This window comes from Azolla caroliniana, unplaced genomic scaffold, assembly GCF_043228905.1.
Source record: "Azolla caroliniana isolate FFs.n. ecotype wild unplaced genomic scaffold, voAzoCaro1.0.p SCAF_13, whole genome shotgun sequence".
NCBI lineage: Eukaryota > Viridiplantae > Streptophyta > Polypodiopsida > Salviniales > Salviniaceae > Azolla > Azolla caroliniana.
In genome coordinates, this window is record NW_028230448.1 from 15,691,632 (window position 1) to 15,756,177 (window position 64,546).

General features: G+C 37.6%; 11 protein-coding genes across 16 annotated transcripts; 6 read left to right on the forward strand and 5 right to left on the reverse strand.

Annotated features, from left to right (window-relative positions):
• The first annotated feature begins 1,209 nt into the window (after positions 1-1,209).
• On the forward strand, positions 1,210-4,568 carry LOC147856331 (pentatricopeptide repeat-containing protein At3g09040, mitochondrial-like). Its single transcript, XM_087329564.1, has one exon. The coding sequence runs from the start codon at positions 1,230-1,232 to the stop codon at positions 3,609-3,611; it is 2,382 nt and encodes a 793-aa protein (XP_087185690.1). The 5' UTR covers positions 1,210-1,229; the 3' UTR covers positions 3,612-4,568.
• Positions 4,569-8,094: 3,526 nt separating this feature from the next.
• On the reverse strand, positions 8,095-11,826 carry LOC147856332 (alcohol dehydrogenase 3-like). The gene is made up of 10 exons (XM_087329475.1): positions 11,564-11,826; positions 11,288-11,424; positions 10,815-10,861; positions 10,359-10,684; positions 9,956-10,038; positions 9,765-9,840; positions 8,878-8,939; positions 8,700-8,795; positions 8,440-8,601; positions 8,095-8,280 (listed from the first exon to the last, which is right to left on the reverse strand). The coding sequence occupies exons 1-10, from the start codon at positions 11,640-11,642 to the stop codon at positions 8,170-8,172; spliced, it is 1,179 nt and encodes a 392-aa protein (XP_087185601.1). The 5' UTR covers positions 11,643-11,826; the 3' UTR covers positions 8,095-8,169.
• Positions 11,827-15,924: 4,098 nt separating this feature from the next.
• On the forward strand, positions 15,925-18,696 carry LOC147856333 (uncharacterized). 3 transcript variants are annotated; one of them, XM_087329620.1, is made up of 4 exons: positions 15,925-16,075; positions 16,213-16,247; positions 16,359-17,796; positions 17,924-18,696. In XM_087329620.1, exons 3-4 carry the CDS (start codon positions 16,381-16,383, stop codon positions 17,987-17,989), a joined length of 1,482 nt encoding a protein of 493 aa, XP_087185746.1. In that variant the 5' UTR covers positions 15,925-16,075; positions 16,213-16,247; positions 16,359-16,380; the 3' UTR covers positions 17,990-18,696. The 3 variants fall into 3 exon arrangements, with proteins under 3 accessions (XP_087185746.1, XP_087185744.1, XP_087185745.1); XM_087329618.1 differs by having other exon boundaries at positions 16,359-18,696; XM_087329619.1 differs by lacking the exon at positions 16,213-16,247 and having other exon boundaries at positions 15,925-16,110; positions 16,359-18,696.
• A 2,248-nt stretch (positions 18,697-20,944) lies between these two features.
• Positions 20,945-25,429, forward strand: LOC147856334 (uncharacterized). Of its 3 annotated transcripts, none has more exons than XM_087329732.1 (2): positions 20,945-21,133; positions 22,482-23,085. In XM_087329732.1, exons 1-2 carry the CDS (start codon positions 21,011-21,013, stop codon positions 22,584-22,586), a joined length of 228 nt encoding a protein of 75 aa, XP_087185858.1. In that variant the 5' UTR covers positions 20,945-21,010; the 3' UTR covers positions 22,587-23,085. The 3 variants fall into 3 exon arrangements, with proteins under 3 accessions (XP_087185858.1, XP_087185860.1, XP_087185859.1); XM_087329734.1 differs by having other exon boundaries at positions 20,949-21,133; positions 22,432-23,085; XM_087329733.1 differs by lacking the exon at positions 22,482-23,085 and adding an exon at positions 24,926-25,429 and having other exon boundaries at positions 20,964-21,133.
• A 1,212-nt stretch (positions 25,430-26,641) lies between these two features.
• Positions 26,642-28,337, forward strand: LOC147856335 (small ribosomal subunit protein RACK1-like). The gene is made up of 2 exons (XM_087329470.1): positions 26,642-27,562; positions 28,046-28,337. The coding sequence occupies exons 1-2, from the start codon at positions 26,717-26,719 to the stop codon at positions 28,145-28,147; spliced, it is 948 nt and encodes a 315-aa protein (XP_087185596.1). The 5' UTR covers positions 26,642-26,716; the 3' UTR covers positions 28,148-28,337.
• A 1,392-nt stretch (positions 28,338-29,729) lies between these two features.
• On the reverse strand, positions 29,730-33,257 carry LOC147856336 (uncharacterized). Its single transcript, XM_087329820.1, has 5 exons — positions 32,971-33,257; positions 31,865-32,133; positions 31,400-31,521; positions 30,198-30,280; positions 29,730-30,097 (listed from the first exon to the last, which is right to left on the reverse strand). The coding sequence occupies exons 1-5, from the start codon at positions 33,214-33,216 to the stop codon at positions 29,795-29,797; spliced, it is 1,023 nt and encodes a 340-aa protein (XP_087185946.1). The 5' UTR covers positions 33,217-33,257; the 3' UTR covers positions 29,730-29,794.
• Positions 33,258-35,627: 2,370 nt separating this feature from the next.
• LOC147856337 (vicilin-like seed storage protein At2g28490) lies at positions 35,628-38,840 on the forward strand. The gene is made up of 6 exons (XM_087329906.1): positions 35,628-36,384; positions 36,905-37,089; positions 37,216-37,296; positions 37,396-37,767; positions 37,917-38,163; positions 38,463-38,840. Exons 1-6 carry the CDS (start codon positions 35,655-35,657, stop codon positions 38,663-38,665), a joined length of 1,818 nt encoding a protein of 605 aa, XP_087186032.1. The 5' UTR covers positions 35,628-35,654; the 3' UTR covers positions 38,666-38,840.
• Positions 38,841-42,145: 3,305 nt separating this feature from the next.
• On the forward strand, positions 42,146-43,527 carry LOC147856338 (PEBP (phosphatidylethanolamine-binding protein) family protein). Its single transcript, XM_087329536.1, has 4 exons — positions 42,146-42,464; positions 42,631-42,662; positions 42,787-42,965; positions 43,100-43,527. The coding sequence occupies exons 1-4, from the start codon at positions 42,190-42,192 to the stop codon at positions 43,283-43,285; spliced, it is 672 nt and encodes a 223-aa protein (XP_087185662.1). The 5' UTR covers positions 42,146-42,189; the 3' UTR covers positions 43,286-43,527.
• Positions 43,528-45,349: 1,822 nt separating this feature from the next.
• Positions 45,350-46,812, reverse strand: LOC147856339 (uncharacterized). The gene is made up of 2 exons (XM_087329053.1): positions 46,536-46,812; positions 45,350-45,714 (listed from the first exon to the last, which is right to left on the reverse strand). Exons 1-2 carry the CDS (start codon positions 46,702-46,704, stop codon positions 45,551-45,553), a joined length of 333 nt encoding a protein of 110 aa, XP_087185179.1. The 5' UTR covers positions 46,705-46,812; the 3' UTR covers positions 45,350-45,550.
• A 1,239-nt stretch (positions 46,813-48,051) lies between these two features.
• LOC147856340 (uncharacterized) lies at positions 48,052-51,061 on the reverse strand. 2 transcript variants are annotated; one of them, XM_087329824.1, is made up of 2 exons: positions 50,685-51,061; positions 48,052-49,193 (listed from the first exon to the last, which is right to left on the reverse strand). In XM_087329824.1, the coding sequence occupies exons 1-2, from the start codon at positions 50,967-50,969 to the stop codon at positions 48,378-48,380; spliced, it is 1,101 nt and encodes a 366-aa protein (XP_087185950.1). In that variant the 5' UTR covers positions 50,970-51,061; the 3' UTR covers positions 48,052-48,377. The 2 variants fall into 2 exon arrangements, with proteins under 2 accessions (XP_087185950.1, XP_087185949.1); XM_087329823.1 differs by having other exon boundaries at positions 48,052-49,196; positions 50,685-51,059.
• A 5,297-nt stretch (positions 51,062-56,358) lies between these two features.
• LOC147856341 (heat shock 70 kDa protein 15-like) lies at positions 56,359-60,949 on the reverse strand. The gene is made up of 9 exons (XM_087329153.1): positions 59,716-60,949; positions 58,680-58,919; positions 58,501-58,596; positions 58,195-58,413; positions 57,898-58,095; positions 57,657-57,803; positions 57,288-57,437; positions 57,000-57,130; positions 56,359-56,864 (listed from the first exon to the last, which is right to left on the reverse strand). The coding sequence occupies exons 1-9, from the start codon at positions 60,883-60,885 to the stop codon at positions 56,678-56,680; spliced, it is 2,538 nt and encodes an 845-aa protein (XP_087185279.1). The 5' UTR covers positions 60,886-60,949; the 3' UTR covers positions 56,359-56,677.
• Between the last annotated feature and the right edge of the window lie 3,597 nt (positions 60,950-64,546).

Genomic DNA, 64,546 nt, shown 5'->3' on the forward strand with positions numbered 1-64,546 from the left:
TCTCTCCTCATCTATTTTGTAGTGGAATCTATAGATATTTTTATTTGCACTGAATTGACATCTATTCTCTACATATTACATTCACATCCTTTCTCACTTGTCCCTTAATAATCCTTATGCCACACAAATGAAGCTTTTGTTTCACTTGTTTTTTCTCATTCCTCATATTATACCTATATGCAATTTAAAATATATTTCGCTCTCATAGTTAGTGATATAAAACTTTCCCCACTAGCTACCTCAATTCTCTAGGAAATCAATGTCATGCAAAATACACAATTTGTTATTTCTAGCGGTACTTTTAAATTTGGAAGTGTAATTAAATTAGTCTCTTTAAGTGTAATAAAATATTGGTGATCTATATTGGAAATATTTGTTCGACTCCTTGTCTAATCTCCATGCCTTCTCGTGGTCTTTCTTTGTTCATTAAGTAATGAGAATAACTCCTAATGACCTTGGAGACTTGGAGTTATTCTTTACTACCCCAAATTAGCCCTACCATTTATGTTACACCCCAAACAAAACCAATCAATCCCTCAAAAGAGCAACTATTAGCACAATTTTATGGTCCATCAATGCCCTTATTTTTTTTCCGTCTCTTTCAAGTGTTCAATGATGGCATAAAGAAATGGCATTGTGAAGGAGAATAAAGAAAACATGAGCACTATTTTTAAGGTTTACACTATAACAAACCCCTCTTGCGTGATATTGGCATGACATTATGTATATGCATGCCTATGGTACACTTAAAAAACAAAAAAGAAAGAAAGAAGCACAGCTTTCCTCAAAACTACGCTAGCAAAAGAGAGAGGTCTCTCTCTCTCTCTCCCCCCCCCCCCCCCCCACCCCACCAAATGCTGTGACTCAAAGATCATTTGCCCTAAAAGAAACTACATAACATTGAAAGGTTTCAGGAAATCCTATGTTTGGTGGACTATTGAGACCCGAAAGTTTCTGAAATCCTCGGAAAAAATCTCGACATGCACAAGAAGCCGAGTGTGTGTGTGGCCAGTGGCCGGTGGCCAAGAGACATTTGTCCACCCCAAGAGACATTTGGCCCCTTCCCAAGAGACATGCGTAGAACCATAGGCATAGAAATAGAAATAGAAAGATTATGAAGAGACTATTTTGATGATACATACATATAGCTAGAGACTATTTTGCTCATACATATGTATATAGTTAGTTAGTTCTGCCTCCCCTCCTTCGGTCCCTCCTCTTCTCTGTGAATGCGAGGAGCTAGGCTCTGCAGGAACACTCGCTCTGATCTGCACGACGCCATCGTCAAAGCATCGAACAGCTACCTTCTGGGAGCTCCCATCACCAGAGACACTATCTATGGCCTCTTACGACTATGCTCGCACAAGAAAGACCTGGTGGCCACCAGACAAATACAGAGTCTCATGTTCCTCTTGGGACTTGAATCTGTCTCTTCCCTCTCCGATCACCTTATCCGCATTTTCACCTCCTGTGGTAGCTTCCTTGAAGCTTTACGGTCGTTTTCGATGATCTCGAAACCTAGTGTTTATTCATGGAGTGCCATCATCTCTTCTCATGCTGACTTTGGAAGAGGAAATGAAGCTTTCCAGCTCTTTATTGATATGCAAAACTCTGGAATTTCTCCAGATAAGGTCGTCTTTCTGTGCATTTTGAGAGTTTGTGGTCATGTCAGAGCTCTAGAATGTGGTAAAATTATACATCATCAGGTTGTTGAATCTGGGGTCGAATCCGATGTGGCCATTTCGAGTGCCCTGATTGTGGCATATACAAATTGTGACCATATCGAGGATGCTGGAAAAGTGTTTGATAATGTTCGGATTGCTGATGAAGTGATATATGGTGCTATGATTACTGGATACACTAAAAACGACCAAGGCTTTGCGGCTTTAGGTTTATTTGAGAGGATGTTGAAGAAAGGAATTGTTATAAACGAAGTCATATATAGCTGCATTTTTAAAGCGTGTATTTGCACTGGGGAAATTGAGTGGGGAATGATTATTCATCATCAAGTACTGGAAAATGCAGTGGATACTGACGTCTTTGTTGGGAGCTCTCTTATTGATATGTACTCAAAAGGTGGCCATTTAATGGAGGCTAGAAAAGTATTTGATCTTCTTCCAACTCGAAACATAGTTTCATGGGGGGCGATGATTGGTGGATATGCTCAATGTGGAGAGGGGTTTTCGGCACTTTTGCTCTCTGAAAAAATGCAACATGATGGTCTAAAGCCAGATAAATGGTTACTTTCGCATGCATTGAAAGCATGTGAAAGTATAGGACTGTTAAAGTATTGTAGAGTTTTACATGACCTAATTATCAAGACTAGTGTGGATTCAGACATTCTTATTGGTAATACCCTCGTTGAAGTTTATGGCATCCAGGGTAGTTTGATGGAAGGATATAATAGCTTTAAAAAACTTATCACGAAAAATACCGATTCATGGAATGCGTTAATTGAAGGATATGCTGTGAATGGACATTCCCTTCGTGTTATTGAACTTTTTGAAGAAATGCAAAGACAGGGATTTGTATCCAACCATATCACATACTTGCATCTTCTAAAAGCATGTAGCAACACTTGGGAGAAAGACAAGGCAAGGGAGTTACATAGTCAGATAATGAGAATTGGGCTGGAATCAGATGGCAGTATTGGCAGTAGCTTAATCGACATGTATGCCAAAAGACATTTTCTAGAAGAAGCCCAGAAAGTGTTTGATGGAATACACGATAAGGATGTGGTGTCTTGGGGTGCATTGTTGTCAGCATATAGTGAACATGGGCATTGCTCCTATGTTTGTGAGCTTTATGATGAAATGAAACTTAAAGGTATTAAACCGGACAAGGCCGTCTTCCTATGTATTCTGAAAGCGTGTGGCATTACAGGCTCATTGAAGCAAGGGCACCAAGTACACTATGAGGTGATAAGATGTAATCTGGAATTAGGTCTAACTGTCGGAAACACAATCATTGATATGTATGCCAAATGTGGAAGCTTGGATGAAGCCAGAAAAATATTCTATAGCTTACCTAATCAGGATGAGGTGTCATGGGCAGCCCTTATTGGGGGATATGGAAGACATGGCTATTGTGGTGAAGTTGGGCGATTCATCGGTGCCATGAAAGAAAATGGATTAACACCAAAGAGATCAATATTTACTAGCCTTCTTGCTGCTTGCAGTCATACAGGAGAGTTGGAAGATGGTCTAGTATACTTCAATACCATGGTGGAGGTTGGTATTGAGCCAGCTATGGAACATTACAGTTGCATGGCTGACCTTCTTGGTCGGAAAGGATGCTTGAATGAGGCCAAGGATGTTCTCCAAAGCATGCCTGTTCCTCCAGACATTGTTGTGTGGATGTCCATGCTTACAGGATGCAGAACATATGGAGAAGTAGACAGTGGTGGGGAATGCTTTGATTATATCAGCCAAATGGATGTGAATGATTCTTTGGAACATGTTCTCACGTGGAATATCGATGGTAAGGACTGGATGTGGAGAGGATGCCATGAAATTGCGTCATCTTCATTTAAGCAGCACCGAGGTCTATTAACAATCGGTAACAAAGCACATGACATTGTCACAGGATGCGATACGTCTTCCATAACTTAGGAAGAATAATCTCATCTTTGAAAGGGACGGACATGAACCAAAATTATTAGTGGACATAGCAGAGATGAGCATTCATAAAACATTGCACCAAGAGCAGCAATCGCTTAAGGAACCCACTAATTTTATTCATCGGGTAAATATAGACCAGTGGAACTGTTATAAGGCTGGAAGTTCTTTACAATGTTCCTATGATCATCATTCTTGTTTATAGTTTGGAAGGTATATCAAATCTTCTGAACTCTTTTTATCTGCAGGCCTGCTACTTTGAAAAATGCGAAGAACTCCATTTTGGAATATGTGCCATCGATGCAAAGGAGATAAATAACGATCATAAAAGGCACCAAGAATGTTTCTAAAAATAGATCATGGCTGTTTTCACCCAAACGGTTAATGATATAAGTGATTCAACACAAATGAGTTTCAAATCTATTTGGTGAAAGTTGGAATGCTCAATGGTATTGGGCTATTCAAGATGATTTCTTTGTGCAATTATCTGCACCTACATGTATGCAATCTTCAAAACGCTCTTGCTAAGGTTTTCTAGAAAAGGCGGTGACATCATGGATAGAGGGTTTCAATGAAAAAGGATAGTCCTCTGTCTAAATTTTTTGTGAGTTTTGACTTCGTTTGGCCTTTTGTTGGAGGTACTAACCATGTTGGTACAACCCTTATTTGAACGATCTATAGAGGTTGCAGCAGCTGAATGACAATGGCCTCTTGTTTTCCACCCCAAAACTGTGAATCAAGCCATTAGTCATGAAATGCTTTATCAAACAATGCATCACCTCCAAATCTACGGGATTGACCATTTGTGATGCTAATTTTCTAATAACATATTTAATATTGCAGGAAGTTTGATGGGGAAATTTTGATTTAACCTCCCTCGATCATGCTGGAAGCCTGCGATATGAACTAATAACATTCTTTGTGTGAGGTTTCCAACTCCTTATGGGTTTTTTCCCACCAATAATACAATGTATTTTTAAAAACAATGTGCATATTTCTATGTTATTGTGTTGAGAGATGATGAAAAATGATATTTTAGTGTGAAATTGAGGGAGAGATTAGGATAATAAAAGAGTGGGAGATTTCATAATCATACTCAAAAGTCAAATATGATGTATGAGACAAAAAGTGAAACAATTTCACATGGTGTGTATGGAGTTGGGCAACTTCAAGAATTTCACTAATCAATGTTTGTTGTCATTGTTAGGAAAATGTGTGTAGGGATAGAATGAACCTGACAATGTGGAAAGAATATTTATGTGATTGAAGGTGGGACATTATAGTAGTGTGTGATACATAGACCCACTCGAGTCACAATGCTCTCATCATATAGAAGCAATGGTGTGGATGGTGAACAAAGGGATGATTGTTAGCATGTATGGACGAGTGAGTTAGTCCATTCAAAGAACAAGATGATTTTATAGTTTTCAGTGTGACATTTTGCATCTATATGAAACCTAGAATTCTGGCTTTGGTGTGTATTTTTTATCTTTTGACTTGGTTCTCATGTGATTGTAGGAAGTCAATGTGAGGGGATATTTTAACATTAACCAAATGTATAATAGCCATTTCCATTACTGTAACCTCACTACCAAAAGATCTAATCTTATGATATTGGTGCATGTATGGCATTTATATTTTGAGTGAAGAAACTTTTTAAGACAATGCTTTTGGACATTTTCAAGCTCTTTTCCCATGGACTTACCAAAACAACTACCCCATATTTTATCCCCATAAGTAAAATATTGGTGTCAACAAGGTCCCCATTACATTCTTAAGAACCCAACATTTGGTTTCTCCTCCATTTCCTATGGTCTCAAATGCATCATAAGACCACTTTCACACTTCCAAGTGGCTAATAGCAATTTCATTTCATCTAAGATTGGAGAGAGAGATTGTGTGTGATGACATGAAAAGGTGAAAAAAAAATATAGTTGGTGTCTTGTGACAAGCTAGGTATATAATTATGACACGAAAAAATCCCAAGCAAGAAGTTAAATTTTAGGTGTTTTCTTTTATTCTTAGTGAAGTAGTTATGAATGCTAATTTTCTCTTGGTTATTGTAGGCTAAGAATTCCACTCTCTTACCACTAGAACCTCTTCTACGAAGACAAGTTTGATTTAAAATTGTTAAACGAATGACATGAATATTAGTAGGAAATGGTTGATAGCCATCTAGAAATTTGACTTTAAGGAACAAATAAGAAAATTTTCCATTGGGGTCAAAAAGTTTGCCCAATCAAGCATCTTGATTGGTCATCCTCTATTCATAGTTTATAATATTACTTTTGATCATTGTATAATCATCTCCCATGTTACTAACATATTCTTCTTTGTTTGTTTTCTCTCTCTCTCTCTCTCATGCACACACACATAATCTAATTACTAATATTTGTGTATACATACATGGGCCTCTATGGAACTACCCTTACTTATTACATAATTGCCTACTTACTTGATCCTTTTTTACTTACAATGTTGCAATCGTTGCGTATTCAAAAAGTAAGCAAAGAGTAATAATTCATGTGGAATCCACAACGAGTATCTTGAACCTAGCACATTTTGATGATTACAAACCGATGCCCATTTGCTCAATAAGATATGCCCTTTACTTTGTGCCAGGCTTCATTAATGATGCCACAAAGAAAGTACCGGGTAATGGAGAATAGAGTGAAGCTAAAACCTTCTATCTATTCGACCAAAGTTTATCAGATAGTGGAACTCATCACTAATGTTCCACTATCTCATAAACTCGGAGGTTGTGGAAACAATGTCAACTATTATCTTGTGGAAAATCCTCTAGTCTAAAAATAGCACATGTATGTTATTTTTGGACAACAAAAAGCATTACATTATGAACACAAGCTACAAACATATTAACACATTGCTCGTATGCACAAGTATCCATGCGAAGTTCAATCTAAATTCAAGAATGCATTTTTCTTGGATGTAGATTGTTATATCACCGATTCACCTATGAGAGCCAAGATGTATCTACGACGAGAAGTACAAATGGTCTCTTTTTTAGATCCAAGGATCAAAACCATCTCCTTTATGTTGGAACACATAAGAATGTAGTGAATGCGATAGCATTGATTGGTGTAGATCAAAGGCAAATTGTGAGTAATGACCTTACGTGATCTAAATAGGGTCAATACTAGTCCTCATGATGTAAGGGGACACCAACATACCATAGGATTTATCAAAAATTTATTGATTCCCAATTATTATGGTTGATACAAAGAAATACCATAGAAACTATCTTTTTTAGCATCGACGTGTGTCAACCTTACAAAATGTAGCATATATGTAGACCTTAAAGAGGTTCAATTCAAAAAATGATTTAAATACGAAGTAAAACTTCAAATATTTGATGTTCCCAACCCACTTGCCTAACAATACATCATTATTCCCTAATACCATGGTATACACTCTATATCGTCATGCACACCTGTTGTAGACTTCAAATAGAGCATTTGTTACCCAAATTCTCCACCGTAATTGTAAGCTCCCTTAAAATATTATGTACACTATGTTCTATATTTTAAATAGAGCATGTGTATTATGTAAGCCTCAATTTAAAAAAGAAGTATTTTATTGTTATACATACTACTAATCCCTTACCATGCATATTTGTCACTCTCGCAAACAAAATGTGAATCAGCAAGTATGCAATATTCTCAAAATTGGTTTCTAAGAGTGTTATTATGCTCGTAATTTAGGTCACAAACAAAAATCATTCACTGATTTCCACAAAAATTATTTCCTTACAGAAATATCTAAGAGGGGTATTCTAACCCACAAGGAGAAAAAATGAGGTAGCCCCTTTTGGACATAATGCCCGCTTCTCATGTCATGAATATTATATTGCCACACTAGTAATCACTTACCATGGGTATTGTCACTCTCACAAAGAAAATGTGAATGAGCAAGTATGCAATATTCTCAACATTGGTTTCTAAGAGCATAAAGAATTTATTATGCTTTTAATTTGGGTCACATAAAATAGAGGTTGTGCGTTTTCCCAAAATCTTCTAAATTGTAAGCCCCCCTAAGAATTCAAGTATTATACTGCTATACCCTGTTATAGCAAGTACATTGGTTTCTAAGGTTATAAGAGTGTTTTAACATTGGTTTCTAATAACATTGGTTTGTATATTCTTTTAATTTAGGTCTAGGGTAAATCACATGGATATTGTAGAAAACACTTAAGAAAAACGCAAGTATCAATATGAGGTCCTATCAATATGAAGTCCTATAAGCTCATAAGAGTTTCAAAAACGAATCACGCTTCAAAAAAATAAAAAAACTAGCAGTGACAAACGATAGAGTAAAGCATGAGGATAAATAAATCACTGCCTTCAAGATTCTATCAAATATGTGAAGGAAGCCAATCAAACTCTTATTAAGAACACAAAGAAACTCTTCCAACCAAAATTTGCAAAATCTTTATTTAAATTCAACAAAGTACCATAATGATTATGACAACATTATTTACCACACTGTAATGATGGCATCTATCATGATCATTATTACGACAATGTTATGTTCTCTACATTTTCATGACACACCGCAAACTTTTGCCTTCAAGCATGAGACTGAAAGCCTCATTGATCTTATCAAAAGGAAGCTCTTGGGTAATGAACTTATCCAATTGTATTTCCTGGTCAAAAGTAAATAATATTGATTAAAATGTGTCATAAGAAAAAGAGGTCCAAATGATGTATACCCTATATAAAGCTCACATTATGTGTGTGAGAATATGCGCACATAATTGTAGGTGTATGGAACCTCAATAAAAGACAGTGAGAAAGAAATTCACCTTATTCATGCACATGTCCACGATTTGGGGGAGCTCTGATTTTGGTTTAACCCCACCAAAAAAGACACCGGTCAAGGTTCTTCCATACAGAAAGAGATTGGGATGAAGATGAACTTGTGCGCTCTCTCCTTCCACGCCAACTACTACAGCCACTCCCCATCCCTAGCCAAAATTCAAGAGCATGCATATTGATACTATTAGAAGACTTTTATATTAACTATTGGAAACAAATTCACTATTCACATTTGGAGATAACTCACATCATGGCAACTCAACAATGCACTCTCCACCACCTTTGCACTTCCCACACACTCAAAACTATAATCCACACCACCGTCTGTCATGTCTTGGATGACCTGCCATGAGAAACCAGATTTTTTTACCAAATTTACCAAGGGCATGCATGTTTAGAATAACCAAAAAAGAACATCAAGTTACCTCATGTGTTTCCTTTGCGTAATCTTTTGGGTTGATAAAGTCGGTGACCCCAAAAATTTTGGCTGAGGGCATGGGAGTGATTTAACCTCGTCAGAAGAATCATTTATAAAAAAGAAAATATCGAATTTCTAGAAATATTGTATCAAAATCCTAGGGACACAAATCCTACGAGTGTAGACCACAACGGGTTGGGACTAGTGCTTGCGGACTCTTGGTTTTGTTGGTACTGTGCTCATGGCAACCCAACATGGTAAAACTTTTTACTCATCCTATTTTCCCTTTGTCAAAGATGAACATGACCTCTTATCTTATCTCTTCCTTTTTAACCATCAAAATAAAATAGCATGACACCAAGACCTCTCTATCTATCTCCTTCCTCTCATATTCTTCCATATAATCATCATCAAACCACACAATGACACACTTACACCTCTTCCTCTTTACCGACACCTGGCCCTATCTATCTTATACCTATCACTTCCTATCTCTTCCCCTCATATTCTATATTAATGGCCAAGACCATTATCAAACCACATCATGACACCTTCCTCTCTTCTTACTCTTACATCTTTCCTAAATCATCTCCGTGAACACTATCATAAACACCGACATTGACACCATCCGCAGACCATTAAATTAGTGACCGCCATGGTCAAGACCATTATCAAACCACATCATGACACCTTCCTCTCTTCTTACTCTTACATCTTTCCTAAGTCACCTCCGTGAACACCATCATAAACACCGACATTGACACCATCGATCTCCCCAGCCCCTTCCCTAACAAATTAGTCACCGCCATCGTAATTAAGTTTTTATGAGACTTGGATGAAATATTACACTTTACTTTTAACTCATAAGCATTACAAGTTAAAAAACTATTTTACCTTTCTCAAACCTTTCGGGGTTTGTATCGATGCCTATAATCCGAGAAGCACCAGATACCCTAGCTCCCTCGGCCACCTGGTCCATAAACCATGTATTAGTCTCCAAACCTTCCCGCCTACTATTAATCATCCACACAAAATTAGAGCTATGTGCACTGAAACAATACAAAATTATCCGATTATATACTTACAGCCAAACCTATAGTCCCAAGCCCGAACACAGCTACCACTGACCCTTTCTCCACTTTAGCATACTTCCAAGACGATCCGAACCCTAGAAGCCAAAAGATAAAACAGTTAATTACATCCAACTAACAATTAGACATGGAGGGGAGGACTCAAATTGATATATTTACACAAGAAAGACTGCATCTATGACACTGAAGATTAATCATACCATGACACTGAAGATTAATTATATCATGACACTGAAGATTAATTATACCATGGCAGATCAGAGGCTTTATTAGGCTTCTTTTTTGTATGGAATTTACATCTATGACACTGAAGATTAATCATACCATGACAATGAAGATTAATTATACCATGGCAGATCAGAGGCTTTATTAGGCTTCTTTTTTGTATGGAATTTACCTGTCGTGACACCGCAACTAAGCACGCATATCTGATCGAGGGGAGCATTGGGCCCCACTTTGACCACATTCTCATGCTCCAGCACGGTATACTCACTGAAAGTCGACCCAAGAAAGAAATTGATGGCTTTCCCTTCCAAAGTCGAGAAGCGGGACTTGTTATCGAGAAGCATCGTGCCTCTCGCGCAGTCGATCCGATTGTTGGCACACAAATTGCTCTTGGAAGACTTGCAATGGCGGCAGTGCCCACACTCGCCCGTGAAGACGGGCAGCACATGGTCCCCTTCCTTTAGCTCTGTTACACCTTCTCCCACGCTTTCCACGATTCTACAAAGAGACAATCACAAATCGTGCACACCAAAATTTTCGCAATAAATGACTCCGATAAATGTTCGCATAGTAGCAATAATCTGGCCCAATTATAGCAATAATAACAGTAATCATAATTTTCGCATACCCCGCAGCTTCATGCCCGAATATCCGTGGGAAAAGGTTCAACTTCGGCTGTGGATACAAGATGACACAAATTCACAACAACAAATTTGATTTTTAAGTTACACACCTGTTTCAGATAGTTTACCTTTGAAATAATTAGATGACAGTAATTTTTAAGTGCATTTTTTCTATGCATTCCCCCCAAAATCTTCTACAATTATAGATAAACAGTATTTTTAAGTGAATCATTTTTTCTATGCATTCCCCCCCAAAAATCGTCCACAATTTTTATGTGATTATACATGATTAACCACACATAGAGCTCTGCCAATGCATGATTTATGAATTTAAGTGCGCTTTTTCTATGCCTTTTCCCCCAAAAAATTCGTCTTCCGATTTTTATATGATACAGAGAACTCTGCAGGTGAAAGATTTATGAGTTTTAGGGGGGAAAAAGAAGTACTTGATTATTGTATAATGATTCTAAATCCGAACCTTGTCCATCCAGAAAGTGACATCTGTGTGGCAGAGCGAAGTGTAGAGAATGCGAATCCGGACCTCGCCCTTCTTAGGTGGGGCCACGCGAATGCTCTGCAACACTAGCGGCTCTTTGGGAGCCCAACACACAGCCGCTAACACACAGAAAACACAAAACAATCGAGAAATAAACAAATGAATTTAAAAACATAATAATAAAGCATGTCAAATTGATGATTAAAGACATAGATATATATATATATATATATATATATATATGAAAATAATTAATACCTTTACAGTCAATAACTTGGCCAGCGGTCCGAGCCATTTGGATTACATCAGAAACGGAGGTTGTAACAGCTTGCTCCATGTTTAATAATTGATTTAATCAACCAATTAATTAAGGGTATTCTTCTTGTTTAATGAGCCCTTGGCCTCTAATAGATTTAATATATTCTTAATCGATCAAATATATTAATACAACTACAACCGATTCTATTAATTACTAAGTCTGGATACTTAAAAAGTCTATAATTATGTGGAGTGGATGCATGCGATTAGAGTGATTTTTTCTTTAATTTACAGCTCGCCTTTTTAAGTAGAGTTCCCAATAATTTATAGAAGGGGGGGGGGGGGGGGGGAGGGGGGCAGGGTTTCATGTGCTGATGCTACGTGGACGGAGGAGAAAAACCAAATTTATTTATTTATTTATTTATTTATCATTTTTACTTTAAATGTTTTCCTCCAGTAGTAAGTACATACATACATACATACATTTCTTTACATATTTTATTTATTCATATATTTATGCTATGCTATTTACTTATTTAGTTTACTCATTCTATTTTTTTTTATGTCATTATCTCATCGGTAGCCTCTCCCCCATTTGGAAGAAGATATTTTGTAAGCCACTTTTTTTTGAGCCCACGGTTTCAGACCTTTCATTGAATCCATTTGCTCTCTCTCTCTCTCTCAACTACCTTCCCAGTTTATACTCTTGTCCATTCACACCTGGCCCACCATCTAGTTGACAAATGGTAAACAAACTTTTTCCCATGGAGATCCTTATCTTGCTTCCTCTTCATCTCCTCGCCCCCACCTTCCTCACCGTGAGGAGGAGATTCGCAAAAATATAAAGACCCCGCCAATCCAATTGTATATTACGATATCTATCGTATACATAACATCGAATGTGCATTTGTACCGGATGTGTCATGGTGCATACAGTGCACACAAGGTGACACATGCATTCGGATCGAGCCAGGTCATCACAAGAAGAGAATGAAAAAGAGTGCCTACATCGTTTTTTCTTCACCTAGATCACTTAATGGCAAGTATATTTGCCCCGCAACCTCTTAGTGCTAGAAATCTACCGGTCATTTACACTTTACACTTGATATCATGAAAGCCTTGCAAATCTTCTCATATTTTGGGATTTGTCAAGCCGTAACCTCTACATGAATGTGTATGTTTAACGAGGAATTATAATAATGAATGGGATAAGTATTAAACCAACTTTTCAAGATATTGTTACTACTAGGTAGTTGTCTTCTAGGCTTTTGGATCCAAGTTAAATCAAGGGTCAATCCAATATTATTTTGTACCCATGGGCCATTGAGCAAATATAGGTTGTCGGGATTTGTAGATGAATAATGATATTTGAAAGGACATATTGGGAGTGTCCACCCAAAGCATTCGTGGTGTTGTTTCGAGGGACAGAGGTTGTGAAAACAAAAAAGACGCAAGCATAGTTATCATGTATTGTTTAATGTTAAAGTGTAAAGAAGAAGACCAGGGTAAAAAAGGAGAACATGAAGGCTTTTTCCATAGTTCTCAAACATAAACGAGATCAAATAAGACCATACATACTCTAAATCCACTAATGTAGAATGGAAAAGCTTATCCCAATGAATATTCCCCATTTGTGTTAGACCCCACTCTATTCCAATGTAGTGTTGCCTTTTGACGACCGTTTTGACCGTTTTTTGCCAAATTTAACCATATATGAAGGTTAATTTTAAAATGAAACCATCAATCTTGACGGGCATATATTTTATAAAAACGTAAAAATGAAGGTTTAAATTTTGTTAATACCGTCAAATTTTTGCTAAGTCCAAAACAATTGTACGTGTATTAGTAGTTACAAATTACAATTCATAGGCTATAGCATATAGTATAGGCTATCGCTACATACCAAGAATTATGTGATTTGGGTGTGCTACTAGAGGTGCCTAATATGCCTAAGTTGGGAAATATCTTCTAGAAATTCAAAGCTCAAACCTAATAAATTCCCCATCTACTCTTTGATGCTAGATGAAAGTATTGACAATGGATTAAAGTTGCACCTTGCTGTGTATATATTACATACTTACAATGTGGTGGTTGTGGGCCTAAGGAAATTGAATATATGGGTTTGTGGAAAATTCCCAATGGTAAAGACTATATATGAACATATATTAAACATATTAGGCGATCGATGCCTCAACATGAACAAGTTGATTAGATTAGCAACTGATGGTGCGTCATCAATAATTGGTAGTGAAATTGGAACAATAACATTAATAAAAAATGGTATCCCAAAATTGGTTGGCGTACATTGTATTGCTCCTAGTGAAGCATTGGTTATTTTAGATGTATCTAGAGATATTCGTGAGCTCATTCTTGTAGAAAAAATTGCAAATAAGGTATATGCATGGGCTAACAATAGTACCAAGCACATGAAATTTGAGAGCTCTTAGAGCAAATGCAATTGGATGCTCATAAACCCTTACAATTTCATAATATTTGTTGGTTGTCATGTGGTTAAGTCATGGAAAGACTAGTGAGTATAATGCTTGCAATACTTACTATTTGGAAGAAAGAGAACTTAAAAGAGTGGTATAATAAAGCTTGTATCTATAGTGTACAATTTTGCTTTTGTATGATGGCTGATGTGTTCCATTTGATGAATATTTTGAGCTTGAAACTTCAAAAAGAGAATTTGGATGTAACTTCAACTGGTGCAGAAATTGATATTACTGTTTCTAATTTGCGGAGGTCTTTCTTGAGAAATGACACATTTGCGGATGGAGCAATGTATTTATCCAAATTCTTAAGATGTTCTAAAGTTGGGTTTTTTGAAATAGAGGATAAAGATGGCATTACATATAGATATGAACTATACTTCAAACAAATTCCCATGGATAAAGCAAGTCACAATGATAAGAATCTCAATATTGAAAAATCTAAGGGAATGACGCCATTTATAGATGGATCACTTGAAAGTTGTATTAAACTATCTCAAAATTATGTGCAAAAGATTATTGATGGACTAAATGCAAGGTTCCCTGATTTAAGTTTAAGCCTCTTCAATGCAACAAAATTATTCAGCCCATGCCATTATGCAGAGGATGATGTGATTAGGGATAGTAAAACAAAGACATGGTTGGGATTTTTTATTTCTCACTTACAACCAAATGTTGATGTCAATGCATGGCTTCAAAATTTACATGATGCAAAGGCTTGTGAAATGGAACTCTATAGAGTTGTTGATACTTTACGTTTAAATTGTGAACGTTATACTATGTGTGAAGCTTGGCGTATGTTTTGCAAAATGAAGGATTGGCAAGATAGTTTCCCTCATTTGATGAAATTATGGCACGCTACTTTGTTTATTCCATCTAACATAGTTTCGTGTGAGAGAGGGTTCTCTAAGCAAAATCTCATCAAAGAGATGAAAAAAAATCGATTGAATATAGAACATTTAGATGATTTAATGTGAGTCTTATTGAATGGGCCACACATTGAAGAAATACAATGAGATCGTGTATATGAAATTTGGAAAGATGCAAAGGATAGAAGGGTTGTTTAGTACGAATATTCGATGTATTTACTTTTTGAAGGGCAATTTTTTTGACAAACCGTCATTTGACGAGCAATATTTTTGGAATACCGTTCTCATGACATGCAATGTTAGCCGTCAAAAGGCAACACTGTGAATCCAACGAATGCAAGTTTCTTCCAAATTCCAATATTGAATTTATTTTGTAGAGAATGGACAACATAATGTAGTGCCATCATACTTCCAGATACAAAACTTAAGAGCATTTGCACCTTAAAAATGTGTCAAGACTCTATAAATGCTTAAGAGCCTATATATTCTGTACAACACTAGAGTCTAATATTCCTTGCTTGTTGTGATAGTTAACAAGTTGTTACTATATGACAATTATACTTAACATGTATGGTTAACTAATAGTGCTCGACATAGAATTAAATCTAGATATTGATCAAAACGATGACGATTGTTTGAAAGACGTATGTGTCTTCTTTTCTCGACCAATAATTTCGAAGTTTATTTAGCTTCAATATTCTCCCGTTGGACAATATGTTAAAATGCTAGACAAATGGGTACATGCGCGAATAATTGTGAATGTGTATGTTGCAACGATAAACGTTGTTGGCATGAATAACCGATAAGAGTCTTTTGCCGTGCAATTGGATTTGATCAAACTACTGTAATAATCGATGCATCGTTGATCAATTGATTACAGTCGGGGGGATGAATTGGCGTAGTTCCATTAGTTCAATTCGATAGTATGGAAAACATAGTTTAGCTAGGGGGTAATATAACATGAACATTTTTATCATTTCTCTTAGTTTTCCTGATTTTGTGTGCATCTGTGTGTGTCCGGTTCGATCTCGTCCGAAGAGTTGTCCCCTCTGCGGCTACGCCTTCTTCGATTCTTCCTGCACACATTCCAGCGCGGAAATCATGTGCTGAAAACTCGTTGATTCTCCCACAGACGAGAAATTTGATGCTAGGTCTTCATCCCACAGTCTGTACAATTCTTGATCAGGTGGAGAGAGAGAGAGAGAGAGAGAGAGAGAGATCCTTCTGCCTTACTATTATTTTTTGTACAATTTGATCTTCATCCCAGAGACGAGAAATTTGATGCTAGATTTTCATCCCACAGTCTGTACAATTCTTGATCAGGTGGAGAGAGAGAGAGAGAGAGATTTCATCCATTTCACAAACCTTTTTCTGAGAGAGAGAGAGAGAGAGATTTTCTCTGTCTTACAAGCATTTCCTTTTTTCTTTTTCTAGGCTATACATATAGACTAGAGAGATGTCATCCCCGGATCTGAACTGCATCAGAAGGATTTCAACCAGCGATGGAGACAAGAAGAGAAGAAGAGACAGACACGATCACAAACGGAAGAAAGAGGAAAAGGACGATGTCTCAAGAAAGAAGCACAAAACAAGGCATATGAAAGGTAAGGATAATCACCATCACCATAAGTCATCGGCTAAGAAGAAAACGAAGAAACGTGTCAGTAAAAGAAAGCACGATACGAGTTCTGATAGTAGTAGTAACACTAGTTCTAGTTCTAGCTTCACGAGCACAGAGAGAAGTAGGCACCATGTCCGTAAAAGACATAATCATAGTCGAAGTCAAAGTGGTAAGAGACGTAACAGAGAGGGTGAGGAAAGGCATTTTAAATCAGATGTAAAAGATTGTTACGAAAGATCAGAGGATTGTGAACTTCCAAACTCCCATTTGGAGGGGCCGAAACTAGAGAAAATTGTATCAAACATTTGTCATGAGAAATCAGAATCCAGGTCAGAGTTAGTGTCTCATGCAAGGGATGATGAGAACGATGACCACAAAGACTTGATGCATGAAACAATGGATCAGGAAGAGAATTTGATCGGGAAGAAAGATTTGAGCTTGGAAGTGGAGTTGCGCCAGAAAGCCTTAGCTAATTTCATGAAACATCAAATCAAAATGGATGATCATAAAGGAAGAAGTGTCTCTTCGTCACATTTTAATAGTGCAAATTGCTCTATTGAAACAATAAATTCCATCGTAAATACTGACACTATTAACACGAATGAAAGGTCTTACATGGATGCTGATCATAATTCGGTTCCCTTGGCATCCAATAAAATGTTTGTTAAAACAGATAAAAATGTAGGAAATGAGAAGTGTCTGATTGCTAATGACACAGTTTTTCCTTTACTTGTAAACAATGTGGTCGATGGGCATATCGAAGAAGGGGAAATAATTAGGGACGTGACTGAAATATATACAGGAAATACTCATTCTACTAGTACTTCACTAGAAAAAGATCAATTATCTTATGAGAGAGTGGACGAATTGGACCACAAAGGTTGCAGAGAGGAACATAAATTAAAAATCTCTAGTAATTTACAGGAAGAGGGATTGGCCGTCAACATGGAAATGAAGCCCATGGGTTCTCTTTCAAGGAGTTTGATTGACAATGCTGATTTGCAGCATGAGCAAAATGATGTAGTAAAACATAATGAACTCAAAGGATCGCAAACTGCTGCTCATGGTCTTCAAGAGAAGATCATGGGAATGATCCCTTCACATGAAGGTGAGAATGCTACTATGCCAATTGAGAAAAACTCAAAACTTTCTCCGATGGATGGTTCTCAAGTGCTGACTGATGAACATGAGAGTAGCAACGGGTTTCAGCAGAAAACTATGACTGTTATGAAAGGAGGAGAAATGGTGCAGGTATGTCTTCCATGTCCTACTTATGCAAATCATTTACAAACTATAGTTTTTTCCTCTTGTAGATTTGAGGCATGAAATATAGAGTGTTTGTTCTATATGCCCCATTTGTTTTGCTTTTCTTTTCCAGGTAAGTTACAAAGTATATATCCCAAAAAGAGCTGCTGAACTTGCGAGGCGAAGAATACAACGCTGATCATCGTAATTATCTTAGCAATGAAAAAACTTTATAACAGATGAAACAATTTCTATTTGTATTTCACTTGTTCTGCATTTCACTACCAGGAGCTTTTTGCTGTGTATTATGCAGTTCGATTTTTGAGAGGTGCATTTGGTAAATATATTGAGCCTAAGCTATACAATTAGAGCCATGTCTTATCTGTCCATTGTAGAATATTATTGTGATTTTATCTGTCGCTCTTTATATCTTTTATTCTAGCAGATTAATTCTATAGGTCAGTCATGTTTGCACATTGCTAAATAGCAATGTGACCTCGGAAATCCTATGATGTATAGGCTCAATCAGATCTTTGATATATCTTATGTGAATATTGCACTAGATTTTTGAGAGGTGCATTTGGTAAATATATTGAGCCTAAGCTATACAATTAGAGCCATGTCTTATCTGTCCATTGTATAATATTATTGTGATTTTATCTGTCGCTCTTTATATCTTTTATTCTAGCAGATTAATTCTATAGGTCAGTCATGTTTACACATTGCTAAATAGCAATGTGACCTCTGGAATCCTATGATGTATAGGCTCAATCAGATCTTTGATATATCTTATGTGAATAGTGCACTAGCCTTTCTGTGTCTATTTTGATCCGCTAATTAATTTGCCCCCAAGTATGGATCATGTAAAAATAATTTGAAATTATGAAAATGGTTGCATGCTACGCATTAGTTTTATCTTTCCTTTTGCACTCTCTGGAACTGCAGAAGATTTTACAGTTAGTGCTCAAATACTACATTATATATCTGGATTCTGAAAGATTACATGATCTAAGTTTTTGGATGTTTTTTTCTACAGTTGTAGCACAAAAGTTGCGTAATTATAACGCTTTTTAGATAATCAGTTGCTAAGGATTAAAAATGTGTCCATCACATCTATTTTTTTTGTGAGCTTTACTTTGTTAGATGAATGATTATAGCTCAAAACAATTATATGAACATAGAGGGATTCTTTGGATTGGCATACAACTAAAGAAAAGCAAGATCTTGAAGACAAAAAAGACATGAATTTTTCTTTGACAAATCTCTAGATGAGCATCATGCATAGTTGTAGTCATACATCACAAACCATGTATATGCACAATTAAACTTTTGTTGGCATCAAATATATCCACATGGATAGAGTGTCACTTTTTAGTAGTCAACGTGAAGTCATTAAGAAGTGTTTGATTATTTAGAAATATATTCAAGGTGTATAATTGTAATTAGACAAAAATGGGAGATGTTCAACATTATATGGGAAAGAATCCCTCTACCTTGACATTTAGGTTTTTTCCTTCTTTCTTGACATATAGAAGCTAGGTCTCTAGCTTTATAGTTAGTTTGTTAAGACATAATAATGTTGTGGCTTGGGTTTGTTGAATATGGTAATATAGTGGATGTATTCACATTACCCCATTGGACAAACTAGGTTAGGCTATTCTTATAAATAGCATAAAGGGCAATTGCCTTAGTTTGGTTAGTATATATAACCACTTTGTAAAGTGGTGGTTGTATTGCCTATCTTTAATAATACAGTTAGGATTGTGTGCCTCTTGGTTCTCTCTCTCTCTCTCTCTCTCTCTCTCTCTTTCTATTCAAGCTTCCATTTATATTTGTCTTTGTATTTCATCACGTACACAAAGTGTACCATTGTTCTAGACAAGATTATCACTTTACCCTTTAATCAAAGACGACCAACCTCCAACAGGATTGACAATATTTGATTTCAAGGCGTTTCATGGTAATAGGTGTGTTTCATTGCCATAACGTTTCTCAGGATCCATATGATGACAAATTACCATTGTTTAATGGATCGTTGTCTAAAAGAAATTCTATCTTGTATATCATCACGTACACAGAGTGAACCATTGTTCTAGACAAGATTATCACTTTACCCTTTAATCAAAGACGACCAACCTCCAACAGGATTGACAATATATGATTTCAAGACGTTTCATGGTAATAGGTGTGTTTCATGACCATAACCTTTTATCATGATCCATATGATGACAAATTACCATTGTCTAAAAGAAATTCCATCTTGTATATTAGTTATTCTCATTTAAATTTGTCAAATTGGCCTAAAAATTTATCATCCTCTACAAAATCAATTCATATTCCAATGGAGAATGTAACAAGTGATATTCTCATAAGAACCATGATGTTGAAGTAACAAAGGTAGGGTATCAAATAACCATATTCCAAACATTTTGCAACACTTTAGTTTGAACAATGTTTTAGTCTTGAGAATGCAACATTCATGTGATCATTGTCTACACCAAAGACCAAAGTGCATACAAACCAAAAAATGAATAATATCATTAGATGTTAATAGGTTATGTAAACAATGCACATGACGATATTGAATGATGCTTTGGGAAGAGCCCTAAGATTCTATGTTGCTCATATCAATGACATATACACATTGTACACTGACAATTAGCACTCCAATGCTTGATGATGGAGGGGGGGAGTTGCCTCCTACATGTTGTGCTACACACACTTAAAACTTTATATTACTCTAGCATTTACACAATAATGAGATGAATGATCCTAGGCCAATCGGGTGATTGAAGAGCTGAACTATGCATTGAAATAAAAATTTGGGTCCAATGACAAAAACCATGTTCGATTGGAACTTTGGGTCAACAATCTAACACCAACATGATCGAGTAAGGATTGAGAGGCATGGGAACAAATCAAACGCACTGAAAACATAGGAATGCCCACATTTGTTATTTTTCAAGAAAAAATACCAAGGAACCCGATTATGGTACAAATTTGACGCTTCTAAGGGGCAGGGGTAATCCAGTAATATTTTAACGCTGAGGGCAACAACTGTAAATACCCAAATTATATTACGGAAGAGACGTTCGTGAGAAAGAGAGAGAGAGAAAGAGAGAGAGAGAGAGAGAGGTATCGAAAACCAATCATTTCTCTCTCCATTCTTCTGTTTTTTTTCGTAATTTGCCTTCCCTTACACACAGAGAGAGAGAGAGATATGACGAGGGGGAAGCAGAAGATCGAGGCCCAGAAGAAGAACGCGGAGCGCAATCAGAAGAGTAAAGGTTCACAGTTGGATGCTCGTGCAGCTGCTCTCAAGACTGTTTGTCCTGTTTGCAAGGTACATGATCTTCTCTACCCTTTTTTGTTTGTCGTTTTCGTCATCCGTTAATTCCTTATCATCGGAGAGCAGAAACTTCTCTTTGTGATAGATTGGTCTCGATCGATGACCATTTTATTTGGAACAATTATTTTCTTTTTAACTTCTTGACTTCCTCTACGCTTCATTCTGGTATACGAAGATCAAGATTGGTGTGTTGGTATAGATTTGTGATGCAAATATTTAATTTCTTGTGAATGTTTTATTGATGTGTTTTTGGTTGATGCACTGCTTAATCCGCAGGCTTGATTTGCATAGGCTTTCAGCTACTTATGCTTCAATTCTGTTGATTTTCTTGCACGCTAAAATTTTGCACAAAGCACAGGTATAGCAGGAGGTTTAGTATTGTGATTGTATTTAGTAATTTCCTTCAAAAGAGAGTTTTTTTTGCATATTTTAATGTTAGTCGAACACAAGGGTTTTCAAACTGCATCAAGAACTGTGTCTCCTTTAGGGTGGATGATTTTAGCTTTTGAATCCAGCAATTCTAGGTTATAACGTGTTCCCAGGTTGCATTCTTCTTGTTGATGTTGTTGTCCATGCATAGTTACCTTAGCTCTCAAATTTCTGTTACATAAGCATGTTTTTTACCTTAGAACTCATATTTCTATCATATAAACATACTTTCTACCTTAGATCTCACATTTCCTTTCTTATGTAATATGTATGGCTGTAAAAACCAAATCTCTCAAAGCACTTCAATTGGTTTGCATTAATAGGACTTTGAATATAGTTTCAGGCTTTGCATGATTTTACCATTGCACAATCGTCTACCCTTACTTGGTTATAAAGTTTAGGAGTACAATATGCTTTCAACTTATTTGCTTAGTTTTGGATTCTCAATTACTTTTCTAGCTGTATCTATTTTTTTAGTTGTGAATTCAGAGATAGTAAGAGGAAACCTCTTTGTTGGTTTAGTGGCCTAGTTGCCAAGGAATCTGGGGCTTTTTGAAGAAAATCTTTAGTCGTCCCCATCCTTGTCAAGGGACTAGCTGTGGCCTCTTGAAATCCAATAGGATAAGATCCTCTTACATAACCTTATTTCTCTGTCAATGCAATACCTTCTGTTAACCTTTCAAAGTGTTCATTACTAGACTTATTTAATGATGAAGAGTTTGCATTCTGTGCATAATAATGGCTGCCACATGCATCCATATCAATTAATGTGGTTACATCTGTGCATGGATGTGTGGTTTTTGTTAATCAAAGGCTTTTATGAGGAACATATCCTTCTAGAATTTACTGGGTCTATTTTGTAGAAATTATCCACACTGGAGATATTGAGGTCTTCTTTCATGGAAGTTGGTAGATTGGACTGAGTATGGTTAGCGATGCTACTCTTGTGGAGACTTACCTCCTGAAACTTTGGAAGATGGAGATGATTACTCACATGCCAATGAGAGAGAGATTGTGAAAGAGATTATGAAGGTGATTAAGGAATAGATTAACAAGATTAAGGAAATGAAACTTTAGGAGATGAACTTGATCAAGATTTGTGCATCATAAAGAGTTTGCTTATGATTGCAAGAAGGTCACAGTGATTGATGATTGATGATTGTAATTGTGATGGAGAACTACACAATATACATCAATAATCCCAAGCTAGCTTCAACATATTGTATTTGGTATTCATAGCTTGGGGTTGGTTGGACGGGTCGAACCCCCAACATATAAGAGGGTTCTTGTAATTCTGAAATGCAGACAATGAGACTTGCAAAACCTCATTGCAGTTATGGATTTACTCCACAATTGATTGGAAGAGGATTATGAACTGCTGCAGTTATGTGTGGGACTGCTGCATAAAATGCAAGGGGGAATTTGCCTCGACATGAACCTTAGTAATCAAGCAGTCAATAAATGTCATGTTTTCGTTTTTCCATATTTAATACGATGCCATTCTTCCATGATAGATACCGCTTTGCATCCAATAATTCTTATTTATCTTCTCTTAAGATGTCCTTAATTATACAGCTATATGCCAATTGGACATCAGTTCATGCAACATTAACTTCTATCATTGGATCACATGTACTTCACATGCTCAAAACCATTGTTGAGTCTCACATGAGAAGCAACAATGTAAAGGATAAGGATGCATGCGAATCAGTGTAAGCCATCCTGAGATAGAAAGGGGGATCAAGGACTGACAGTGCATGACTTGGCAGTTCTAGCATTGAGATAAGAGGAAGCCAAATGCCCAGAAACCCTATAGAAACTTGAGCAAGAAAGAGGAAATAAGGAGAGATATTAGAGAGAGAAGCAGGATGTGAAAGGCCACTGAAGTAGCCATAGCATCCATAGCTTAGTAATAGGGTAAACTCATCACGGGCATGCCTGTTTGTAAAAAAGAATGGTGTAAATGTCGTATACTCTAATGGTAATGTAGATATGGTGTTGGAAGGGCCATTATGGCTAACACACTGAGAGGCATAGTAAGAGATTAAGAGGACGAGATATAAAGAGAGAGTTATCCATGGTGAGGAATGATCCCTCAAGGAAGCATCTTCTGAGCTAAATGGTTGTTGAGATCCGCAGTGGATGCATCCTTGAGGCGGCTCTAGCTTGGTGATGGAGAGGGAACAAGCAAATCAAGCACTAGAGCAAGAAGACCAAATGATATGAGATTTGGTCTGGGGCTCGTTTTGAGTCACCCTGAGCGCAACCAGATTTAGGCATTGTCTGTTTCACCTGGAACATGGCCATGATTTTAATCATGAAGGATTTGAAAATTCACACTTGTTGAAGATAAATAAATAAAAACTCAGCATGCAATGGTAATGCTAACGAGAAAAAAATAGACCTTGGCTGACCTAATGCAAAGTAATGAAAACATAGGTCTCAGGTGTGACTCCTTTGTTTATCTGTCATCTTTAAGGAACAGGAATACTTGGATATAGGGCTTGCCTTTTCCATGTGTTTGGGAGGCGTTCATGGATATCCTCAATTTTAAGGGACAAAAAAGCTAAACACAATGCAACCTGCCAAATGGGACTTTCAGGATTTACAGCCTCTTCTCTAACTCCATCTCTGACTAGTTAAATGCTTTGAAAACATGAGGAATCTTAGAGAATCTCTTTACCATGAATGATAGAGAGATAAATGGAAAGAGAGACAGAGAGAACACCCAGAAATAAACACAATCGTTGTATGAACGAGCTTGAAAATCTTGATACAACAAACTAGGTGAAATGATTCTAGATCAAGGTATTATTAATATTTTTCTATTCAATTCTCTCAACCCACTAACTCTAAACCGATTTGGTATTCCTATTCTCATTCTGGTTTGCATGTATAGCTATTACTTTATCTATAGGAATGGAAAGAATTTCAAAAGGTTGCAGATGAGCCAGAACAGCATACCTGTAATTTACTTTAGGGTTTCGTCCTCCAATGCTAGTATTTTTTCTAATAACTTGTTTTGTAAAGGCTATTGTGAGGTAATTAGAGGACATCAAAGTCTGTAAAAATGTCTTTGCTTCATTCTGATTGTTCACATTCATGTTATTCTATTGTGCAAGATGGTTGATCTAGAGATGTGTACTGGGCTAATTTAGTATCGGCTGATTTACTTTAATCAGCAATTGTAAATTGTGGATATCATCCTTCATTTTCTTAAAGTTTTGGCTGTCCTTAATATGAAGTCCTATTTTAGAAGGAATAAGGGTGTCAATTTAACAACATTCATGCTCGTGATTTGTTTTTTCTTTTATGTTCCAGCATGATATTAATTGCTTTGTTTTTGTTTCTTTACAGGCCCAACTGGCTAATTATAACCAATTAGTAGATCATTATTCATCTAAGCATCCTAAGGAATCCGTTCCTGCACCTCCTGCAGGATCTTCGTAGCCTCTCTACTACAATGGTGACTGACTCCACCTTAACATGAGTAAGAAAGACGAATCATGGACTGCTATAATAATCATATATGATTTGGTGTGTATTATTTTGTAAAAATTCTATAACATGATGTTGGAATGGTGTCTTGGTTCTACTTGGAAGCTACATACATGTGTGGCTGTATTCTGTAGTTGGTGACTGGATCACTGTACTCGTGATTCGCGGCATAATAATGATGGTGATGGTGACAATGATATAACTGTGATGCGTCATAGACCTGAATCAAGTAGTTGCAAGGCTAGCTAGTGGTATTGCATATTGTCTACTTTTGTTTGTATTGCTGGAATTGAATCACATTATAGAGGAATGTCTTTCTTCACGTTCCTCATGTCTAATATGTTGAACTAGAGCTTTGAATTGTGTACGTGTTTTCATTTACAAATAAATACAATAGTCAAAATGATGCTCAGCAGAAATTTGAAATGGCAACTTTTGTTGGAATGTGCATGAGGATTATACAATTCACCATGAAAATTAGATGCTTTTGTTTACTTAAGGATGTATAACTTATTCCTTGCAATGTACGATTAATAATAGTAATAGCAGAACATTTCTAATTTATGTAGTCTTGTATTTATTGTTTATTCAACGAACAACTCTTTTTTCTCTGTTGCATTTGTTCTCCAACAATCGATTTATTATGTATGGCATCGGTACTCAAGAAGCTTCATACCCCAGATTATTTAGAAAGCTTCAAGTACGTATGGTGGTTACGATGAACATAACAATAGACACACAATAGGAACCTATGATGCATAAGTCATTGCTACACCATATTCATGATTGAAATTTCTAAATGTAATACATAAAGCCAATGCTTTCACTTTTTGTTGTTGTTTGTCTCTTGCATTTTGTGCTGTAGCTATGTTTTTTAAGATGGTTGTTATTTACATGTACACTTAGTCCATGCTTACTAAACGTATTCCTTTCTATGTATTTATCATTAGTTAGCCGATGGATGACTACCTAGGTGAAACACTAGACCAATTTAAGGCACATACAAATAAGAACTATAAACAAAATAGCCTTGGTAGAGTAATGGAGTTGGTCATTGCATGCAAATGGAATGTCAATGGTGAAGCCATGCTTTGAACTATAAGGCTAAGATGGTTTGTGAAAATCTTGTGAGAGCATGAATTCGAACCTAGAACCTAATGCAATTAACTAAGGGTTGAAAACCCATGCATGTACTTGGTTATTGTTTGATGGGTTTACACTCTAATGTATGTTTGATGAGCCACCTTCGGGGATGCCATGTTGGCTTCCTAACAAGGAGCAAATCACTCACGCGTGTAAATCATTCCCCATGCACACACGTGCAAATACACACACACATCGCTTCGGCGAATCGTTGGCTCGTGAACAACAAAGAACAAATGATATTCTCAAGTGTATTTACATGTGTAAATAATCATCATCGTCCATTCACACACATAGCTAGGACGTAAAATGTGTTCCATTCGAGGCAAGCCATCTTGTTGCCCAAAACCACTGTGTGTCCGGCCTGACACAGTGTGAAACGGGGATGGAGGACTAGGGTTTTTGAAATGGTAATGAGACCAAATATTTCTCATTCTCAAATTTTGCAGTCTTCTACCTCTTCTTCTTCATCATTTTTGTGTCCTCGCATAGCTCCGATCGGCAGCTATGGCGGAAACCCTAACTCTGAGAGCAACACTCAAAGGTCACAGCGATTGGGTCACCTCCATCGCCTGCCCCATTGTCGACACCGATATGATTGTCTCTGCTTCTCGAGACAAGTCTTTGGTCGTCTGGTCCTTAACCAGAGACGAGACCTTCGGCGTCACCAAGAGGCGTCTCACTGGCCATGGACACTTTGTCCAGGATGTCGTCATTTCTTCAGATGGGCAATTCGCTCTCTCGGGAAGCTGGGATGGAGAGCTTCGTCTCTGGGATCTAAACTCCGGAGCAACGACTCGTCGTTTCGTTGGACACTCCAAAGACGTGCTCAGTGTTGCCTTCTCTGCTGACAACCGTCAGATCGTTTCTGCTTCCAGAGATCGATCCATTAAGCTATGGAACACTCTTGGTGAATGCAAGTATACGATTCAAGACGGCGATGCTCACACAGGCTGGGTCTCCTGTGTTAGGTTTTCTCCTGCCACTGCGAACCCTATCATTGTTTCTGGATCGTGGGACAGATCTGTGAAGGTATGGAACCTCACGAACTGCAAGCTTCGCACTAACCTTGTTGGACACACTGGCTACGTCAACAGTGTGACTGTCTCTCCTGATGGATCTCTGTGTGCAAGTGGAGGAAAAGATGGTGTGGCCATGCTATGGGATCTTGCCGAGGGGAAACGGCTTTACTCTCTTGATGCTGGGAATGTCATCCATTCTCTTTGTTTCAGTCCGAATAGGTACTGGCTGTGTGCTGCTACCGAGTCTTGTATCAAGATCTGGGACTTGGAAAGCAAGAGTGTTGTTGAAGAATTGCGTCCCGAGTTCACCAGTGTTGGAAAGCGCTCCCAGGTATTACCTTAACACTTTCATCAGTAATCGAACATGCATTTAGATTTTGTAGTTTAGTTTTATTCTACACGTTGTAACATTTCAATTTTGTACATATGCATTGATAAATTCATGGATGGACTTCTTTCAAAGGTTTTGTAGCCTCTTATTTCCTAGTAAGCCATCGAATTTTTGGATCCTTTCTGGGGCAGGAGATTTCTGTTATTTCAGAAGCTTGTAGTAATCCCAAGTTAATGTACAATTGTGTTCACAGCTTATGCATTGGTATATACTATATAGTCTCATGTGCCAAACTTGTAATGTTGTTCCTGACCAAAGTGATAGGCTGTGCTGGTAGATGGAATGGCTTTGTTTCTTTATACGCTATTATGAGAATAAACTAAATCAGTAACTCTGTAGTTCATCTATATTTATTAAAGTCAATCATTTCTATTTTTGATGCGACCATTAATCCTATTTCCTTGAATCTTACTACCTTTTCAGGTACCATACTGTGTGAGCTTAAACTGGAGTGCAGATGGAAACACTTTGTTTTCTGGATACACTGATGGTGCCATCAGAGTCTGGACTGTTGGTAGGATTTGAGATGAAGGTTTCTGTTAGTTACCCTTTGTAGTTCTTCCTCGCTTTGTTCGAGGGCCTTTCCAGAGTTTGTTTTGCCTTCCATATCCAAATTGGACAAAGAAAGAAAACTTATGTTTTTTGTTTGAAATTGAGATTGCATTGATGTATTTTGAGATCTAATAGTGAAGAAGCTTATGTGAATTTCCAATTATTTTCACTGGAAATTATTGGAAACAGAAGTAATCGTTACCCATTTGCTTCAATCAAAACTGTTATTAAGTGATGGAAACTCATCTACTTATGAAAATATCGGGTAAAGTTTTGGTCTTCATTATCTCTTAATGGTATCTTTCTCTATTGTGATTATCACTCGTACACATTTATAACACTTGTTACTTGAAATAGTAATGTTACTAAAGAAAAAAATATATCAAATTATGCAGAATAAATAGTTCAGGTGATATTATAACTGGGCAATTGGATAATAATTAATACATGATAGTCCTCAATGATGGATATTTATAAGGTAATATGTGATGTTTTAATTAATGCAAAGGTAACTGTGTGGTCAGTACTGAACTAGGTAATACTCGATGTTGGAAGGCACTGAACTTAGTAATCAGATTGATATATTTCAAAAGCCTTCAACGTTAGAAAGTATGGTCAGTACTCCTATGCATCAAAAGCAAGTACAGTCAGTACTCCAATGCATCAAAAACAGCAATGACCTGTTTCTTTGCAAAGCTCGGACCTATAAAACATGAGTTATGAGATCCAGTTTCCAGGGATGCAATAATTGCCATGGAACTCCAATTCTGAAGAAAAATCATTTCCTGATTAGTCGATGCTCTTGCAGATGTGTTGTAGTTTCTGGTTAAATGTAGGAGCTGGAAATCTAACAAATGGTCTGCAACTCAAGGATGAACGCTCATCCATCACACACCTGTCTGCTAGAGTCCTTTACCAACTGCCAAATGTGACAATCTCTGCCAAAGCCTAAATGTAGCACACATGTAAATTCATTTTTTCTTTAACTCTTGCAGAACATAAGCTTTGAAGTTCAAACAATTCCTGATATATTTGCTAAAGTAAGTAATCTTAGATATTTCAAGGAATTATTAAAAAGATTCAATAAATATATAATGTCTGTCGTCTTTCTGAAAGACTTCAAAATTTTCGGCATATTATGGTTCTTCTTGGTATGTGTCACCAACTTTTTGTTGTGTGCCATCAAACCATTGCAATTTCCAACGAATCCTCTCATTGTTCTTTTTGTTTGCAAAATTTGTCATCACATGCCACAAATTTGCTACAATCAGATATATTTATCAGTTTATTACTTCTTCTGCATATGGTAACTTTTTTTCTTTGGTTGTTCAGATTCTGAAATGACTTCGCATTCATGAGATATGATGCTTACGAATGTAGGGATTTACCTTCTCACTCTTTATATTACATGCATCAACCAGTCCTTAGTTCCTTGATGGTTGAGCTGTGAGAAATAGAATGAATTTTCCTCCAGGAATGACAGAAAAGACCAGTATATAGTTTCTTCTTTGGGAACTTTGATAGATGTTTATCACGAAGTACACATTCGAAGTAAAAACAATTTTTTCGAAAATTAATATTATTTTAATAATACCAATAATGGAAATAACAACATACGCATCAATGTAAAAGAAGAACTTTGCCACCTCTCCCACTCCTTTGGGATTGGATAATGGCCTGCTTTATATCAGTCAAATTAAATTTCTGACCCACTAGAGGAGAAAGTATCTTCTTATCAATTAGCGTTGGCATATCTTCCAAGAGGTTTTGTTTCTTTGCTTTATCATTCAAAAATTGTGTCAAACTCCAGAAAGTAACACTAACTTTCCTCCTTAAGTCAGAGACACTAACAACAACATCAGGTGACAACATCGTCCCATACACATACACATCACCAAAATCTCGTACACATGCTGCTGCAACCTGCTAACATCCAAATTTTAATATAGCCAGCAAAGCAAAGACATGCCTAGATCTTGTATAGTTAGAGAAAGATCAAAGAAATATTTAGTGAGTGAATAACCTTAGTTGAATTCCCAGACAGCATATCAATAGCTGCATATGCACCTTTTCCTTGTGTTATCTCAAAGACTTTGGTTGCAATATCTGGCACAAAAAGAACATTACTTCAGATTTATCAAGGGACGGATGGCAACTGATGAAGCACCAAAAAATCACAAAGACCAATATGCAAAAGTAATCACAGTCAGACAGAAACAAAAAGTATCAAATTTCTCTACTGGGTAAATGAATGGCTGTTTTGATTCACCTCCCACAACCATTTCTGTATACCTTTTAATTAGGAAGAATAAATAAGATGTAACCATACCCTTCAAGCAAGAATGTACCAAGTGTCTCAAAACAAATTGAAGGTAGCATGAACGTCAACATAGATTGCTCAAGAATATGCAATTGCTGGATCTTTGTGAATTCTTCGTTCCCATTCAAAGAAGTGTTCATCTTTCAACCAGTGGACATCACTGATCTGCTGATTAGAATCAAAACTGCTAGAATTCTGCTTTCTAGTCTATTCAACTTATTTCATCAAATCTATATCTTATGATTGCCCCTTCCTTCAATCTCTGTTGATGAGGGTGCACTTGTCATTTATCATCTACCTTAGCAAGCACATCATTTGTTGACCAGATCTTTCTCTTTGAACTGCTTCATAGCCTTCAATTATAATTTTTTTATCAAATATGATGGTCTGTTCTAAGGTATATGATCTCCACCATATTTCAAGATACTGATTACATCCATCTGCATCCATTCAATTTAATTTCCCTAACCACAGCAAAGATAGTCATTCTACGTCTAAAAACTATGGAAAGATTATGGCAACATCAGATCCATAAACACAACTTCAGAACAAAGTTACCCTATTGTTGTCATCAATAGGCAAAGGTTTAATCGACTGAGTCATAATCTATAGGAACTCTATCCAAATCATCTTCTTCCACATTAGTTCTACATGGCCTGTGACTCTTGAGTTTGCCCTTGCCAGGTTTAGTATGAAGCAGCTTGAGATAACTCTTCTGATATCCGACCTCTCCTACCTCGTCTGAATCACTTCTGTCGAATCAACTTCCTTCTCTTTTTTATACCCAATTTTTTTACTGTGAATGTTTTATCTTCGAGCCATTCTTCATACTGAAAAGTTTTCAAAATGCATCCATAGATTAATAGAGCTAATTCAGCATTTACAAGGATAGATACAGTCCGAACCTTCATTTGTACTGTTTATAACCTCATCTGCACCTAATTCATGAAGTTCCTCTCTCCATTCGTCTCTACGTATGACACTAATTGTTTTGATTCCCCAATGCTTTCCCAATTGAATTATTAACCTGTAAAAGACATTATCAGAGTGAATGTATCCTGCCTGAAAGAGAAGATGTACAAGCTACCTTACTAAAGCCCAAACCTGAGTTGCAACAATTGGTTTCATTTACCTTGTGGGCATATTAATACCACTAAACTGAATTATGACAAGTTATGACTATCAAATCTACCTCACAAGGTCTCACATTCACAGATACGTCAAATAATGTCAACCATAAGCTAATACCATGGATTTTTGGATCCTACCTGTAGTTAATAATACAGCGATAAATCTTCACCACATATAGACGAGGGTTATGATTTCTAGACTCCCATTCTGTGATGTGTAAAACATTAAAATGTTATTACCTGCCTATAACAGAACCACCGGCAGTCTGCAGCAGATACTCACCCTTGGGGATTGCGAGATCCCGTAATAATCCATAAACAGTCCACGGGCTGATTATAAACAGACTTGCAGTTTCATTTGGTACACTTTCAGGAATAGAAACTAGGTCTTCCTCTGCCACTTCAATAAAGTCTTGCCAAGACCCTTGTCCTTTGTGGACTAGGTAGTTCCAATAAATGACAGGTACAACTCTTTCACCCTTTTTAAATGATAATACGCCTTCACCAACCTGAAAAGAAAACAAACTAAATAAGGATAATCTACTTTTAAACTTCAATATGGCATTGCTAGCTTGATTGTTCAATAATCTTTCTTTCAAAAATATCCAAATATAACTATGAACCAGAGACTGAAAACGTCAAAAACTGATCAGAATTCCATCTCCACAAACTGAGCATTAACAGTTTGTTGTACCAGAGACTTCGCATTAACACTTTCATATCCTAAACTTGACATGAGTAGACCAAAATCCAGATTTCACTTTTGCAGCAATTTCTTAATATTTCATTCAGAAGATCTAACTTTCCATTTTTCAGAAACTAGAAACAGGTGATTGTGTGGAAACAAGCTCCAATAACACAATTCATCAATAAGTGAGACATGCCAATTGCAGGAACATAGAGATAGATCAATAAGCAAAGTAGCATTTGACTCTGACATCTGGTTATATCTTTCAGACCTACCTCGCAAGGTCTCACATTCACATCTACAACAAGCTATATCAACCAAAATCTCCTAACATAGACTTTCCATGTTTCATGTGAGGAGAATTAGATGTTTTTATCCAATAACACTGATTAGACATGCTTTTTTAGAGCTATCAAAGAAAGCTAAGTATATAGGCACAGTATCGCATGGGAAATGCTGACTCTTGAACCTGCTTCTAATTATGTCTCTCAGATATGTCTCAAAAGGTGTCAGATTTGGCATTTACTTCTAGTTATGTCAATATCAAAAACTTTGAACCGTAGATTTTCCATGTTTAATGTAGATCCAATTAACACAGTAATACACCAACGGTTTAGAACGTGCTATAGAAGGAAATCAGCAGCTAAACAAGCTCAACCTCATGGACGATGCCGACTCCTTCTGAGCCAGGAATAGCTCCTGTTTCTTTGAATGAAGAAAGGCGAGATTCTTTAATAAAAGCTATGTCAACAGGATTAATGGCACTGATGATCATTCGAACGATGACATGGTGAGGAGAAGGTAGTGGAACAGGTTTGTGCAGAAGCTCCAGGACATCCTCAGGTCTCTCCTCCTCGCCGACAAAGAATCGTGTCTGCTGCACGGCCCTCCCCGAGAGATCCATGGCTCACAGAAACCTTACTTCTCCGCCAGAATCCGTAGATCCCTTATCAATGTGTAAACAATTGTCTCTCATTAAGCGATTGTTTACAAATCAGGTCTATTGATAGGTTATGTTAATTACTAGTTTCTCTTATATCGTAGTCAGCACGGGTCTTACCTTAATCAATCAAATCAGTGTTAATTTAGTTCTTATGCTCTTAATTTGCAATAGATGAGAGGATTTACCAATATTGTTCATGTTTCGATTTAGAAAATGGTTTATAGAAATAAAATCGATTAATTATTGAGCTAATTTGAAGGAGCTTCTAGTATATGTCACATTCCATAAAACATCATTCAATTCATTGCCCTTAACAATAAATCCATTTCAACACTAAATATATATGATGCCCTTTAAACACATAATTAATCATCACTTTCATGCAATTAGGAGCCTTACAATTGGTTAAGCATTTTCTAGAAATAAGCATAAATTCCTAATTATTGTACTTTATAAGCATGTTTCAACAATCCCCCTCTTTAAAAACATATGCTTTTATAACCATCGATTGAATTTGTAAAAAGCCGTTTATTTAGATCAATTTACAAGGCCCATTTGTAATCTATGATCAAGTCAACAATGTTGCATTTCGTTTGGACTTGCCTTCACATATGCATCTGCATTTAGTATTTTATGTGTCATTGTTAGAGCCATGAACATCAATTTCTATTCCAAACCAAGTTGTTCCACCACCACCTCCACTTCAACTCACTAAAGGACCAAAATTTGGGGCTAGTCTTTAGAGCTCTAGTCATATTGATCATTGGATAATACAAATTATTGTCTTCTTGTCTTGAGAATCGATATCATCTTCTTAGCTTTAGTCATGATAGTTTGAGTTGGAATGGTTCAACAATGTACAAATCTTCCACTTATACGGTATATATGGGATCACAAATTATTGCCACTTGGCATATATGTTGTGTGTCACTTGTTGATTAACCATTGTACCATTGTGTATAGTGTCACATAATTTGAAATTTATAATTTCTATTGGTATTTTATGACAATGCATCATTTCCAATTTATTTTTGAAGTCTTCAGGTATTGGAAGCTATGGTTCGATTGAACTATATGAAATGCCTTCACTTTTGATTGGCAAGTTGGGGGAAGAAAATATGTTATAAACTTAAAATAGCTTTTTTTTTGGCAATCAACATCACTAGAGATATGAAATCTCAACCATGAAAGTAGCCAACTCTGCAAGGTCACATGTCATCATATTCGACATCTAAATTGAAGTGTAAGATGGGATTGGGTTCATAATAGTTGTAGTATTTAGCCCCTTGGAGTTTTTTTATACTCTCTTGTCAAGTTAGTGGTGATGGAATTTTTTTTCTTTCAAAATGAAAGGCATTATTTATGACAAAAGAGAGACTATTTATGCATGGGAAATAAGAAGCTTGGTCGTTTCATATCAGACTAAAACAATTCGAATAAATCATGATTCCTATGCTATATCATGATTCCGAGGGAGACCATTGAGAAGTCAACAACCTCAAGGTGGTTCACATTCGAGAAGGGGAAGGAAAGATCGTGCCTTACTTGGGTGGCAGAGAGGGTCATATTTGTACTCCAAAAAGACTTAGATGGGTATCTCAAAAATGCGGAGAAGGCATTTCTCAAACTCCACATGACCATTGAAACAAGGATCTTGATGCGCCACTTATGTATAGAAACCCATGCCGTTATTTCCAGACCTCCATTGCCATTTGGACATTTTTGACGATTACAAAATGCCATTGTTTTTTGTGCTTGATATGGGGTACAAAGACACATCGGACGATTAAAAGGCCGATACATATAAAGGCAGTTGTCCGCGATCGGAAACTTGAGAGGGGGAGGTTGACATAGGAGGAGGGATGGATCAGGTGGATTTGTAGGGTGGCAAGGCATATATATATATATATATATATATATACATATGTATACATATGTTTTGCCATTTGCGATTGATAGGTCTTTGAATGACACAGGTGCACAACGATCGATCGATACATCAGGGGGGAGGTACCAACCCTTCCAACACTTCATGTCCGTTTAAACCGTGAAACCGCTAGGCCGCGGTTTCGCGGCTCAAACCGAACCGTTGCCTATATGGCTAGGGAGCAGGAAGCATAATATATGATGGATTGATGAGAAAGAAGCGCGCGAGAAAAGAATGTAAATTTTTTTTTTGTTCTTTTCTTTTCTTTTCAGAGCAATTCTTCTCAGACAAGTGAGAAGGATCAGGAACAGAGCACATGTGTCAGGTTGCATGGCATCCATGCAGCAATTGGAGATGGTGGCGATGGCGATGGGGTTCTTCAGCCATCTCATCATCATCTACAAAAAGAGAAGGAGGCTCCTCATCCTTTGAAGCTTAACTCAGGTCGATCCTTTTCCTGTGTCTCTCTGCCATGGCTATGGTGAGCTTTCTCTCATTTATCTCCTCCTTTGTGTTATTCCTCTGCTTCACATCATACCACAATGGTATCTTCTATGTTGTTTCTTCGTCTCGGAACCCCTCCTTGTCTGAAGCTCTAAATCCCGAGGCCAAAACTAGTAGCGAAATTCGGGATATAGTGGCGTATCGGGAGCCTGCTGAAGATCCTTCTAGGTATGATGAACCTCTGCGATATGAAGAAGAAAGTGGTAGAGGAAGAGGAAGGTATGATGAAAGGCGTCCCAGTGAAGTAGAAGAAGATCGTAGGCAGAGAGAAAGACATGGTGAAAGGCGTCCTCACCAAGAAGAAGAAGAAGAAGAGGAAGAGGAAGAAAAAGAGAGTCCTAGAAGAAGCAAAAGGTATGACGAGGAAGAAGGTCATAGAGAACGTGAAAGGCACCGTTCCCATGAAGAAGAAGGAGAAGAAGAAGAAGAGGAGGAGGGCCACAGGAAAAGCAAAAGACATGATGAAAGACGGCGGGGGGAAGGCGATAGGAAGAAGAAACATGAGCCAGAAAGGTTCATCATTGAGAAGTTTATGAAGGCAATCCGGACTGAGGCAGGGGAAATGTATGTTTTGCCACGAGATGCTAACAGTGAACTTTCCAGAAGGAGAATAGGTCTAGGGTTTCTCATCTTGGAACCCAAGGCACTGCTATTACCCCAGTACTCCAGTTCAAGCTGCCTTTTTGTTGTTTACAAAGGTATGACACGCATGTCTATATGAAGTCTGGAAAGAAAATTGCCAATTAATTAAGGGATTTTATTTGGGTTTTTAATTCACAATACTGACATTTATGATTTGAGCTTTTGTCTTTCACATCGCTGATTTGATTAATTTGTAGAGGTTTCTCTTACACAGTTTCTGGTAATCATGGTTAATTAGTGATGAAATTGGTGATGGTACACTGTAGTTGTTCATGAGATCTTCCATCAAATTGTTTATAGAGTTGTTCAATGTTTTGCATATAGAGGTGTTCAATGTTTTGCATTCTGATACTCCTGTAGGTGTTTATAGCCACTTTATTTCCCGTTGGGCAATGTATTACATTGTGGATTTCATTGTGTCTTGCTTTATAGAGCTAATGACTCATGGAGGTCTTTTAACTATATTGAGTGCATCCTAAGTGGGCATTTCTAATGGGCTTCCTTCCATCGTATATACACTTCCATATTGAGGTTTTATCTATAGAATAGTTGTTGATATATGGCTGTATTGTACAGGTAGTGGCCGCTTATCTTGGATAGATGGAGAGGATCTTCAAGAAATTGACCTGGAAGAAGGGGATGTATTCAAGATAGAGAGTGGGACTGTGTTCCATTTCTTCAATAAAGATGAGGGACAGAGATTGCATGTCTTCAGTATCCATGACATTCCTTCAGCAGGAGTCACCAAGGAAATGTCCCATGTTAGTAAATTGATCATGCCTTGGTTCCGATACTTTTTTACCTTGGATTTGTTTTTTCATGTTACCCTTGTTACTTACCAGAATTTCCTTGTTTGTCATGGTGTTATTTTATCTTACTCTTTTTAGAGTTTCTTTGTTGCGGGTGGTCTAAATCCTGAAACAGTGTTCTCTGGATTTCCAGAGGATGTGCTCGCTACAGTTTTCAATGTATTTTTCTCAAACACTGAAAATGCATTTTTACTGGAGTTAAAATTTAGTCATTGAATTATCATTGAACTAAGTTTGAACAATTAATGTGCAATACAGGTGTCTGCCGATGAAGTACATGATACTCTGAGCTCACAAACTAAAGGACCCATCCTCTATTTTGTTGGAAAGAATGAATCAATAAAAGAAGAGTCTAATACTGCTTCGTTTGTTAACGTCTTGATTAATTTGTATGCTGAGGGTAAGGAACCAAAGGTTGACTCCGGTGGTCATCGATTGACGAAGTTTGTTAGTAGTTACTTCAGCCTTCCTGGCATATTTTCCAAAGACTCTGAAAATAAGCCCTACAACATATTGAAGAAGAAGCCAGATTTCAGCAATGCCTATGGCTCAGCATCGAAAGCAGATGAGACAGATTTTGAGATGCTCAAAGATGTAAACAAGGGGGTCTTCTCAGTGAAACTGAAAGCAGTATGTAATTTTTGATTTTTTGTATTGGATTATAGCTTTCAATGGGTAGTAGCTACATTGGCTAAGTGGGCTACATTGGCTAAGTGGATTATCTGTATGGCTTAGTTTTGTATGCTTATGCATGTGTGTTTTGTTGTTTTTGTTGTAAGGGTGCTGTTTTAGCTCCTCATTGGAATCCGAGAGCCATGGAGATTGCACTAGTAACAAAAGGAGAAGGGGAGATCCAAATAGTATATCCCAATGGGAGTGCAGCAGCCACAGAGAGAGTGCAGGAAGGAACAGTGTTCTATGTACCCCAGAACTTTCCAATGTGTCAGATTGCTTCTAGAGGTGGACCACTTGAGTTCTTGGGTTTTGCAACTTCATCGAAGCCTAACAACCCGCAATTTCTTGGAGGTGATTATATGAATGCCATATGCTTTCAATTTTGGTCTTGCACAGTATGCACAACATGGACATGGTTTCAGTGAAAGTATTCGCTGTTAGTTAGCCCATACGAATCATGATTTCGGTGTAGTTTCTCTTTCTCCATTCCAATATTTCTTAGCCGATATGAATCATGCTTTAGTGTAGTTTCTCTCTCTACAGATTATGCTTGGTATGCATAATGAATGATTTCAAAGTCAATTCTCCGTAGATCGATTTCAGTGAGATTATGTTTGGTGTGCATAATTAATTATCTGGTTGGTTGACAGGATTGAATTCAGTGTTGAAGAAATTGAAACCAGAGGTGCTAGCGTCATCCTTCAACATACCTTCCGAACATATAAAGAGGTTCATTGAAAGTCAAACAGAAGCAGTGATATTGCCAGGACATGCAGTGGAGCCAGAATCGGAATCAGAATCGGAATCTGAACCCGAGAAGGAGATCCTTCAAGGAAGGCGGAGTGTTTTCTGAGCATTCTCATACCCTGCCTAGTATTAGCTTGGTTTCTATATAAACTGTAATTTGTAGATTTCTTTATTTCATACAATCTCAAGAACTTTTACAATAAAATGTAAATAAAATCCTTCAGAACCTTTGCCTTCTTTTTGAGAGGCTCTGGAATATAATAATAAAAGATAGAATGGCCTTAAAAAAGTGCAATGGTCTTTGTGCATTTTATTTAAGTTGACATTGGTTTATCCTTCTTTGCATTTCCCATGGCATTTCTCATGATTTTAGAAGATTATATATTGTAGTGTTTCTTCACAAAGAGCCAAAGAATTAGCAGTGCACAGAGCCTTTGGTAGTGGAACAGGATCTTCTGCATAGTCAATTTTAAGAATTTGTACGTACATGGTGTAGGATTCTGCAAAGGTCTGCTGATTATTTATTTAAAAGTACAGGCATTGTTCTTCACGAAGGGGGCGTTTTAACCTGTTTCCTGTTTCTCTCATTGTGACGTTTCTGGGCATTCTTGGGGCTTCTTGGACAGCTTCTCTTACGTGAAGCTTTTAGCCATAGCCATACATGACATGGGAGGGTATTTTTTATGAGTCCTCCGAGAATATTCAGTCTCCTTCATTTGTGATTGTTGCTTGTACTTAAACTCCAAAAATTATGTTCAGAGGTTCTTCGGTTTTTGTATGCATGAATTTTGTTCAGAGGGTCCGGCAACATGGCTAAATGCCCCATTTTACTTATTATTTACTCTTATGCCATATCAGCTGTGATTCTGCAGAAACCAAGGGTGAGTGATCATGCTGAACTTCATATGCGTGAAAGACGTGCTCGGAGAATACAATGGCATGTCAGGAAATCTGAATATTATGGGGTCTATTAGATGATGCTAAGAGTCTAATAGCATCCTTGGAGTTGGACATATGTTCCAAAAATGGAACTGATCAACCATGTTCCAATAATGGAACTGATCCTTGGGACACATGTAAAAAAACCAAGAAAAGAGGGTATAATCAACCAATACAATAAGAGAGTAAAGAAAGGTGATTGCCTAAGAATCTCCTACCCTACGACATATGATGCAGATATGTCTGAAAGTGTAGCAGGTGAGTGAATTAAATTCTATATTTGATGAACGAGACGTTGCACTCGCTCTGCTTTGACTTAAAATTTCTCTGATAAAATTAAACTATTACATATGATGCAGATATGTCTGAAAGGTGCAGTAGGTGAGTGGAATTAAATTCTATATTTGATGACTCGCTCTGCTTTGACTCAAAATTTCTCTGATAAAATTATGAGTGTCTAATCTAACATACGAAGGAGCCATTGCATCCTGCTTTGACTCAGAAAGTCTGTCTCCACTGGACTTGTCTTTCACTCTAGATCCCGTATGCCAGTTTTTCATGTCCTTCCCCTTAATCTACTCATGTCAATGACTCTTATCCTAGTGCCTTCATATATTTTGTTGTAAAATGAAAGAGCTAACCCATATTTGGGTTTTGTTATGTTCAGACAATGTATGGATGATTCCAAATTGAAAGAACTACTTGTTATGCCTGGGTTTTTTATTGTTGAAACTTGAAGATATTCATTTTTACTGAACGGAAATGACAGTAACGATGATGCTTCAATGTTTATATTGTATATGCTATACTGGGTTTTGTTCAATTCAATTGTTTTTTTCTCTTTTGACATGCATGCTATATAAACAAAAGAAAGCACTTCTATGACATGAACAGTTCTGTTCATGATAGATGTTATAGTTTGTTATGGAGTCATCTCATTGTCACTCCTGAATTGAACCAGAACTGATGATGATGTCCATGGATTTTGTTGTTCAAATGTGCTTTAGATTAGTCCATGATGGTTCTAAATGAAATGGATGCACTCCTATAATGTTTGCTGCAAAATGGAAGGTCTTGGTCAATGTAGCATAGCACTGCTCATTTCATTTGTTTGGAGTGGTAATTACTAATGCTCATACGTGATATAAAATTTTTAAGTGATTGAAAATAAGAAAAAGATTCATAGTTGAAAGTTGAAACTATATGTGGAGGATTTTGTATGTCTCTCGTGGAAAATGATATTTTATGCAAGAAAATAAAGCAAAAATATTTTAATAGATCAAGAAATTATGATGTGAAAAGAGAAATTCAAATTTCAAAGCATCCAAATGGCTTGCTTTTGATGACCTTGTGCGCAACTGACCTTCAAAATATTTTTCCATTCGCAAGATGATCTACTTAAACAAAAATAGTTATTATTCAAGTAAACAAAAAAGTAAGAAATGCTTGACAATGGATGCACATTTCAAGTTGGATTGAGGATATGTGATCCTTGACCATATTAGTTGCCAAATATAACACGTATTGAGAGCCTTCGACATTGATAGAGGAATCCACAATGGCAAACTCTGAAGCAAAATGAATAATGTTAGGTAAGACACAAAGGTGAGAGTGGTCAAGAGTGAAGAGCAACCTTGTGAGGGGGGCACTACTACATAATGAATATTTGTAGTTTGGGAAGTGTCGATAAAACTTTTTTTTGTGTGCTCACTTGATATTGTGAAAAATATGTTAAATGCCAACATTGTAAAACGATGCTATAGGTGAAAATTTGTTAGGGGTGCATCATCACAAGTTGATCATAATTGCACATTTCTTAGCAAAGCATATTATAGGGAACCTCGAGTGTAGAGGAATGACTTGCAATGAAGATTTTTAGCGTAGTGATGTGGGATATTTCTGACCAAATCATATTATAGAGAGCCTCGACAAAACGTAAATATTTTATATTGTCAATAGTATTAGACCCATGCAAGAATAAGAAGAACTTCCGGAAGTTATGGAGACAACAAGGGATAGGTTCATGAAAGGAGAGTATCAATGTCCCCGGGTAGGGGTTGGTGATGGAGGAGTTGTGAGCCCTGCCAATCCAGGTGTGACCTTGTGACGCACGTTTTCTCATTATTACGAGAAAGACAAACCAATTAAGGGTTGCCAAAATGGCCTATACAAACTTGAACAAGACATCCACATGTGAAAAAGGATATGAGGGGTATGGGGGATTGAGAAAGACAAATATATTAGGTGTGTCTTTTTTAAGTGTTGCCAAAATGGCCTATATAAGGCTTGGAACAAGACATCACATACACACAAAAAGAGAGAGGATATGAGTGCCCGGGGATTGTCAAGATTCTCGTTAACACAACATTGATGTGATGGTTATTAGTTTTGTCATGGTTATGGACAAACAAAAACAAATATTTGATGACACATCATTGATGTGATTGTTGTGAGTTTTGTCATTATTAGAGACCAAACAAAAACAACTATTTGATGACACGTATGAGGGGGGGGGGGAGCAAAGGGTACTACGTGGCATGCAAGAATGCAATGCCTAAAGATGGAAACAAAGTCACAACTTACAAGCAACAAAGATGACAAGACACAAGAGAGAGAGACATAGACATAGACATAGACATAGGAGAGACATAGACATAGAGACAAACATAGGAGAGGAGAGGAGATTGAAGCATGGCTCATTACCAACGTCAATATCGTGAGATAGTGGAAGATGTGGAGAGGGAACGAGAGCAGGAGCAGGACGAGTTCCGGCTCGCATCGAGCGAGATGGCGCATGATGGCAAGATCCCTCGGAAGTTCACGAACCAAGGGGCCGGCACCCGTAGAGATGAGTCTCCCCCACTCGAGTGGTATGGCGTCCCAAATGGTACCGAGAGCTTGGCACTCATTGTCGAGGACCCTGATGCCCCCGACCCTGATCACCCCCTTGTCCCTTGGACCCATTGGTATGTATGTATGTATGTATGTATGTATGTATGTGACTTCCTATTATTCCTTAAAGCCCTTTGTTTCTTCAATCATTCAAGCGAACAATCTTAAAAGAATGTAGTTAGCACAAGATTGCTCAATCAAATTTTAAGACATATATTTTATGTTTTGGTTTCACTCTAGGGTCTTGATCAACATCCCTCCTAGCTTGAAAGGTTTGTACCACTAATTACTTGATGTTTTTTTGTTACTTTCTTCTTATTTTAATCGTATGGTTTTTGTAGTGCACATTGCCACTTGTGTTAACCATTTGAAGTGTCACCTTATTTTTGGTGCTAGGGTTGCCTGCCAATTTCTCTGGGAAACACATAGATGAGAAGAGTGAGTATGCAAGCATACAAGAGGGGCTCAATGATTGGAAGATTCCAGGCTATAGAGGCCCTCATCCACCTATCGGTGTACATCGTTATGAGTTTAAATTGTATGCCCTCGACACAACGTTGAAGCTTGGTCATAAGGTGATTTATTGGAAACTTGACTCCCATGTTGGATATCGTCTCATTGGTATTTGGTAATTTATGCTTTCTCCTAGAGTAAGGATATTGTAAATTTTAAGAATATAAAAAGGTTTGCGCGATCAATATATTAATAGGTGACAAAGGACAAAACATTGGAAGCAATGGAGGGCCACATTCTTGGTGTTGCAGAGCTAGTTGCACATTATGGTCGAGAGAAATCTAAGCTAGATAGCGATTACATCCCACCAGGTGGTCCACACCCTGTTGGTTCAGGCAGGCCTGAGGTCATTAAAGGACAAGGTGCATTTGAAAGAAGGTAGCTTATGTTTTCAAATGAGCCAGTTAGCTCATCATTAAAGATATAGAATAGAATGCTTTGCTTTAAAAGCATTTCAAGCTACCACAAGTGAAGTACAAAGCTTTTGAACATGTTTTTCTCTCTTATAGTTAAATCTCCTCTTCATGTTAATATCGGTCTATGTCAATGGCATGTTTTACAATGCATAATAACAAATGACAAATGTATCAGCATATATATATATAAAGATAATAATGTTTTATCTTGTCTTATGAACAAATATTTTTGTTCATTACATGTTTTTGAGTCACCTATTAATCGATTGTATTTGTTCAAGAATGTGTAATATGATGGGTTAATCCATTGTATTTGTTTAGGGATGTGTAATATGGTGGGTTGATAATGCGCTTGTTTTTTGAGTCCTCCATCAGAAAAAAGTATTGTTCTAACATGTGTGTAACCTAATGATCCAATGAATTTGTTCCTTCTTGTATAGAGGTATTTCTCTTCTTTCATGTAGCCTTCCAACACACGAAGTTAGCAACTAGCATAAATCTCCAGAATGATATTATCTAGGATCATTGAAATAAGTTAATGATATCCCAACCATGAAACACCATATCAAAAAAACCATGGTTGCTCGAATCATGTCCTAGTGTAACCTTGCATGGGTCCTAGTTTATGTTTCTAAAATATCTCACAAACCATTTTTGGCCATATTGAGGTAATGTCACATAGGAATTCTAGTTTATATGGTCGAAATGGAATTAAACACAAATTGGAACGTTTATTAATTGTAATGATGTAGGCAATTGGTATCCATTTCAGCACAAATTGGAACATTTTGAGTGAAGCAACGTGGGCAGTTGGCGTACTTCAAATAGCTGTCCTATCACAAACTAAAATTTTCAATGTACAAAGAACACTTAATCATCAGTTTGTAGTCATACAATGAGCGAATAGCTGTCCTATCACAAACTAAAATTTTCAATGTACAAAGGACACTTAATCATCAAATCATCAGTTTGTAGTCATACAATGAGCGAATAGCTGTCCTATTACAAACTGAAATTTTAAATGTACAGAGAAAACTGAACTAAATTTTTGAATGTACAAAGAACACTTAATCTTTAGTTTGTAGTCATACAATGAGCATCCATCACATGAAATGTATGTTGAAAATAGACTTTTATGTCTTTCATGAGATTCAAAATAGAGTTTATATACTGTATGTTGAAAATATAAGTATGCTCTGCCAACACATGACATGTATGTTGAAAATAGACTTTTATGTCTTTCATGAGATTCAAAATAGAGTTTATATATTGTATGTTGAAAATATAAGTATGCTCTGCCAACACATGAAATGTATGTTGAAAATAGACTTTTATGTCTTTCATGAGATTCAAAATAGAGTTTATATATTGTATGTTGATAATAGAATATTCTCTGGCAAAATGAAACTTCACCATAAAAATTTTTAAGGTGTCTTCAAATTTTAAATGAATGAAGTACATTCTTCAAATGTAGGAAAATCCTCAAGCAATATGTAAAATATGTAAATTCAGAATGTGAACATGTGAGTTAAGGGTATATATATAACTGCAACAGGGCAACAAATAAAAAGAGGAAGACATTGTTGGACAAGCAGAAAGCTGTAGACATAGTAAGTGAAAACAAATACAGTATTTAAATGGTAAAACACTATTCAAGGCAAAAATGAACAGAATAAGGGATTGAAGGAGATGCTGCGGCAAAAACACATAAACAAAGTAGTGATCAGAAAGACACTGCCAAACCTTTCCAACTTTGTGGAATTGTAGGTGATAAACCATACCTTAATTAAGAACAAAATTAGTACGACAAAAGAAAGAGAGCCAACATGATCAATGTGGAGAGAAGCAGTGCAGGTGGTAAGACGAGATTAACACTGACAATAAAAGAGAGCCGCAATAATCAAAGTTCAAGAGAAAAAGTGCAGCTGGGCATGCAATGGGGTTTTCTGGCTATGTAACATTCTCAAGCTCGAAATAGAAGTGGTGACAAACACTTCTCTACGGAACACTTGATAAGCTCAGACACAAAAGAACCCAAACAATCATCTCCTTAATTTGCAAACCTTGGTGTGTTATACAAAAACTGTATTTTGATGTGGATTATAGAAAACAAAATTCTCGGCTTATGCATCTGTGGCAGTCTTACAGTTCAAAACCATCAAACTATACATGCATCAGAATTCGAATTCTATGCATCTTCCGTTGGCCAAGACTTGGTTTTTCAATATGCATCAGAAGTTCAATTTCTTCTGCTTCCGTTTATCTTTCTTTAGCCGAGACTTACTCTTTCCTCGTTTCTTGATGCCTCCCTTCACTCTAAGCTTATTAGAATTGTCATCATCGATTGACATCGGAATTACAGGGCCACTTCTTCCTCTATACTCAGGTTCTATGTCTGCATAATGGCAAAGAGAAAATTCTGTATCATCAAATTCTCCAATTTGGAAAGCTTATATGAAACAACTAGAGATATTTTAGGAATCAACTAGAGACCTAATGTAAGTCAACAGTTTGATACTGAATAACACAAAAAATATGCCTAACTCATGGATTTTTAATATGCTTGTGTATAAACACTACTTTTGCATCCATTTAATAGAAAACCTTAACCCTAGCTTAACAGCTCCAACAATTAGTGGAAGTTTCAGTGTATTATATCAGATTCGCATCAACCAAAGATTTAATATGCTTCAAATTGAATGGGGCTGATAGGCAACCTTTACCCTCACACATAACGTTTCAGATTCAACTGCCCAGACAATCAGAGAAAGTTTCGGCACAGTATGTCAGATTGGCTTATACCAAAGATGCAATTTGATTTTCTTACTGAATAAAACAACTATATAACATCCATGTTTAACTCCACACTTAGGCTTAACTCAACATTTTGAAAATAACATCCATGTTTAACCACAACACCAATCCTTAGACTCTACAAATGAGTGAAATAATCTTGACTGAATAAATAGGAGAACACCCTGCGGTGGAGGAACCCTAGAACTGCAACTGACCCTAACCTAAATAATAATGAGAAAGAAAAAATTTAGAGTAAAACTCTGAATTTTTTCTTCCCACAAAGACGTAACTCATAGCACACAGCTAAGCAGCCATTCTGCACCATAACCGTGAGTTACCAGAACGTGAACAAACACAAGACGAGAACGTATATTACAAAAAAACGTAAGTCTGGGAAGGGAAAAAAAAAGGAAAGCGTACCCATGTCAGATGCTTTCTTCTTGGTGATGATCTCCACTTTGGGAGCCTGCAGGGCAGCTTCCATGGCGGCTTCTTTGCTCACATCCTTAGCGTCGTAGTGAGGTTCAACGATCTCTCTCTTGAGCGTCCGAAGCCTCTTCTTCCGCTTGGAACGAATCGATTTCCCCATCGCTAAGCTCTGTCTGTGTTTCGTTAGGCTTTTTTTTGGTTAGGGTTTTGATATTGGAGGCCTTTTCACTTGAGCGGTGGTCTTAGCAGGATATGAACTCTACCTTCGGAAGCAAATTATGTATACATATACAAATATATACATACATACATACAAATTACAAACATTACATATACTGTATACATATGTATATGTATGAGCATAAAAGAGACACATACATACATTACATCTACATACATTCATTCATTACATATACATGCATATACATATATACATAAAGAAGCATAAAAGAGTCACCTGCAATCTACATACATTTTTTCATTACATATACATGCATACATGCATTACATACATAAATTGCTTTGGAAGCATGTCCTTATTGAAGTAAAGGAGTCGAGAGTTCTTCTTCTCCATTCCATGCCTTCCTCGAGATATGTTTGTCGGTCGTCATGCTTGCAAACCCTGATCATTTGCTTGTATCTTAACCTAGTACCTACCATGCTCACACATATTGTGTACATGTGCTGATGAAGAAGAGCATGCATGATACTCTCGATGACATGCTTGTTTTTCTTAATTATTTGTTTTTGAGGAATGCAAGCTAAGTAGTAATAGGGCAAGGGTTGGTATACTAATAATTAGCGATGCATTTTGTCCCCAAGACACCCAATGTTCGCGTTACATTTTATTTAACCACTCATCACCAACACAAGCACCTCCCTAACACAATTGGCTAGGGCCAACTCTATAACACTATGAACACTAGAAATATCTACTATTTACTATATCTACTAAGCTTATATTCAATCAACAAGACAAACCAAAGGATATGAACTCAATCAAGAATATGGACATCCAATTATCAATTATCAATTATCAAGATGGTTGGACGTATAATTCATCAATTATCCAAAACATCAGTTACGCATCACTTTGTTGGGTCCCTATAACAGTATGCACATTCAATAAGATAGTTGTCTGAATACAGTTGAACACATCATTCATCAATTATCCAAAATATTATTCACAGCATCACTTTCTTGGCCCCCCTGTAACAAGGATTGCAAGAACTAATGCCATGTGGGACATGTAAGACAGGGATAGAAAGATCAAAACCACTCGATTTGGTATATAATTTCTTGTGGTTAAAGATTGGCTACACGTGATCTTCTTTTTCTTAACACCAATGATACAACTTTCTGATTATGCCATTAACCTCAGACTAATGCTCTTCCAGTTAATATGGGCAAACAAATTTACTTTTCAGCGAGAAAAACCATATGATGACACATGGGACTTCTAAGACAAACAAATCTCGAAGTTAATACATTTGTTGGCACAACTTAGAGATCCAAACAATAAAAAGATTAGTTGTCATGTTTTCATCAAGCTACAAAAATGGGCTTTGGATAGTTCATGTTTCACAATTCATTGTGGACAACCAAATGGTATATAGCTCCATAGACCAAGAATTTCCCGTCGGTCAATACCAACGTACCCATTGATCAAATGAAGTTGTTAGTTAGATTTTTTACATGCAATAAGTCATTCAATTGTGATCAAGATACATCCACGCGCTGGGGAATAAATTCCTACGGCTACCTAATCCCAGCGTGTCAGTGAAATTAGCAACTGCTGTCTCCTTCATTAACGTCATATTCTCAAGAATGTGATCAAAATGTTCCAACATTAGGCTGTGGAGAGCCAATGGGGGTATTCTGATTCGAAGCCCTCGATTCCTGCAAGAACGGATGTGGTTGATTATACACTATATTAGCAGATACTCCCATGGCCTGAGGAGAACCTATAGGCGTATTCTGATTCGATGCTCTCGCTTCTTGAAGGAATGGATGGTGTTGCTGAGTATTATATATCATGTTAGCAGAAAATCCGTTTCTTGTGTTATTATTATTGTTTGCCATCACTCCCAACTGTTGTGCACAATAAAAGCTTGATTGCAAAGGACTGACACCAGTGTTCGGAATGGGGGCACCTGAAAGACTAGATGTGGGTGTTTCAACAGGGCTCTGCCCTGGTAACATATCTCTTGATTCTATCATATCTCCTGGAAAGTAACTGTTTGCAAGTGTATTATGATCCTCTCTAAGCCCCAAAACATCACCTTCATCATTTAACATATATCCACAAGGTATCGATCCACCTAGAAAAATTGAGTTGGCAAATTGATTGCTGGTTCCACGAGCTGAAACGAGAGGTGAAGGGCAAGGGCTAAGAAGGCCCACACCTGAATTACTGATATACCTTGGCGAAGCTGTAGTGGAACAATCACCACCCGTTTGATCAATGAGATCTATACCACTAGAAGGGGGTGCACAGTTGAATCCACCTAAGCTATTTAAGCTGCTTGAGCTTGGCGTTGGTGTGAGAGAAGGTGAGGTCATTGTACCTGGTGATGTAAGAGAAGGTCTATTTGTGAGACCAAAATGTTGGGCAATTAGTGTAGATCTACTTGGACAACCTGAAGCCTGCTGCTGCAAAACAAACAAATTCCATCAGTAAGCACAATGACCCATGTACTAAGTATATATCTTCCTCTTGACTGTATCTCATACATCGGAAACAGTCATGTGAAGGCCATATATTTCAGCATACTCTCTAGTACAAGATAATAAGGATATTTCACATGAATATGCAAAACAATCAGAGAACATTATCACATGTGAAAAGATTACCTTTCTCTGATGTAAGAAACACAATTTTTCTCTCAGAGTATTTTACATATTAAAGACATTGAGATGAAGGCTATATATAGAGTTCTCATATTCTGGAAGCATGAATAATCACATAATGACGAAGTAGGAAACAAACCGTAGTAATATATGCCCACAGTTTTGAAGATGTGAAATGTTTTTCATGAGAATGAAAGAAAGAATATGGAGGCTGTAGTGCCAGTAAAGTCAAGCACTGTGTTATTAGGCTAATTTATAACAAAAGGAATTGAAATATCACGATAATCATACAGCTTCCAATAAGTTTCTAATTTATTATGGGGGAAAATTAATAACAACGTCTGACAGAACTGGTAAATATGGATGATTTGATCACAAAATGTGATAGTAAAATTCCTCACTCAAATGTTTTACAAAACGTAGAAAAACGGCGTTATGGTGAGCTTTATTTTTCCAGGTGAAACAGCAATAGCAGTAGCATGTTGCACATAACGAAGATGCTATTAACAGCAATGTTCTCCCAAACAAAACTAGCATTGTGGGAGGGCAGTATTAGCTACATATTACATACAATACAAACATCAGAACAAGCATCCGCATTTAAAGGATGCTTGCTTCAAGGCACCAGAATATATTGTAAGGATTACGTTACAAGATACTTTCACAAGAAAAGAAAAAACAATTCACATATAAGCACAATGCAGACCAATCTCCATGCCCACACAAGATGATAAAGAACACATCTTGGCGACAAACTATTCTCATATGGCAACATTAATGGATTCCAGAATGTAACCAGAAACAGGATAACAGAATATAGATAACAAATGTCTCTGTAAAAGACAGAGAAAGGATGGGCCGACAATATAAACTCCTAAAATATTAAAAAAGTGGACTAAAAACTGAAGGCAAAACCTAATGTAAAACTTACAAAAAAATATGGAAGCATCAAATCAGTTCACACGTCCGATGGCTAAGAGCAGATGAAATTTGCATTCACTTCCAAATAGACAAATGCTTCATTCCGGATTTAGAGAAGACGCAATGAAGGAACCATATTCAAAACCTTCAATCGGGAAACGAATTCTATTTACCGAGACTTTACCTTTACAGGCCCGAAGTTATAATATCAACCAAAATGATGAAGAAATGCAAGTCATAACTTCCACATGTAAAAAGTGGTAGGGGTTGATCTCGCGAACGAAGACGGCCAAAAATATTCGGAACAGGAAAACGTTATATACATAAAGACAAACACATATGACAGCTTCAGGAGAGTCAAGTACTGACCGTGTTTCTGTAAGTAGTTCCATCAGCTTCAACGATCCATCCTGCCTCTGTGGCCAGAGCTCTGAGAACATCGTTTATATCGGCCCGTGGAGGCAAGTTGTAGTTACCATGTTTACGTAAACCAGTAAGGATTTTGGTGGTGATAGATCGTCTGTGCCTCTCCCTTATCTTGGTCTTCTCCTTCTCTTTCTCGCTGGAAACCCTAGGCTTCTTTTCCTTCTCCTCTTCGTTTTGCATGCTATGCAGCTCTTGATCTTCTTCTGCAGCACGATCTACCTCCTCCATGGAGATGGCACTATGCAAAGAAGGGAGGGAGGGAGAAACGAAACAAAGATTCACAGAGGCAAAAGCCCTAGCTCAGACATGAAGAAGGAGAAGAAGATGATGATGATGATGATGATGAATAGGCGACAAGAACGAAGGAAAGGTCAATGGGGAGGATTCAGGGAGCTGAGAAGGGCAAGAAAGGAGGGAGAGGGAGATCTGTGCAGAGGAGGCGTGGCTCCGCCATAGCCAGCGGAGCTTAGAAAAGCTCAGAGAGAGAGAGAGAGAGAGAGTAGGCAGTAGAAGTCTGTGTGTGTGTGTGTGTGTGTGTGTGTGGAGGCATTCATTCATTCCTTCATTTTCATTTCATTGATCTTGTGGAGAAAATAACCAGAAATAAATAAATAAAAGGGAAAAAGAAATAAGAAATAACTACATATTTCTAATAAAAATGCATTTATTTTTTAGTTCATTACATTTCCAAGTGTAACTGACCCCACCTACCCCCCCCCCCTCCTCCCAAAAAGAACAAATATTACGTATTTATTTTTCTAACCCCCCAACCAAAAAAACACTACACAATTTTGCATAAACCCTCATCCCCTTCCTCTTTTGGGTAGGTTATTTCGGAGTTTCTAGGTGTGTAGGTAGTAAGTATCTCATCTCCATGAAAGGGAGAGAGAGAGAGAGAGAGAGAGAGAACCGGGACATTGCCATCAAAGAGGACATGACCCTCATGGTAATGTACACACCCGGACTAAAGCCCATTTACACAAGGTTGCTCCAATGCTCGTGTATGGTACATGTGTGTGTGTGTGTGTGTGTGTGTGTGTGTGTGTGTGTGTGTGTGTGTGTGTGCGTGCGCGCGCGCGCATGTGCACTCCCACAAGGCACCAACGTAAAAAGGTGAGGGACTTTGTAACTAGCTTGAAGACGGTGTGAGAGGTTTGTTGTTGCATTTGGTATATGCTTCACATTGTCATAGTATGAAACGTGTCCTTCTCCCTTGGGATCTCTATGCATAGCTCTTAATTGCAAGTTAATTGTTGTGGATGCGGGGAACATTAATTGTTGTGGATGGGAGGAGGGGTGGTATATGCTTCACATTGTCGTAGTATGAAACATGTCCTTCTCCCTTGGGATCTCTATGCATAGCTCTTAATTGCAAGTTCATTGTTGTGGATGCGGGGAACATTAATTGTTGTGGATGGGAGGAGGGGGGGCTTGACAGATAATAATAATAAAAGCATATAGAACAAATGGCTCGTTGCTAAGATTGTTGTTGGCCTCTACATGGGTGGCCCTTAATTGTTAGATCATTGTTGTAAGTGTGGTTGAGAAACATTTTGTCCAACGTGAGAGAGAGACACTCACTCACTCCCTCACTCAAAGAGAGAGACGAAGACAAAGACACAAAGAGAGGAGGAGAGAGAGAGAGAGAGAGAGAGTAGTCATGGTGGTGTTTTTCTCTTTCGTAGTGAAAGCCATCATTTACAAAAAAAGAGAGAGAGAGCGAAGGAGGAGCCTAGATGGATGTAGCCAGTTGGTAAGGTTACCCAACGGAGACTAGGTGGTCATGGGTTCAACCCCTACGTTCCACAGTGGCATCTAGTGAAATAAGAGATATCTATGGAGTAAGAGAGAAGTGAGAAAATTGGGTTTCCAACCCAAGATATAGTGTTAATAGTGTCTATGACGTCTCACAGGTAAGCAAATTATAGTAAAAAGAGAGGGAGAATCATGACATTTATGGAAATGAGACAATGATTACACATCCCACCCAATTGTGGGTTTTTTTTTTCCAAAAAAAACTCCTTCCATTACTTAAAAAAAATTACAAATGAGATGATTATGTACAAATCCTTGTAGGGACACGATAGTTCCATCTTATGTGGATGCCCACTGACTCAAGAAAGGGAGAGGACGACCATTGTTGGATGAAGGCTATTCGTTGTCTTTGAACTCCCTCAAAGCCACCCTTGAGGCCATCGTATTGGCTCTTGAGAGTGGCTACAATTTCACTACATATCTCTTGTTGTAACCTTGTTGGATGCATGGGTTGGTTAGAGAAGACCTGTCTACACCGTTGTTTCCATAGAATCCAAAGAGTTATTGGGCTGACCAATTCCAACACAACTTGAGATTTGTCATTAAGAGGAGTTGAGTGGATATTGCCACTGGTGGAGAAAAAAACTTTTTGTGCTTTTATCACCAAAGTCATCCCCTCCTCCTGATGCTCGTATCTGCCAACTGGGGTCTGCCATGATAGCCAACATATATTTCCCCACTTGCTTGAGCCTTGCACCTGGCATAATTGTAACAAGCGGCCATCCCCCCGCCATATTCGATGGGACGTCGGGCACTCCCACAGAGCGTGTCGTATTGATTCAACTGCATTTGGGCACTCTACACAATTAGGAGAGCTAAGGTTCCCAGGTTGCCATGCTCCCATCAGTAGGGACTTATGTATTAATAGCCATTGGAATGTGGTAATTCGTCTCGCGTGTTCTTGTTTCCAGATTTTCTACCAAAACTTGGTGATAATTGTGGGAGGAACTTGAAATGTGTGCTAGACCTTCGCAGCAACCAACTATCATGCGGTTTGAGCAGCTAGAATGTGGCGACCCAATCTAGTTGTGAATTGGAAGAAAGGAATGGGTTTGCTTCCTGGCCCCGCGTAAGGATCAAGCCATGTCCATTGCAAAGGGTCTCAACTGACCTTACGTAGCCATGTGTTTTGATGAGTACATATGTGCCAATCAGGTTGTACTTTGATTAGATTAGGATCTACAATCCATTTATGACCAGTATACGCGAGTACTCGAATTGCGTTATTCTATGTTGGTGTCTCAATGTCTTGCAATTCAGAGCCTTCGATCCTGCTTGGTGGTCCCCTACCTCTCGGGATCAGAGATCCCTCCTCCTCGTGCCCTATCCATTTCTCCATTGTCGTCCTTTGAGTAGCAGTTTCCCTAGTCAATAGAACATTAATGATTTCCGATCTCATAGTCCATTCGCCACTGATTCCATGGAGTATGTTGGCTTGATCTTGTATTGGCAGTGACATAAACCGTCACCAACATTCTATACTTTTTCTTGGACCTTTTGCAATGTATCCCCATGACAACACCTTATGTGATCCCAGTAGTTGATTAGATTCATCCTTGATTAGGCGTTGTGAGTATAGGCCAATGCCACCTTGGCGCGAGTTACATGGTCTTCCTTACCAGACCAAATGTAGTTGCGAACCAATCATTGAATCTTATGTATACTTTCCTTGGAGATTGTCCAGCATGATAGACTGTACCATGTTGTTGCGTGTAGTACCTGGTTTGCCACTATGATGCGACCCGCTAGCGACAATTTTTTCGAACTCCAATGTATCAACTTTTGTCGAATGGAATGGATAACGGGTGCAATCATAGTCTCCGGCGGTATGTTGAAACCAATTTGGAAACCCAATATTTGGTGCTCGCTCCTTGATTGATCCATTTGAAAGCGGGATGTGGGTGCCACGCCGGATGTGTTTCATGAGAAAGCCATATTGCGCAAGATTTGTGCCAATTGATCATGGCATTGGATCTCTTTCAAAATACAGCTAACCCACTTTCTAGCGTTTGGAGGTTTTCCAAGTCCCCTTGCAGGTAGACCGTTGTGCCAACTGCAAATTCTATATCCATGATGCTTTGGTGAGAATGAGGTACAAGAAGACCACGTAGGTTGAGATGCCACGAGTTGAGAAAGCAAGAGAGTGCTTCGGCGTATACCAATTGTGGGTTTATTTAGTAACAACTAAAAAATATTGCATTGATACAAGGTCCTTTATCTCTAAAAACAAAAGAGCAATGTCGGTTGGTGTCTACGAGGTCAAACGTCGTTTTTACAAGTACTACACTAATATTTTGTATCATTGCTTTGGTAAATCTATTTGATGGCTATCATCGAAAGCAGAACAAGATTGGAAAGTGCATAACTCTAATTATGGATGGTGGTAGATCTTAAAACGTAATTGGCAATTTAAATTGCCACTTGTAGCAAAGGTCTTCATGTGGAGAGTTTTAATTGGGGGTTTGCCTTTGGGATTAGCTTTAAAGTAACGTGGACTAGTTGTTGACATTTGCTTCTTTTGCATTGTTTCAACGAAAGATAATACTCATCATTTTATATCATGTTTGATTGATAGTCAAATTTGGAGATACATTTCTCAAATTCCACAAATTTGGCCCGATGTTATTTGACACGAAGATAGTGGGTGTTGCATAATACACATTGGCCAACTTAATATCACTGATGGAGATCGTTTTTTTATTTTTGAGGTATTGGGGATTGCGTGATAATTGGGATATGAGCACTGCTTTTTTTGTATCATTGCTCCGTTGAATTTCTTCGATGGCTATAATCCAAGGCTGAACCAAAATGGAAAGTGCATAACTCTAATCATGGATGGTGGTAGATCTTAAAACGTAGTTGGCATTCTAAATTGTCACTTGTAGAGAAGGTTTTGATTTAGAGAGTTTTGATTTGGGCTTTGCCTTTGGATTAACTCTAAAGCGGCGTGGACTAGCAATGAGCAATGGCTCCTTTTGCATTGTTCAAGTGGAAGATAGTACTCATCATTTTATACAATGTTCAATTGTTTGTCATATTTTATAGGGAAAAGTACCATGATACCCCTGGAAGTTCCAAATTTACCAAACTACCCCTATGGCCAAAAAATTACACTTTATAAAGTAATTATACACTCAAATATTTGGTAAATAGGGCTAGTTCGGGTCCATTTCTTCCATCTTTGGTAAATAGGGCTTGTAGATTTGAGTGTACAAGCACATAGATATGATTGTTTATTATCATGTCTCAAAGAGTTAATGAAAGCACTACAAATCATAAAGACTCGCCAATTGTTGAGGTTACATGCCTTCTTCTAGTATACCAATATCAATCTGTACTTCAGTTCTCCCCAATAAAGGTTGATGTTAAATATTCTCTCCAACATTTTAACTTGCACTATACACATGTTACTAATTGCTTTTAAATTGGGGATAATACTCTTTTAGGATTAAACAGAACATTCTAGCATGGCCCATGGTTCAATTATTACTCTTTGCATGTAACACAATAGGAAACTGCAAAATTATTACTCTTGGCATGTAACACAATTGGATACTGCAAAGGCCAAGTGTTTGTTGACATATTGGTTGTGCACATTATCTGGCATATTAAGCAACTTGTTGATTTAAAGATAGTAACAAGCTCTTCAGTTAACATCAAAAAACAATTTGCAAGTCAATAATAAGCAACTGAGTGCTAATGAATAAACATCTATTCATTCAATTTATTATTTCAGTTGATAATTAATGCATTTTGTTTAAGACCATGTACCTGAACGTGTATAAACCATTTAAAAATAAAATGAAAAAGAAAAACTGGTTTGCAGACATGTTTGCATTTACTTTCCAATCAAACATTTTTGCTCAACTACAAACTAGTACCATCTGTAAGAATAATTTTCTCATACGACTAGCTCATACTCGAATTCTAAAGCTGAATTCCTTGTGACGGCAATGAAAAGCTTGTCCTCACAAAAAGGTACAAAATGTATGTATAAAACTCATGGGCAAATCCTTCCACGTCACAGCTATGATAAAAAAGAAAACAAAAAGTTGTAAAAAATATTGCAAAAAACTCTTTGTGGTAGAAAAGCATCATTCACTGGGTTATCATGGCAGTCCTCAATCTGTCTGCATTGTATCGCCCTCTTGGTTAGTTTCTGTATCCATAGGCTGAGTAGTTTCAGAATCACCAGGACCCTTGGGGTTGGAATTGCCCTCCGTCTCTGGTGTTGTGGTCTCAGCAGGTGATGGCGAGGCTGGTTTGGGTGGTGGTGGACGAGACTTAGTCATGATAGGTTTGCAAAACCTGACACAATATCAAAAACATGATGTCGTTCATTAGCAAGGAGGTAAGGGGCTTTATTCCTATGAAATAATCAGTATATAATCTTAAGCTTTCTAATTAGACAATAGGAGTTCTACTAATGCATAGAGAATTTACCGATCAAGCACATCCACTTTCTTCTTAACCTCAGCAGAAAGAAGCACTGGATTAGCTGACCGAGGAAGCTGATCTTGTTGTGCTTTTTTCTCTTTAAACCATTCTTCAGCTTTGTTACACTCAGCAATAACCTGTAACCAAAAAAATCAAGAAATTGGACATGAGTAGAGGAATTTGTCAAAGTTGGAACTCAAATATAAAATGGACATAAAAACAAGTGTATTTTTGTTTAGTGAGATTCAATCACATCATTGTGCACAGTATATTACTTCAATAAATAAAACTTGCCTTCTCTTTCTCAGCAGAATCTATATGATCAAACTTAGGATCCTTCGATTTTGCTGCTTCACGAAAGCTGTTGATGCAATACACTAATTGCTCAATAGAAGGTCCTCTCGCCTCTTCTTCCTTGTATCGTGCTTCAATTGGATCCCCTAGCTGTACACATTAAGAAAAACACTTTAAAGGCATAAATACTGAGGATTAATCTAATAATATAATCCTACACCCAATAATCCAGATACAGGTGGTAATGCACACATTCTATAAACTATAGCTAAAGTGTAGAATCGATTTATATAGAATAGTTGGAACATATTCCTATAGGAATCTGCTAGCTAAGAACATTGAAACCTCCATACATAGTGTCTATTCTACCTTTTTCAGTTCTGCCAACTTAGCCACATAAACACCTTTGGTTTCATCCTCTCCTTCTTCATATAGCCAATCTTCAGCATCTTGTAGCCTGGCAACAAGATCTTCTCGTTCGGCATCTGTAGCAAACTCTTTGTATTTCTCATGGATCTACAAAAAACAATAAAATTATCCCATTAAATGGTGGTTTACAGAAGAGGATTTCTTGACCTACGAACATGTACAACAAACAAATGAAGGGTACCTTGTTGCGCATATCATAAACATACGCTTCCACAGCATTTTTCTTATCCTTTGTTTCCTCCATTACTCTGTCTTGCAGTGCCATTTCATATTCCTTTTCGATGCACTTCTCTAAGTCAGCGTGAGGGAGACCACCAACAACAGCTTCATTCACAGCAACATCTGTCCTGATGATTTTCTTTTTCTTTGGTGTTTCTTTCTGCAGAAACAATAACCAATTCAGAGGAATTTCAAATTTAAAGACATTGTTAAACTAGAACTCAAATTTTTGGTATGATGTTCGACATTACTGACAAACCTTTGGCGGTTCAACTTCCATTTGAGAAGATTTTGTTTCAGCTCCCCGGTCATGACCATCGGCATTACCAGATTCACTTGCATTACTGTCAGCGTTGTCTCCCTTTGACTCGTTCAAATCAATATTATTATCTGTTGCTGTCTCTTTATCAACATCCATTGTAATGCTAGTATCAGTAGATTTGGTTACAGGAACTTCTACATCTTCTTCTTCTATCATCTGTAGCAGAGAAAGACATAGACAGTCATATATCCTATTTCAAATTGGCAAACAATAAAGACCAATCAGTTTAATTCGGGTACTTACAGTTGCTGATTCCACTGACACAATTCCGTGTAAATTCAGACGAATTTTAACCTTGATCTTGGCTCTTTCCACCTTGGTTGGCTTGAAAGGACCAATCTACAGAGAAAAAAGACAAAGATTAACAAAAAAATGCATAAACTTTATGATTTGTCAATTGCAATTTACAACCCATTACTTACAGTGAATGTATTAATCTTCTGAGGGGTACCCAGAGGAAGATCTTGCATATCTCCATAAAGAACATCAATGTTAAACGTGCCTGTCCTGTAGAAAGTCAGCATCTTGGTGCTGGGTACTGGATTACCCTTTGGGAATACAACACTGGTGTGGGCCGCCTCAGAAGGAGTTCCTCCTTCTTCAGACTCGGGGGCAGATCCTTTCCACGCAAGACATACCGAGAATGGAAATGCATCTTGAACCTACAAAATTCACATTTTAATGAAATATTTATCACATTTTGAGTGGCTTCTTTCATAATGATTATCACAGGGTAGACAATCCAGCTACAACTATTTGACATTTTTACATTGCTTTGTCTATGAAAACTATCAAAAAAGAGAATGAAAAGAATTGAAACATGAGTAAGGCCCCAGAACAATAGATATGATGTGACGCCTATATTCATCACATTTTGAGCCAGATTATTTTTTCAGACTTAATGTCAATCACCAAGAGAATGGTCTTACATGCACCACAGAGGGCAGAAAAAATGTGACATTTTTTCATAGTCATAAAACATGCAGAGCAAGAAAACTAGATATTGTTTCACATGCATGTCAAACAAGAATGGTTCCTATGCGAAGCCCACATATACTTTCTGGAACATATTATTTTGCCACTGTAAATGAAAAACAAGACATTTTACCATCCTATACAACCTGATGGATAAATAGGCATTTTGAATGTAAAAAGCTGGCAATAATGTATGCGACACAAAAGAAGATTTTCACAAGCTAGGCAGCCAAGCTAGTACAACATTTGACATTTTATGGCCCTTTCTAAAAGTATTTACTACAATGCATGAAATGAGAGGAATTTTTCCATTCTAACCAAGAACTGAAAGAGAAAATTATCTTCAGCATACAGCTATATTTGAATGTCCCTCTTATCTTCCATAGCATGGTCAGAGAAAGAACTCATGTTAAACTCCACAAAGATTACACATGTGCAAGTTCATTTCCAGATATAGAAATGACTTTCCAGACATTTGTTTACCTCAAATTCTCGGACTCGGAAAGTTGGGCTAAGCATAGCACACTGGAGCGCACAACCTCGGGCAACGCATTCACTAGCATTCATGGTCCTGCTAGGCTCCTTCTTGAACACATCAGTAAGAATCTTGATAATTGCAGGGACTCGTGAACCCGAACCCACAACTTCAACAGCATATAACTTATCAGTAGAAATATTTGCTCCCTCTAAGGCTCTTTCACAAAGAGCACTAACACGCTGGAAGATGGGCTGTGCCATCTTTTCAAAATCATCCCTTTTCATAAACCCTCTCACATCTTTTTCATCCATCAAACATTCTATGTTCAATGGAGCTTCAGGGTTTGCACTTAGAACTTTCTTCATCTTCTCACACGCAGTTCTCAACCTCTGCGATGCTCTTGCATTTGAACGGACATCAATCTTGTACTCTTCTTTGAACTTCTGACAGAAATGATCAAATAGAACTTCATCAAAGTCCCTTCCACCTAGGGATCTGTCAAAAGCATGAGTCAACACTTTCAACTGGCCTTTCTTGAAGGCAACCACACATACTTGCATGGCAGCATGTCCTACATCTACAAAAACGACGTTGATGGGATCGTTATCCGGTAAATCAGTCTTGTAGATACCATAGCCAAGAGCTGTAGCAGTGGTCTCGTGCATTAAACGGAGAGGCCTTAATCCTGCTATTGAAGCTGCATCAAGCATGGCTCTGCGTTGAATCTCACTGAAGAAAACAGGTATTCCGATCACACAATCTGCAACATTCGTCTGCAGATTCTTCTCGGCGATACTTTTCAGATTCGACAAGATCATGCCAAGGATCTGAGAAGAAGTGAAAGATCTATTCTCACCAAGGTATTGTACATGAATGAGAGGAATACCTTCGGGACCTTCGCCGACAGAGAATGGAAATCGAAGCAGATCTTGCTGGACATCTTCATCTCTAAAGTTTCGACCAAGGAGGCGTTTGATCTGAGCCACAGTGTTCTTTGGAGACATGGTGAGAGAAGACGCAGCGGCTGTACCCACGAAGCGTTGCTTCTCATTGAAGCTAACGAGAGCGGGAGTTTCCCGCTTGGATTCATCGTTCAGAACCACGTCGATGCCTCTCTGACGAGCGACCGCAACGATGCAGTTCTCGTTGCCAACGTCAAGACCTACGACACTCATGGCTGCTCCTTGACTGCTGCAGAGCAAGGGCTCAGAGCTTCGCAGTGGAACAAGACGGGGGGGGGGGAGGCTAGCTAAGGTTTGAGAATATTGCAGGTATGGGGGAGGGGGGGGGGAGACGGAAGATCGTGGATTAGGGTTAGGGTTTGTGGCAGAAGGAAAGCGCGATGAATGTAAGAAGAGGATCTGTCTGTGCGTCTGGCTTTTACGATTAGGGTTTGCTGCAGTACTGAATGATGAATGGGGAAGGGTGGGGAGGGGAGGGGAGGCTCTAGAAGCTTCTAGAGGCTACCTTAACGAAACCTTTTTTACGAGAAGCTTTTATTTGTTATAATGAGCTTGGGCTTCTCTTTTCCTGAAACTACAAATATGGCCCCCCCTCTTCCCCATTGGCCCTAACACACATCTATCTCTTCCTGTACTATATTATATGTATACTCTCTACTACTCCCTAATGCTCATTCAAGACCTTCCTTCACTCAGAGTGAAGGAGCAAGGAGGGGAAGCTCTGGTCTCGTGTGATCCACCAGAGGCCACTCTCCTAGTGACAAAAACTGCAATTTCCCTGGCCCTGACATTAACTCTTGAATGGCATATTGGGCCATGCCAACAACGCAAGGACAAACACACACTTCAATCCATCGACTTTCGAGAGACTCCCTTGCCTCGCCCTTTTCACACACTTTCAGTATGCACCCTCACCCCCCTTGGGCTGCATTTGACAACATGAACAATGTCTCCATACATGTGTAGGGAATTCCCATTGATTTCTCTCACCTGCTTAGAAGGTTTGAGCTCATATGCGTATGCCTTATTCACGTAGAGAGACATTGTGCTTCTATGTATGGATACCCCTTTTTAGGAAGGTGACACGTATCAAGAACACGTGTATACTCCAGTCCCATAGGTCAAATTTGGCCTCTTTATTGACGATACAATTTCTAATTCTAATTCTAATTGCCACTTTGACGCGTTTGTTGGTTGCAGCTCCCTTATTGGTCTACATCTCGGAAAACTCATTTGGGCATCCCAAGCGTGATCATAGTCTCGGGTGTTCTCACAACATATAGTTAGCATTGTGATCATGGAACCTCTACATATGATTCTACCTCGTCCTTGATATTACCAGCTCAACAAGGTAGTGTGCATTCCAGTTTAGAACATACATACTTTAAAAACATAAAACATTGACCAACCCCCTTCCTTGTTTACTTAGATATATAATAAAGGCCCATTTTCATAATTTGCCTTTTTTCCTATCCTTCTAACTTCTCAACTTGTCACACCACCAAATAAGAGAACTGTATAGCTACAATGCAAATGTTGAAGATGTATATTGATCAAATCCACAACATCTACATACACGTGTAACTGATAGTGTCATTGCAACTGCCAAAGTGCAGATGAAGAGACAATGTACTCTTTTGAAGAGTTAGAGTCTACTTTTAAAAGCTAATGTAAAGCCTAAAATTTCCATAAATATGCATTTTTCATAAATCTGGTTTAGTAAAGCCTAAATTTTAGGAATTGTTTTGATACAAATAGTACAATAAGTATACCAATAAGTATACCAATCGATCTGGTGTAATCGATTAGAAGTCAATTTTAGATGTCATATTACCCTCATTTGTGACAAAATGAATATTCCACACAATTGAATAGAAGTATAGTTAAGTGCAAATCACTCCAATTTTTATCCGTAAAATGTGAGAAGATTATTCCAAACCCATACTTATTGTTGCATATTTTCCATATGGCCTCGCATATATCTTCAGTGACTCCTAATATGCATACCAAGAAGTTACTTTTTAAAGTGACTACATTTGTTGGCATGTGATATTTGTAAGTAAAGTCATGTTTGTAAACATGTGAGGTCATGCACTCTTATTGTACAACAATAATGACAATTAGTTGTATTACTAATTTACACCATACCAAACTCTCCTTTTATGAAGGGTATGGTTTACCCTAGTTTTCGTTGACTTGGTCAAATGACATGAGTGGTTTTAGAACAACCATGCATGCTAATAGTGTATTTGTTGACGAAATTCACATTCGTGGTGAGACATGGGGGCGCTGCTCTCAAATGATAAAACAACCATACATGTTAATAGTGTATTGTTGAGGAAATTCACATTCGTCGTGAGACATGGGAGCGCTGCTCTCAAATGATCATGGGGAAATTTATTTAATAGAAACAAATTGTTTAGCATGTGGTCCTAAAGTTTAATGGTATATGCAATTCTAGGCGAACAAATGGCAATATTAAAGAGTGAAATTTGCTAGAATATGTCTATATGTATTACATATTCAAAAAGTATGCTTGCTTATTTTCTAATCTACCTACATATGTTATGTGTGGGGAAAAAATAAGCAATCGTACTTTTTGGATTTGCTATACATATATGATATATGTATGTACACTAGAGCATTAGTTTAGTTACCCCCCATATTTAACATGGCATTTAGTGGTCTCCTCATGGTATGCCATAGCATTCCTTTGGGGTAGAAGATTCAAGTGAGAATGGAATGGAAGTGCGAGAAGGTTGTCAATTAAAAAGCAAAATTGCCAAATTTTGGGGTGAACATGTGTTCTTATAGATTTTCTAAGATGGAACACAAATTAATGAATGTCATGGAATAAGATATTTGAAGATCTCTACTCTCAAACGAGTTAGGGTCAATCGGGTTTTGGTTGTAGTCATGATCAATGGCGTGTATCTTGAAATGTGTCTTATTTCTTTGTATCTAGAAATACTGGGTGACATCCATAACAATGGATTTTGTATATATTCTATGTGCATGTGGTTGTCTTTGTCTAGCCTTTGTTCACAACATGAATGTGGAAGTATACATTTCTCCAGGCTATTAGGAGTTGTCCCTTTCTTCTCCCTCTTTGAGGTATGGTTCCTTTTTTAAACCAATTAATTAACCATAGGTGATGTCGAACCCATAACTATCAAAACCCAACCATGGGTTGCCCTAAATGGTAACATGAGCTAGTGTGCATGTCTCTAGCCTTAATGAAACTACATGGATATTGTCACTCAAGCTCTTCTAAATTGGTTGTAACTTGCCACCCTTTGAAGAAACTACATGGATATTGACGAGGTTCTCAAGGAGCACATATTTGATTTTTTGGAATATGTGAATGAGCTCTACTAGAAGCTTCAATCTTTGGTGAGTGCTATGATTTCTAATGGTACAAATCTCATTTGTCAAGGACAAGAATGGTGAGAGTGAGATAGGTGCACACAAACCAAGAAGCATAAAATTGCAAAAATATGAGATGCAAGAGAAATGTAGTAAAGTGATTAATTACATGTTTTTGTAGCTACAATATGACGTATTGCTCATTGTAAGTAATTCAAATTTCATTACATGCTCCAATGAATTGGTTTAATTATTGGAAGGACATTATGTTTTGATGAATACATATTTAATTTTTGTAGCATTAATGTGGCAAATAACACTTTGCATGTCATTCACATTTGAACACATGTCCAATTGGATTCACTTGGTTAATAGGACAATATGTCCCCTTTTACTTTTCATTATTGTTACATCCATGTGTTGCATTTTTCATATGGAAGAAACGACAATTAGTTGATGTATAAAAATTTGTGGTTATGGATGTTACAAACTATGCAAAAGATCCAAA

What these genes read in the sequence shown, in the direction of transcription:
- LOC147856331 (XM_087329564.1), top strand. Translation starts at nt 1,230, where the DNA reads ATGCGAGGAGCTAGGCTCTGCAGGAACACTCGCTCTGATCTGCACGAC.
- LOC147856332 (XM_087329475.1), bottom strand. Translation starts at nt 11,642, where the DNA reads ATGGAGCAAGCTGTTACAACCTCCGTTTCTGATGTAATCCAAATGGCT. An exon ending in TCACTTTCTGGATGGACAAG is followed by an intron (nt 10,862 to 11,287) that starts GTTCGGATTTAG and finishes TTGTATCCACAG; the next exon opens with CCGAAGTTGAACCTTTTCCC. An exon ending in TAGTTGCGGTGTCACGACAG is followed by an intron (nt 10,039 to 10,358) that starts GTAAATTCCATA and finishes TTTGGCTTCTAG; the next exon opens with GGTTCGGATCGTCTTGGAAG.
- LOC147856333 (XM_087329619.1), top strand. Translation starts at nt 16,381, where the DNA reads ATGTCATCCCCGGATCTGAACTGCATCAGAAGGATTTCAACCAGCGAT.
- LOC147856334 (XM_087329732.1), top strand. Translation starts at nt 21,011, where the DNA reads ATGACGAGGGGGAAGCAGAAGATCGAGGCCCAGAAGAAGAACGCGGAG. An exon ending in CTGTTTGTCCTGTTTGCAAG is followed by an intron (nt 21,134 to 22,481) that starts GTACATGATCTT and finishes GGAAGTTGGTAG; the next exon opens with ATTGGACTGAGTATGGTTAG.
- LOC147856335 (XM_087329470.1), top strand. Translation starts at nt 26,717, where the DNA reads ATGGCGGAAACCCTAACTCTGAGAGCAACACTCAAAGGTCACAGCGAT. An exon ending in GTGTTGGAAAGCGCTCCCAG is followed by an intron (nt 27,563 to 28,045) that starts GTATTACCTTAA and finishes CTACCTTTTCAG; the next exon opens with GTACCATACTGTGTGAGCTT.
- LOC147856336 (XM_087329820.1), bottom strand. Translation starts at nt 33,216, where the DNA reads ATGGATCTCTCGGGGAGGGCCGTGCAGCAGACACGATTCTTTGTCGGC. An exon ending in TATAAACAGTACAAATGAAG is followed by an intron (nt 30,281 to 31,399) that starts GTTCGGACTGTA and finishes TTTTTGTGCCAG; the next exon opens with ATATTGCAACCAAAGTCTTT. An exon ending in TGTCTGGGAATTCAACTAAG is followed by an intron (nt 30,098 to 30,197) that starts GTTATTCACTCA and finishes GGATGTTAGCAG; the next exon opens with GTTGCAGCAGCATGTGTACG.
- LOC147856337 (XM_087329906.1), top strand. Translation starts at nt 35,655, where the DNA reads ATGGCTATGGTGAGCTTTCTCTCATTTATCTCCTCCTTTGTGTTATTC. An exon ending in CCTTTTTGTTGTTTACAAAG is followed by an intron (nt 36,385 to 36,904) that starts GTATGACACGCA and finishes TGTATTGTACAG; the next exon opens with GTAGTGGCCGCTTATCTTGG. An exon ending in TGCTCGCTACAGTTTTCAAT is followed by an intron (nt 37,297 to 37,395) that starts GTATTTTTCTCA and finishes TGTGCAATACAG; the next exon opens with GTGTCTGCCGATGAAGTACA.
- LOC147856338 (XM_087329536.1), top strand. Translation starts at nt 42,190, where the DNA reads ATGGCTCATTACCAACGTCAATATCGTGAGATAGTGGAAGATGTGGAG. An exon ending in CTTGTCCCTTGGACCCATTG is followed by an intron (nt 42,465 to 42,630) that starts GTATGTATGTAT and finishes GTTTCACTCTAG; the next exon opens with GGTCTTGATCAACATCCCTC. An exon ending in CATCCCTCCTAGCTTGAAAG is followed by an intron (nt 42,663 to 42,786) that starts GTTTGTACCACT and finishes TTTTGGTGCTAG; the next exon opens with GGTTGCCTGCCAATTTCTCT.
- LOC147856339 (XM_087329053.1), bottom strand. Translation starts at nt 46,704, where the DNA reads ATGGGGAAATCGATTCGTTCCAAGCGGAAGAAGAGGCTTCGGACGCTC. An exon ending in GAAGAAAGCATCTGACATGG is followed by an intron (nt 45,715 to 46,535) that starts GTACGCTTTCCT and finishes GCCATTATGCAG; the next exon opens with ACATAGAACCTGAGTATAGA.
- LOC147856340 (XM_087329823.1), bottom strand. Translation starts at nt 50,969, where the DNA reads ATGGAGGAGGTAGATCGTGCTGCAGAAGAAGATCAAGAGCTGCATAGC. An exon ending in GAACTACTTACAGAAACACG is followed by an intron (nt 49,197 to 50,684) that starts GTCAGTACTTGA and finishes TTTGTTTTGCAG; the next exon opens with CAGCAGGCTTCAGGTTGTCC.
- LOC147856341 (XM_087329153.1), bottom strand. Translation starts at nt 60,885, where the DNA reads ATGAGTGTCGTAGGTCTTGACGTTGGCAACGAGAACTGCATCGTTGCG. An exon ending in TGTCAGTGGAATCAGCAACT is followed by an intron (nt 58,414 to 58,500) that starts GTAAGTACCCGA and finishes TCTCTGCTACAG; the next exon opens with ATGATAGAAGAAGAAGATGT. An exon ending in AAAGTGGATGTGCTTGATCG is followed by an intron (nt 56,865 to 56,999) that starts GTAAATTCTCTA and finishes ATATTGTGTCAG; the next exon opens with GTTTTGCAAACCTATCATGA.